Source organism: Marmota monax, unplaced genomic scaffold (genome assembly GCF_021218885.2).
Source record: "Marmota monax isolate L192 unplaced genomic scaffold, Marmota_monax_Labrador192_F-V1.1 WCK01_AAM20220418_F8-fsc00028, whole genome shotgun sequence".
NCBI lineage: Eukaryota > Metazoa > Chordata > Mammalia > Rodentia > Sciuridae > Marmota > Marmota monax.
Genome location: NW_026694779.1, coordinates 14,581,025 through 14,639,508, shown reverse-complemented (window position 1 = coordinate 14,639,508; position 58,484 = coordinate 14,581,025). Strand labels below are relative to the sequence as shown.

The window sequence follows — 58,484 nt, the reverse complement described above, 5'->3', positions numbered from 1 at the left end:
TAACATGTCAACGGAAACAGGATGGGTGCTTTGTAGTCCCTGCCTCCAGCATAATCTTATAGCAACATAAGACGCCAGAAGCAGAAACATATTCTCTAAAGCCCTTCCGCAGAAATCATGGGCTCCGCTGGTTAGACACAATCTCTCCTTTAAAACACAAATATGGCATCATGTAGGCTGTTCTGCACTTTACCCTCTTCATTTGTCTAATAAAAACAATCCAACGAGGAAGGTGTTACTCACCCTTCTTACATATGAGCAACAGAAAGGCTAAGTTAACCTAAAGGTCACACAGCTAGTAAATGATACAGCTGGGATTTGAACACAGGTGTTCAAAGACTCTAGGGTCCAGGCTTTCAATTGCTGGAAGCTAATGTCCAGATAATAAAAATGAGCCATGACTAGTCGGTCTCCTTTCCTCTCAAGACTCTCAATCTTCCTGCCCAGAGGAAACTGCTATTAATAGGTTCCTTCCAGAAAAAAAAAATGCAAGTAGGTACCTAAAAGCACAAATCTAGATTTATAAATTGTATCTCTATCTTTTTAATAATAGAAATAAAAGCACTTAATACCTAGGGTGCCCCTTCTCTTACTTAATATTCTTTGAAGATTTTTCACACCAAAACATCCACTTCCTCTTAAGGGCTGCAAAGTAATTCATTGTAAAGAAGTAATATGATTTAATCCCGTAGCCTTCAACATGAATACAGTTTAGAGACATTTTCCTTTGTAAATAATGCATTTTTATATTTATGTTTCTCTTGATCAGAATGAATTTGTCTCAGGATGAGTTTGGAGAAGCAGGGTTGCTGGCTGCGTTGAGACACTCGATGCATACTGCCATGCCGCTGTGCAAAGTGGGTACAGGGGTTTACGTGCAGCTGATTTATAAATAATGGTCAGCTGTGAAAGCTTATACTCACTAAGTGATGTATATCTAATTTCTAAGGCATGGGTAAAGGAAGTGTTGCTTTCGGATGATGAAGAACCTAGTCAAACTGTCAAATTTTTTGATTCATCTGCAGGTGCTTTAACAATGCACTCGGCAAGAAAGGACCCTTTTAATTTCTTTTTCTCTGTGGTTTCTATAAAAGAAAGTGGGGACCCAGGGTAAATTCTTTTCAGAGCTTAGACATAGGAACAGTTCTATGGAAAAGCAGTTACATGTCTCCTTCTGTTCTCGCTCTGGCCTCCAGGAGGCTCAAAATTCTATCTACTACTCAAGCAGAACATCGGGATGAACCAAGGAGGAAGCACCATTATTTTGATATTTATTCCTAATTCTATCAGAGTCACCTAACTGCATCTATGCACCTTCTCCTGGGCTGCTTGGGAAGTTGGTGGTCTAGAATCAAATCCAATACAAAGGATCTAAAGCTAATAAAAGAGGGCAGACCCCAGGGCTACATGGCCAAGGCAAGGAGGGAGCCAGAGCGGACTCTCCTCCCCTTCCTGCTCGGCATGTGTAAGACACTTAATTATTCTTATTGCTCTTTAGCATCATTAAAAGAAAACAAATCTGGAAAATTCCCTCATCTTCCCCACTTTGCAAGTGGACGGCAGGAATTCGAGTTTCCAGGTAGGAAGGGGTTTTGGAGATTCCCCTGAGCAAACCTACGACTTGACAAACGCGGAAACTGAGGCCCAGAGCAGCGAGGCCACTTACCTGAGGCCACAGCTCTAGGGAGGGAGGCGGGACTAGAAGGTGGGCGGCTTGAGGTCCAGGCCAGGGCGCTCCCCCACTGCATAACACGCCACACGGACGACTTGGGGTGGCAGGAGAGAGGAGGAGAAGGTGACCCCACAGCCCCTAGCAAGGGAAACGACAAGAAGGACTTGAGGCACTCATAAATAATTAAGCAATTAGCTGCAGCAGCGACTCCCTCCCCTCCAGCATCCAGTCACCAAGGCAACTTGGGCAGGGTGCCTGCTGGTTGCCTAGTAACCGTGTGGTCTGTTCCCCTGACATGCTCCCTAGGCATCAAAGGATTGGAGATCCAGGAAGAACCTGACCCAGGCATCACTATTCCAACACCTTTATTTCTCCAGCTGAGGAGATGGAGGCCCAGAGAAGCTGGGTAACTTGCTCAAGGTCACACAGTCACTCCGAGGCACAGTCAGCCTCCATTTCCAGGTCCTCTCCAGTGCATCCGGGCCACCTTGGGGAGGCTGCACAGGGAGGAGAGGAGGAGGTCTCCCCCTAGTTCCTAGAAGAGGAGGAAGTCAGAGCCAGTGAGCAAGCAAGCCAGAGACAGAGACCTTGAGAGCTCATGTGCAATTAGCAGGAGCTGGTAATCCCATCAGCCCAACTTTCACCATCACCATGGCAACATGGGTGAGGCGGGCGCTGGTTGCCTAGTTACAAGTGGTCCTCTCTCTTCCACTCTCCTCCTGCTCCCTGGGATGTCATAGGAACACAGAACGGTGGAGTTGGATGGGAAGGCAGGGATCCTAACTTGGTCTTCGCCTTCAAGCAACCAGGAAGCTGAGACTCAGGGACACCACGCAAGCCCCATAGCCACAGAGCTGGCTGGTAACCTTTCCTCCACTGAGATGACCTGCCGCAGCACTGCAAGAAGGGAACCTGCCCTCCATAGTCAGACAGGCATGGGAAATGCGGGAGGTCCTCCAGAGGGGACTCTACTCTTGTCTACCAGGTGGCAAGGCCACATACACAAAGTGGCACACAACGAGGTGCACAAGAACAGTGCCTACACACCCAGTCTCCACAACGGAAAACCCGAGCCAAAAGCCACTGCTTCCCAAGCCTAGCAAGATCCTTATGCTCTCTGCACCTCAGTCCCCACACCTGAGGAACGGGCAGCTGACAGTCCAGATTTCCAAAGCTGTCATTAAGATTTAAAGAGAAATGTAGCTGGGCGCGGTGGTGCGAGCCTGTAATCCCAGCAACTCAGGAGGCTGAGGCAGGAGGATGTCATGTTCAAGGCCAGCCTCAGCAACGAGGTCCTGATCAATTTGGCAAGACCCTGTCTCAAGACAAAATATAAAAAAGGGCTGCCTCAGTGGTTAAGTGCCCCTGGTTCAATCCCTAGTATCAGAAAAAGAGAGAAAAGATTCACCTCAAAGGTGTGGTGTGCAGTAAGGACAGAGTGAATGCTGGGTGGTCAGTAATTCCACGTCCAGTACACACTTGCACATGCCTGCTATGCAGACGCCCCAGCATGGGCTCTGGAGAGATCCACTAGTGAGCATGACTAAGGCGGAGGACAGACCCCCCTGCCTGGGGCCTGACATTGCAGGTGCGTGTGGTGATTCGGTGTCTGTTGCACGGCTGCAGGAACCCACTGGCAGTGTGTCCCGGGGCTCCTTCTCTAAGCCTGGAAGCTTCCTGTTTACAGGGTGTGATGCTATAAATACGCAGGCCTGGCTTCTCCGTGGGAACTCTGTTTTCCTTTCTGTTAAAAGCTCTCAAGAGAAAAGAAGGCAGTGGCCACTAGGTGGCAGACACCAGGTCCCTGACAGACAGCAGTGCCAGAAGGCAGGGGCCCCAGACTTTCAGCAGAGCCAGAGCGGGTCAGCCCCAGGCTGATGGCTGGGAGGCCGGTCCGGGGACACTGGGGGTGTCAGGGCAGCCTGCAGTGTGGGTCCGCACCATTGCTTGGAGGGAGACGGATCTCAGCGTCAAACAAGCTTCTGCTGTGAGCTAGCTCTGCGACCCCAGGGAGTCATCAGCCACACTCAGTAGGGGGCCCTCCATCTGGGACACAGAGATGGCAGCGAGGGCTCTCCTTCTGCAAGCTGCACACCGACAGAGCTCCACCCCTGTTAGCCGGATCCCAAAGACCATGAAGGTGGAGTCCAGAGTCAGGAAGTAATATGGGGTAAGCGTGCTCAGGGAGGAAGCTGGCTCTACACGGTCCCTGGGCAAAGGGGCAGGGAGCCTCAGTGGCCCCACTCTTCACGGGCATCCTCCTGACAGTCTCAGGGCCCTCGTCCTCTTTGACCCGCACCCCTCTTCCTTCTTCATTCCCATGGCGCCCCCAACCCTGGCCTCTCACCTGAGTTCCAGCCTGGACAGATGGCCATGACACATTAGTGCCCAGGCACCAGATGGACCGGCCCTAGAATGTGCTACACTGGCTTCTGACAGCTCCTGGGACCTGGCTGAAGTCCTTCAAGTGCCCACAGAGTGCAGCTCCTCCTGTGCTTCTCCTGCCTTTGTATCCCCTGGACAAGCCACTCCATGCCGCTGGGGGGCTGTGGGCACCTGCACCTGCTGCTGCCTCCACTGTGCATGGGTGGCCCTTCCCCAGCCCAAGCCTCCACCCGATTCAGGCAGTGCCCTCTCCCACGCGGCCTCTCTTCCTCATCTCTGCAGCCCCCGCGCCTGGCACAGGCGGGTCACCCAGCCGGTGCCACCATCACCATCAGGAAATGATCTGGGCAGGCAGCAGAACTTGACTGCCCGGAGGAGCCTGTGACTGCCTCCAGTTTCTCCTGTTTCTCTTCTGCCACTTTCTCCTTGCCATGGACGGCGTGTCTGGTCAACTCCTGACATATATCTGTCCTCAAAGCCTGAGGGCTGAAATCTCCAGTCCAGCGTGCAACGTCCTGCCCACCGCAACACACCTTCCAGAATGCAGCTGCAGGCACGTTTCCAAATACATTTTGGGGTGTGTGTGTGTGTATGTGTGTGTGTGTGTGTAAAAAATACTACATATTTACATATACTTGGAAATAAGTATGTATATGTTAAATACATGCACTTGAAAAATATATCTATGGACATAATTTGGAAATAAAGATATTTCCAAACAGATCTGCCCCACTCCTGGGCGTGTCCATCCTCAGCCTTGCCCCATCAGGAGCTCCTGGGCAGGCATGGCCCCACCGGCACCCCTCCAAGCCCCTGAGACACTCAGGGTCCTGCCCCCACGTGGTCACACACTCCACTCCCACCTCCATGTTCTTGCCCAAGAACTTTCTTCTCTTCTCTGTGCTTCTCCAAGGACCAAGGAAAGATCCGCTGCAGGACAGGCCAGAAAGGGGGCAGGAGAGACAAAGAGTCTTGGAGCCATGGCTGAGCAGGTTCCCACACGCCTGTCCCCAGGAGCCCCTCTCCCTGGCTGGGAACCCTGGGGAGTGACCATGTTCTTCTTTGCTTATGGAAGGTCCCCGTGGCGTCTGCGTTGGGTCTGCGGCCATTCTCAGACTTCTGAGTGAGCGAGGTCCTCAGGACCGCCTCCTGTTGGGCACTTAGATTGTCCCCAGGGTCCGTATCCATCATGCGCAACCCTCCGTCAACACCCTCTGCTGGTCACTGGCTTCTGATGCAGAGGTGGTCAATAATATCTGGGGACCAGCCAAGCAAACAGAGGTGTGGCAATCAGTGGGCAGGTGATGGGGGCTGGTGACGGGGCTGGCAGGTCTCAACGTGCCCTTCAGTAAGTTTTAAAAGGCAAGAAAAGATGGTCAGTAGGGAAACACTGGGATCTGAGGAAAGTCTAAAAATGCCTGCCTGAGTCCACGCTGGGCAGTGATGGTCTGGAGGAATCCACCCTCTGGGTCCCCTGTCCTGGCTGCACAGTGGGTGTGTCAGGGTGCCAGCTCGGACACATGGTGAGGCCTGATGACAGTCACACCATGTCACATGATGTTGGTTGTAGCTTTCTTTCTGCGATTCCTGTGGGGACAACCCTGCATCTTGTCTGCCGTGGAAGTTAGAGACCAGCCTTGTAGAGTGCGTAGCACAGGCAACCGTCCCAGTTAGCCTGGCGCTGTCCTGCTTTGACCACTGGAGGCCCAGGTCCCAGTGCCAAGTCCAGGAAAACCCCTGATCCTGGGCAACCTGGAATGGCTGGTCAGCTAGGAGCAGGTCCGCAGAGCACTGCCTGCCTGGCCTCATGTCCTGAGGTCCTGGCACAAGGGGACCAGGCTGAGGTAAGACAGCAGAGCCATGGGGGGGTCCCTGGACATTTTACAGCAAGCGCTCCTACTCATTTTTCGACTTTCTCTCTTCTATGCACTAAAATTTAATATCTAAGACAATTTGGGGGAACAAAGCACCATCAAGAACATCCCTCCTTAGTACAGGTCCGGGTCCAGGGTCCAACCAACCAATTCAAAGAACCCACCCAGAAGTTCACAGAAACAGAAGTCATGTTCTCGGGGCCAGGGCATCTGCAGCCTTGGCTCTGCTAATGGCCCTTCCTTGGGACAGCACAACAAACAACACAAAACTCCAGACCTCTCACCCAAATATATGTTTCCCACTTGCTTTTTTAAAGGGAAAAGTGATCATAAAAAGAGGAAATTTTAAGAAATTCACAAAAGGAATAAATATTCATGCAGAAAACATCCACTCAGAAAAATGTCGGGAAGTGATGGCGTGGCCACCTGCACCGTCTGTCCCTACTGCGTGCCCAGCCTGAGTTCCCTGGGGTGCAGCTGACCTTTGCAGGCCTGGGAGAAGCTGATGAAGAAATGCTCCTGCAGTGGGAGCCCTTCTAGAATATTACCTTCACGAAAGCCCAGATGGAAATTCCTTACATGTCGCCTGTTTCTTTAAGCTGAGTAGGTCACAACGGGAAAAGCCACTGTCAACTGATGAGCACCATCAGAAAGGAAAAAGAGGTTTTAAAACGAAGCCACATTATTTGTTTGTTTTCAAACTGCATGATTTTTTTCAGAGCCCTTGTCACTGTGCAAAGTGCTACGTTAGGAAACAGGAAGACACTTTACAAGTGTTTAGGACAAAGAAACCCGTGCAGTTACAAAATCCCTGTCCTATTATCAAACATACAAACAACAATAAGTGTTGGCAAGGATGTGGGGAAAAGGCACACTCGTACATTGCTGGTGGGACTGCAGATTGGTGCAACCCCTCTGGAAAGCAGGATGGAGATTCCTCAGAAAACTTGGAATGGAACCACCATTTGACCCAGCTATTCCACTCCTTGGTTTATTATACCCAAAGGACTTAAAATCAGTGAACTATGGTGACACAGCCACATCAGTGTTTATAGCAGCTCAATTCACAGTAGCTAAGGTATGGAACCAACACATGAGTGGATAAGGTGTGGGATGTAAACACAATGGAATGTTAGTCAGCCATAAAGAAGAATGAAATCATGGCATTGGCTGGTCAACGGGTGGAACTGGAGACTATCGTGCTAAGTGAAATAATATGTCCAGGGAAATAAGCTAGTCCCCTAATACCAAGGGCTGCATGTCCTCTCTGTTATGCAGATGCTAACACACACTGGGGGGGGGGGAGGAAAATAGTTCACTGGATTAGAGACCAGGGAATGAAGCGAAGGGAGAGAGGCTAGGAATAGGAAAGACAGAACAATAAGTCAGACCTATGGCCAGTGTAAGGCCACAGGAACGGATTCCAATTAGAATAAGTTATACCCCATGTATGTATAATATGTCCAAATGCACTGTACTGTCATGTGTGTCTAAAAAGGAGGAAGAAGGAAGGAGGAGGAGGAAGGGGAGGACAGGGAGGAGGAGGAGGGGGAGGAGGGGGAGGAGGAGGAGGGGGAGGAGGGGGAGGAGGAGGAGGAGGGAGGGGAGGGGGAGGAGGGGGAGGAGAAGGTGGAGGAGGAAGAGGAGGGGGAGGAGGGGGAGGAGGAGGAAGAGGAGGGGGAGGGGGAGGGGAAGAGGGGGAGGGGGAGGGGAGGAGGGGGAGGAGGGGGAGGAGGGGGGAGGAGGGGGAGGAGGGGGAGGAGGGGGAGGAGGGGGGAGGAGGGGGAGGAGGGGGGAGGAGGGGGGAGGAGGGGGAGGAGGGGGGAGGAGGGAGAGGAGGGGGAGGGGAGGGAGAAGGGGGGAGGAGGGGGAGGAGGGGGAGGGGAGGGAGAGGAGGGGGAGGAGGGGGAGGAGGGGGAGGAGGGAGAGGAGGGGGAGGAGGGGGAGGAGGGGGAGGAGGAGGAGGAAATCCCTGTCCTCATGGGGTTTGGCTTCCCCACTCAGGGACCATTCACACCTCCATTTTTGTTGCTTCTCAAGGGTGTCCCAGAGGTGACAGAAAACAGTGCTTGCTTTATTTGGTCATGGACACGAGGGACCTGTCATTTTCTCTTAATTTCACCTGCCATATTCAATCATTCCAAGCCATGCAATGGGAAAGAGGAGGCAGGAGGAGGCGGGGCAGGGAGACCTTGTTGCTTGATATCCATACATTGTTTCAGGTCACTCTGTGTCTGAGTCAGCTTAAAGGAGAGACTGTGTTTATCAATAAACTGGCTCTTCCCCCAAACAAACAAACAAAAATAAAAACAGAAGCCAAAGTCCCTCTCCTTCGCCACCAGCAGCAAGGGGACCCCCCCAGTACAGACGGGTGCCGTGGGTCCTCCCTCTCGTCTTGTCTGGTTCCATCCTTACATACGGGCCCTGAGGTTCCGCTGCACATTATGGTATTTCTTTGAAAGTGTCTTAGCATTCATGGGGACACAGCATGGTATTCCCTGAGGCTAACCATATGCACACGTTGACATGGAAATGCTGTTCTAGAACACAGGCTGTAACTGAGGACGGTGCCCCACAGGTGACTTTGAACTTCCGTGCCACCAATATTGACTGTCACTGACGGTGTCCTTGGAGGTAGATCAGACTCACTTTGTCCTTTCAACATCTACCAGGTTCCTCAGATCCACACTCTGAATTCTCCTAAACGTGGCTCCAGCCTCCTATCATCCTGTTATGGTGTGGACATAAGGTGTCCCCTAAGAGCTCCTGTGTGAATGCAGAAATGTTCCGTGGTGAAATGACTGGACCTGGACGGTGAGGGCTGTGATCTAATCCGTCCTTCTAGTGGGAAGGGTCTGATGGGGTGGGGACTGTAGGAGGTGGGGTGTGGCTGCAGAAGGTGGTCGCCGGGATGCATCCTGGAAAGGAAGTGTCTGACCTCCCTGCAGGCCCTCCCCATCCCTCCCTCCCTGTTTCCCAGCTGCCATGAGCTAAGCAGCTGCCCTCCTCCACGCCCTTCCACCATGATGTGCTGTCTACCTGGAGCCCAGAGCCTTGGAGCCCAGAGCCTTGGAGCCAGCCAGCCATGGACTGAGCCTCCAAAACCACAAGCCAAAGACAACTGCACCTCCTCTAACTTATAATTGTTGGGTATTCCAGTCCCAGCCACAAAGACTTGACTGCCATACATCCCTCAAATGACCAAGGTGGATGCTTTTCTTATCTTATTGGACTAAGATATTTTGTTAGATCAAATATAATCTTGTCAATAAAATGCAATACCGTATTTTTTCACGTTTTGCAAAAGCACGGTTACCGATGTAAGGAATTTTCTATTTTTCATTCTGAGAGAAAATCATTAATAAAACCATACTCCTTGCAAGACTTGGAATTTAGCTGTTGGAGAGTGCGAACCACCCATAAAGGCAAGGAGTAAATCACCAGTGAAGGAACAAGCCTTCTGCTGGTGCCATCCGGATGGAGATGAGCAACTGAATCACGCTTTGCAGAATCACACAGCCTCTTAACAAGCTGCTGCATCATCTCTGTTGATTTAATTCGGCTGGAAGACACTAGAAATGCTCACGACTTTCGAAAGCACCTCCATTTCCTGTGCTCGCAAGGCTTCGGCCGGCAAGTCCTCTGCCTTGGTTGGGAAGGTGGATTGACCTCTAAAATGGGCTTCAGGTTTCTCTCCAAACCAGCCCATGTTCCAAGGAAACGAATGGCCCCAAACGGAAACTGAATTATTGGAATTAAGAAACTGGAACCCCAGGGTTTGGTCAAATCTCTATCAAAGAAAGAATCCCAACACTTGTTTCACCAGGCAAGCTGGTGAGCGCCAGTTGTCATGGAAACAGGATGTATTTCCATCACACGGGGATGGCTGTGGAGTGCTCATCTCCTCAGAATGGAAGTGTTGGTGGGAATCCACTCTCTTTCAAATCTGCATTAAAAACAATCATTTCCTTTATCTTAGAAAGGAACACACAGCCACAGAGCTGCGTGCTCATCAAACAGAGAATTAAAATCACTTGCAAAAGAATCTGTGCTTAGGTTTAAAAAAAACAAAACAAAAAAACTTAAAGTGAAAATGAATCCCACAATGGGAACCTGGTGAGGGTCAGAGGGCACCTCCTTTGGCTTGGTGGGGGGCACACTCTGGGGCACCTGCACCTGGCAGTGGTCCAAGCCAGCACAGTTCCCTGGTAGCTGAGGTGACGTGCTCTGGGTGTGAGGTCCCCACTACTGGTGACAGTGAGGCCCTCCTTATCCACAGATTCCCTTGAGACCCAGAGGCCCTGTGATTCCTGATACACACCCACGTGAGCCAATCCCAGCCACAGGGGGCACCAGCCCCTTTGTGGGCAGGGTCCGAGGGAGGCCGAAGTTCTGCTCCTGAGGCAGCCTGACGTTCCTTCGGATCAAGGCAACCTACAGGAGCATAGGGTCTGTTTCCTTTGTTTTCAGGTAAAGATCATTTCTCCACCTCCCTCCAAAAGAGAGAAGAAAGGTGTGTGTGTGTGTGTGTGTGTGTGTGTGTGTGTGTGTGTGTGTCTGTTTTACAGCCTAGAACACCGAGGTCTCGAGGAAGCCCTCCAAGCTCTTCAGAAAAACAATGATCCAAATAAAAATCCCCGCAACCCTGTCATACGTAAAGAACCTCTTTAACAATAAGGAGCAACCTGGTGTTCACGTGGGCAGGAGCCTTGACCAGACATCTCAATCTCACTGGAGAGACACTCATGGCAAACAGCATGTCTAAAGATCAGCGCCATGTCACCAGGGAATGGCAGATTGAAGCAACAGTGAGACGCCTTCACAGGCCCCTAAGGATGGCTAGAACCCAGCCCACTGACGGTACCCAGAGCAGGTGAGGCCGAGGCAGCAGGGACTCAGTCACTGCTGCTGGGAATGCAGACTGCTCCAGCCACCCTGGAGGAGAGTCGGCAATATTTTTTTTTTTTTTTAGTTGTCGATGAACAGTATCTTTATTTACTTTTTTTATGTGGTGCTGAGGATCGAACCCAGGGCTTCACACATGCGAAGCAAGTGCTTTAACACTGTCATGCTAAGTGAAATAAGCCAGCCCGGCAGTTTTTTACAAAATGAGACAGACTCTACCATAAGATCTGCCCTAGACCTTACCCAAAGAAGCTGCAAACTCATGTCCCCACAAAAGCCCACACACAAATATTTAAGGCAGCTGGATCCGTAACTGCCCTCATTTTGAAGAAATCAAGATGTCCTTTAGCAGGTGGGTCGGTCAGTAAACCATGGTAAATGGAGACAATGAGAAATCATTCACGGCTCAAAAAACATGAGCTATCAAGCCAAAAAAACGACACAGAGGAAACCTAAATGCATATCAAGAAGTCAGTCTGCAAAAAAAGTCACAAACTGTACGATTCCAATATATGATGTTCTAGAAAAGGTAAAACTGTGGAGACAGTCAAAGAATCAGTGGTTGCCAGGGTTGGGGAGGGGGGAGATGACCATGAGGAGCACAGGGATTTGCAGCAGTTAAGCTACTCTCCACGGTACTATGCCGGTGGACACCTGTCATCATCTGCTTGTCAAAAGCCACAGAATGTATAAAACCAAGCGTGAACCCTGATGGAAACTCTGCACTTTGAGTGACAGCGCGTTGACATAGACTCAGGAACTCTAGAGAACGCTCCACTCTGGTGTGAGATGTGGATAAGGAAGGAGAGTGTGCATGTGGGGTGCGGCCTGTGGGACACCCCTGGACCATCGGCTCGATTTTGCTGTAAATCCAAAAATATTTACAAAATAGTTTACTAAAGAAAAACACCAACAGAAATAATACAATCCCTTTAGTGTTTAACTACATGCTGACACTTTCCTACCTAATCCACGCCTCAGCCACAGCAGGCAGGTATGCTCACCACCCCATTTATACACCAGAGGCTCAGAATGGAAAATAGCATTCACCTTCTGTGGCCAGCGGCTTGGAGACCAGCCCGAGGCTGCCTGGTTCCCCGCCTGTGCTGCTAACACTGCAGACTCCTCCCAAGGACACCTTCCCTGTAACCCCGGGCAGCACCTGAGAAATGGGTGGGCCCTGGGCTCGGGAAAGCATGTGCATTATGCCCCAGAGTGTTCAAATTGGAGCCCTGTGGGCTGGGTGCTTCCATGGCTGGTGGCCAAGCACATGGACATGTGTTCAAGGAACAGCAGAGGGATGGGCAAACGCAAGCTAACACAGCCACCTAGGGTTTGTCATCTGTGTCTGGAGAAGGACTGTAGGTGCCACAAACCCAAGAATGTCCATAAGGGCTGGCGTGCAGCTGCGTGGTGGAGGCTTGGCTAGCACACGAAGCCCTGCATTCTACCCCCAGGACTGGGAAAAAACACAACGAACCCCAAGCACAAGATACATGCAACTCAGTCATACCAAGGAGTGCATGGTTAAATTGCTCAATATCAGGAAAAAAGCCCAACACATTCTACACCAAGGAACAAAAGCAAGGTTAGAGAAATTTTCATAGGAAATACTATAGATAAGAAGATAATGGCAAATCTCCTTAAAGTACTGAGAGAAAAAAACACTAGAGTCTAGAGTCTGTAGCCAGAGAAACAGCTCTTCAAAAACAGTGCAGATAGCAGCTCAGGAGGCTGAGACAGGAGGATGGCAAGTTCAAGGTCAGCCTCAGCAATTTAGTGAGGCCCTGAGCAACTTAGCAAAACCATGTCCAAAATAAAAAAATAAAAAGGGCTGTGGATGTGGCTCAGTGGTTAAGTACCTCTGGATTCAATCTTGGTACCAAAATAGATAGATAGTTAGATAGACAGACAGATAAATAAAATGCAGAAGAAATCTGTAGTGGACATGGAGGGACAGGCTTTGGGATGTCTCTTGTTGAGCACAGCAAAGCCCTGAATACTATACAGAGGGAAACATTAGATGACACTAAAAGATCAAACCCGGCCAGGAACCCTGGGGTCCAAGGCACATTCCACGGTAAGTTCTCTGGGTTTTCTTTTTGCCTCAGTCTCCCAGACTTGGAGCTGGGGAGAGTGGAACCCAGAAACACCCATGAGGACAGACAAGGAAAGTCTGCTTCCTCTAGCCAAGGGGCCAGGAAAGGAAAAGTCCAGCAATTAAAATGATCCTAGAGAGAACCATGGTAGCCAAACACAATGGAAAACTGTGATCCCACCGAGCCCAAACCAGCAAGGCCACGCAGGAGGCTCAGACATTGACTTCCAACAGGCTAGAGTGGATTAACCAATGACAATAAAAATCATGATCCAACAAAATGCTATCTACAGAAGACATGCTCCAAAAGAACCACATGGGTAGGCGGAAAGGAAAAGGATGGGAAAATTTACATCACGTGACTCCTCTCCCAAAAGTAACATCAACTTCAGGTAAGGTAGACTTCAGGGCAAAGTTCATAGGGACCGAGGAGAATGATGCATAATTGTGAAAGGATCCACCCAACGGGAGGACATGAAATTCTAAATACATATTCACCAAACAACAATGCTTGAAAACACACAAAGCTAAACTTGACAGACCTGAAAGGGAAACAGGCAATCTACAGTGATAGCTGAGGATTTCAACAGAAGTCCTCTCAGAGACAGACAAAATCAGCAAAGATACAGAGGAAATGAGTAACAAAACTAGCCAACAGATCAGATAGCCACCTATGGCACTTGAACAGAACACACATTTTTTTTTTTCAAGAGCATGTGAAACATTTACAAAGATGGATTGTATACTTAGATAATAAAACAAATCTAAGTGACCGCATTTCACCGCATAACCCTCACTGCTGCATGATTGTTGTACCCTGTTTTGTTATTTTTTTCAGTCCAAATATTGATTTCTTACCTTCCATTGTATGACTGTTGCAAGCTGTGATTCTGTTTTCCACGCTGCTTCAAAGTAAACTGAGCAGCAATGTATTCACCAGTGGCCCATGGATGCATGTTTATCTTCTTGCATACCACAAGCTGTGAACTTGGAATTGTCAATGCATGTGCATGTCACTGTATGTCCAAAAGCTGGCTCGCATAGCTTGATTATAGCCCTCAGTACTAACCATAAACACATCATATGAGGGGCACAGAGGGCGCTACATCAGACAACAAAACCAACAACCACAGCATAGAATCTTCTGACAGAACATTCAACTTTCCAAGTACGCACTTCTCAGTACAGTGGTAAGGAGTCTCAAGTGTAACATTTTGACTGTTATGCACAAATCAATAACAGCTAATATTTTTTTTTCCAGACTGGGAAAATGTTTGCCAAACTTCCATGAAGAAATGATGTGCATTTGAACTATTCATTTTTAAGGAATATTTGTGAGTATTCCATACATCCTGATTTTACACCGAAGACAGTTTAATAATAAATGATTTTAAATAAGACCAGTGCAATTAAAAAAAATACACATAATGGTGTCACCTCACTTTTTTTTGCCAAAAAAAAAAATTTGGGGGGGGGGCATAAAATCTGGGATGAAATTTCCAAATGCTTGAAAATTACACAATGTTCATATGGATTAAAAAGGAAAGATCAGAGGAAATTTAAATATAGTTCCACTTGAAAACGAAATGAAAAGACAACATATTAAAATATGTCAGATGCAGCTAAAGCACTGGTGAGAGGGAAATTGATAGCATCCAATGCTTACACCAGAATAGAGGAAAGATCTCAAATCAGTGATCTAAATTCCTACATTAAAAAAAAAAAAACCTAGGCGGGAAAAGAGAGAGAGAGAGAGAGAGAGAGAGAGAGAGAAGCAAACCCAAAAGCAAGCAGAAGAAAAGAGAAAATAAAGAGCAAAATCCTTGAAATCAAGAACAGATATATTAATAGAGAAAAATTAATGAAACAGAGAAAGAGAGAGAGAGAGAGAGTCTTTCAGACATGCAAAAGCTGCAAGTGTCCATCTCCAGAGGATCCACAGCACAGGACTCTCTTGCAGGAGCAGCATCACGGAATCAGAAGGGCTGAGATCTACAGAAAAGACTGAACAGCACTGGGAATGGTAGTCACCTGGGCAAATGAAAGAGAACTTCATCATTTAAAAATCCCTGGAGGTTAATGGACGGTTTAAACAAAAATAGCAACCCACGGAGTGTGGGTCTCATAACAGACAAAAAAAGTATCCGACAAGGTCGGTACAAAGGCTGGAGTAAGAAACAAGAGGGTGCCATGGCCAGGTCTCATACACCATGTGGACAGTCGAGATCACATGCAGGGGGCTGGGGTTGTGGCTCAGCGGTAGAGCGCTGGCCTCGCATGTGCGGGACCCTGGGTTCGATCCTCAGCACCACATAAAAATAAATAAGTGAAATAAAGGTATTGTGTCCAATTACAACTAAAACATAAATATTAAAAAAAAAAAAAAGATCACATGCAGGTGGACGGTGGTAAGTTAAAGATGTGCACTCCACACCAAAATCAAACACATGCACAGCAGATTCACAGCTACTCTTCCAGCAATGAAATTAAAAGGAAATCAGACTTAATATTGTACTGATCTAACAGAAAGCATAAAAAAAGGGGAAAAAGGAACAAAGAGCAGGTAGGATGAGTGGTAAACAAATAGCAAGATGATGAACTTAAGTTTATCTTACCATCCCAATGTCCATGTTAAACGTAAACAGTCTATACACCCTGGGGGGATGCTAGGGATTGTTAGAATGGATAAACAGCAAGACCCAACAGAATGCTTTCTACAAGCATGCACTTTAACTTAAAAGACAGACAGTAAAAAGTAAAGGACCGAATATTTTCTTTCTGTTTTACTTTCTTTTCTGCTATATTAAAAACTTTCAACTATTTACAGAGCACTTACTATTTGCCAGGAATACATGAGAAAGACTGTTAAAGGAGCAAAAGATCTGTGATAATTCACTAAAACCCACAGGTCTTGAACTCACAAAAACACAGGCACACACTCTGAAATCCCAGACTGAGGTTGTGAACAAAATCAGAAGTTATTTTGATCCTTAGCTTTGTTTTATGAGTGGATCCTACAATAAAATAGTATGCCCTGTTAAAAAAGGGAATGAAAGAAGAAAACTGAAGAAAGAAAACACTCTCAAAAGAAAACTGGAGAGGCTATATTAATATCACATTAAGTAAATTTCAGAGCAAAGAATATTACCAGGAATAAAGAAGGCCAGTGAGTAACGAGTTGGCTCACCAAGAAGGCATCATAATTCTAAACATCATTGCTCCAATGTTGCTCCAAAGAGAGTCCCAAAATATATGAAGCAAAAGTGGTTAGAAGTGCAAGGAGAAAGACAGATCCAACCAGGGAGAAAATCAGTCAGAACACAAAAGATCTGAATGCGATCAACCAACTTTATCTGATTGACATTCCACCAAACATCACACAGCTCACATTCTTTTCAAGTGCCCATGGGCTGTCACCAAGATAGATCGTGTTCTGGGCCATCAAAGAAGTCTCAATAAATTTAACAGAATTGGAGTGGAGTAAGTATATGCTCTGATACAATGCGGTCAAATCAGAAATCATGAAGACCTTGATCTCTGTGAATCCCCAAATACTTAAAAACTAAACAACCCATGTTCTGTGTGACCCATGGACCAAAAGACAAATCAAAGAGGAAATGGATGAATATGAAGACACACGTATCACGTCAAGGGATGCTGCTTGAACAGTTCTTAGAGACAACTTTAAGACAACGCTGTGAGAAAGACCCCAAATTAGTGAACTCAGCTAACACATGAGGAAACTAGATACCAGAAGCCTACTGGACTCAAATAGAAGGAAGAAAATCAAGATGAAATATAGAACACATGGAACGGAAAAAAAATGCCAAGAGCAGCCAGAAAAGCAATACAGAAAAATCAATGACCCCAAATGTGGTCCTTTGAAATTAAAAAAAAAAAAAAGTTCTAGCTAGACAGTACAAAGAAAACTGGAGAAGACAAAAATGGCTAATATCAAAATTGAGATAGGTGACATAAATACAATTTATGTATTTAGATATGTAGGAGACTATAAAGGGTTATTATCAACAACTTCATCCAATGAATTGGCAAAATGGATAACAAGAACAAATTCCAAGTTTACTCAAGAAGAAACAGTTATCACAACTATATATTTATAAAAGAAATTGGATATAGTTTCAAAAACAAAGAAAACTCCAGGCTCAGATGGCATCCCTGGTGAATTCTACCAAACATTTAAGAAAAAAAAATAATACCAATTGTACACAGACTCAAAAATTTTGAAAAGGATAGAATACTTTCTTATTAGGTCAGTCTTTGCCCTGAAACAAAAACCAGACAAAGCAAACACAAGAAACTAAAATCAAAGATAAATATCCCTCACAAATATAGATGCAAAAATTCTAAACAAAATTTTATTAAGTACAATATAAGAATGCATAAAAAAGTGATAATCTTTGTGGTTAAGTGGGATTTATCTCAGAAATTCAAGATTGGCTTAATCTGTGAATGTCGACCAGTATAATTAACAATTTAACAAATCAAAAATATAAATCTATATGATCAAGTGATGCAGAGAAGATTTGTCAAGATCCAACATTCATTCCTGATTATATATATATAGAAAAATAGGAATATAAGAGAACATCTTTATCTATGGGCATCTATAAAAACCTACAGTTAATATAACCTTTAATGGTGAAAAACTGGATGCTTTACTTTTGATACAAAAGGAGAGACCCATGCAGTTTGCTCTCATCACATCTATTTAGAATGGTATCAGAGGTGATAGCCAATAGAATAAGGCAAGAAAAAAAATGTAAAAGCATCCAAACTGGAAAAGAAGTAAAACTGTATTCAGTCGCAGAAAACATGATCATCTATATAGAAAATCTGGTGGAATTTACCTAAAAGGAAAAAAAAAAAGCTATTATGATGACAAATTTTAAAGAAAGTCAATATTCAAAAATCAACTCTATTTTTATATGCTAGTATTAAACAATTAGAAAGTTAAAGTTTTTAGATTACCATCTATAATAGTATAAAACATGAAATGCTCATAAATTTCTCAATGAACAAGAATTGAACACTGATAACTACTTAGAGATATTAAAGAAGACCCGAATAAATGAATAAATACACCTTGTTTGTGTGTAAAAGGATGCAGTATTGTTAGAATGTCATTTCTTTTCAAATTGATCTTTGTATGATCCCAGTTAAAATCTCAACAGTCTTTTTTTTTCCTGCAGAATTTGACAACTGGATCCTAACACACACACACACACACACACACACACACAGACACAAATGCTAATGACTTAGAAGAGCCAAATACAATGGGAAAAGATCAAAATTAGAGGAATAAAACCTTTGTATTTTAAGTTTCATTATAAAGGACAATAATCAATACAGTGTGGCATCAAGATAGGGAAATAGATAAAACTGCATAGAATAGAGTCCAGAAATAGATCAGCACATATATGAAATCGTTTTTGACAAAGGAATAAAAGCAACTGAGTAAACAATACTTTTTTAAAATAAAGGGCACTGGAACAATTGAATATCCATGTGGGAAAATGGCAGCCTTCAATCTATATCTCCTATCATATATAAGAAATAACTAACCATAGAAATATAATGAAATATAAAATGTAAAATCTAAATCGAAGTAATAAAACTGCTAGGGAGAAAATCTTTGACTCTGGTTTAGGTCAGAATCAACAAAAGGATGATTCATATCATAATCCAAGTGGATAAACTGGACCTCATCAAAATTAAAATCTTTTTGCTTTTCTAAAGACACTATAAAAGAGCAAAATGCCACATACCAGGACCAAATATATACAACTGACGTCTCTGAAAAAGAACTTGTTTTCATAACACAGAAAGAACTCTCAAAACTCAATAATAAGAAAATAAATGACCTATTGAAAAAATATGAACAGATTTGAAAAAAAAAATTGAACAGATAAATCTGCAAAGCAGATACACAGAGGTCAACAGCATTAGGGGAAAAAAATGCTCAGCACCATTAGCCCTTCGGTCCAGTCCAGCAGAATTGTATTCCCAGCTAAACTATCAATCGTGGTGAAGGTAAGATAAGGCATTTGCAGATGCGTAAGATTCTAAGATGTTTACCTTTCTCAGGAAGCTGCTAGCATATTTACAACACGGGGAAATGAAACGTGGGTGGCAGGGCAGAGAAGGGGAGCACTGGCGTAAGGAGGGAAGGGAGGGGTGCTCTGGGCCGGAGTGCTAGGGCAACAGCTCTCTGTGAGCCTTACTATTCATGTCCCCCGGGTTGGTTTTCCTTCAGTCCTGTATCACTCAACACACTTCCTGTATGGTTTAATAATTCACACTTCTGGGCCAGACATACCGGACTTTTTACCTTATGCCCAGACACTCTCTACTACCTGACCTGGACTAGGTCACTACTGCTCTAAGACTTGGGCTTCCTCATCCCTAAAATGGGACTACAGCATTTTGTAGGCATGAATTAGATAATGAACGTAAAATACCTTAGTGCTTTACTGGATCTTAAAAAAAAAAAAAAAAAAAAGACAGCTCTTTCTTGCACTGAGATATAAAGCTATTTGCCGAACAAGAATTCCTTAGTCACCTTTTGTGTCACTGGGACCAAAAGACCTGCCAAGACCCATTTTAGAGGAGGAAAAGGTTTTGGGGGACTTGCGGTCTCAGAGGTCTCAGTCCCTAGATGGCTGGCTCCTTTGCTCTGGGCCCAGGTGAAGTAGAACGTCATGGCGGAAGGGTGTGGAGGAGGAGAGCAGGCAGGACAACCAAGATGCAGAGAATGTTCCTCCCCAGGAACAAAATATAAACCATACATACCCCAAAGGCATGCTCCCAAGGACCCCTCTCCAGCCACAGCCCACCTGTCTGCAGTCGCCGCCCCGCTAATCCCCATCAGGGGATTAGTTAGGATAAGGCTCTCATAGCCCGATCATGTCACCTCTGAACTTTCTTGCATCGTCTCACACATGAGCTATTGGGGGACCCTTCACTTCTAAACCACAACACTCCCTCCTTCCCAAGGTCCCTGCAGCATCAAAGCCCAAGAATATGCCAATGCTGAAGCCCACCAAAGGGCCCACTGGTTCTCACGGCCGAGTGGCCAGGTGTGACACTCCAGGAGACAGCTCAGAGAAAGACAGAAGAAATCTGACCCAAGGGCCTCATTCACTCAGAAGATGATACGAGGACCCACGTCCCTGTCAGGCCCCAACCACCGTCTAATAAGGATGCTCCCTGAGGCCACAGCACCACCTAATCTTAGGATATATCCATCGCCCCCAAACGTGCACCATACCCATATCAGGCCCTGTCCAGTCCCCAGCCACTGGAGAACACCAGTCTGCTTTCTGTGCTGGGCATTGCATATAAATGGATGCATACAATATGTGGTTTCTGTTTCAGGGTGTTTCCTTTAGCATAATGTTTTCAAGGTGCATCCTGCTGGCACATCCCAAGCCAGGACCTCCTTCTATGGATTATTATCATCATTCTGTGAAGTGAATGAATAACATTGCATGGACGTTTCTCCCCCCCGTTCTGGTTTGCCCGCTGTGAGCTGTTCTTCTCTATTCATCCCTTGATGGATTCTTGCACCTCTTCTTCTGGTTGCAAGAAATCTTGCTGCAGTGCAAAGTGTGTACAGGTGTTCGTCACGACTGGGCTCTTCTGGGTAGATCCCTAGAGATGGAACCGCTGGCCTAGGAGACAACTCTGTGCCTCACTTTCTGAGGCTCTGCCAAACTCTTTCCCCAAAGCAGCTGCTTCACTATAGCACCCCAGTTTCTCCAGATCACGGCCACCATTTGTTTCTGTTTTGTAACAGACACATACTGTGAGGTGGGATTTCAGACGGTTCTGCAGTTTTTCTATTGATCTGTGATGTCAACCATCTCTCCCATGGACCCACTGGCCATTTGTGTATCTTTCTGGAGAAATGTCTGCTCAGGTCTTTTGCAGACATTTTGCAAATTGGGTTGTTTGTATTTTTATTACTGAGTTAAGAGTTCTTATACATTTTGGATACAGATCGTCCATCAGATACATGATCTGGACACATTTTCTTTTCTCTTATAGGTTGTGTATTGGCTTTCTCAAAGGCATCCCTTGAAGCACAAACTTTTAAAATTTTAATGAGTCCCATTTATCTTTTTCTTTGGTCTCCTCTCGTTTTGTGTCACATCTGAGAACCACTGCTTGACCTGCAGTCATAAAGATGTACTGTCGTGTTTTCTACTGAGAGTTTTTAAACTTTTAGCTTCTCATTGATTTTAAATTAATTTTTATGTACAGTGTGAGGTGGGGGGGGTCCAAGTGCATTTCTTTGCACGTGGAGAAAACCACGTGTTAAAAATTTTCACTAAACCATATTTTGCTTACATGAACTATGACAATATGCCCTGAATATACACAGAAAGGTACCTTCAGCCATTCAACCACTACGGCCAGCAAAAACACAACTTTGAGATAAATATTGATCATTTTTCTCCCTTTGTTTTCCTCTTTCCTTCCAAAAATTCAAGCAGAAAGTAGGCTCTTGGCTTCCTTGCCTAGGAGACATTGATGGCAAGGTGCTTCCTGGCTTACGTTTTCCAAACACCTTAATCCACAAATTCACAGAGGAACTGGCTAATTACATTGTCTAAAAGAACAAGATAGAACTGGATTATCATCCTCTTCCAGAGTGTCCTTGGAGGTAAATATAGGAGGAAGGAGGAGAGAAGGGGGCACAAGGATCAGGGACCTGCACCGGCTTCCTGGACAGTCTTGAGGGTGAGGCTCTGGGTGTGTCCACAGTCAGGGAACCTCAGCCCAGGCTCTCACACCCGAGTGCCAAGACCCTCAGTGGCTGAGGTCAGAAGCAAAGTGGAACCAGGAGCCAACGCCAGGTGAGCCATCCCCACCCACCGGCACCCACTGTCTGGAATGCCCAGGGGCACTGGGCACCTGCCTGGCCTCGGTATGTGAAGAGGCAGCAGGTGACCTCAGTGAACCAGCACCAAGGGAACTTAGCAGCAAGATAAAATGGCAAGTCACTGTCAGATTGGGTTTCTAGGACACAGGTGTATTCTTACATTCCTGATTTATGGACTTGCATTCATCCTTGCCATGAAACTCAGAGAAGCTACCACATACAGGGCGTCCATGAGGCTGAGCTGGGGCGGGGGGAATGCAGGTCCTTCAAGCCACCAAGGCATTTATAATCTTGCAAAGAGCAACTACAGTTCCCATTTGTAACACGCCACTGAGTACGTGCCTCGTGCTATGCTCTTTGTAAGTAGATCTCATTTAACCATTTAGCCCCATCATCCCAGCTGGAACATGCAGAAAACTTAAATATAGCCAGACGTGGTGGGGCATGCCTGTAAATCCCAGTGACTTGGGAGGCCGAGGCAGGAGGATCCTGAGTTCAAAGCCAGCCTCAGGAACTTAGAAAGGCCCTAAGCAACTCAGTGAGACCCTGTCTCTAATAAAACATAATAAAAAGACCGGGGATGTGGCTCAGTGGTTAAGTACCTTTGGGTTCAATCCCTGGGACCAAAAACTATAAAGATTTATAAGAGTATAATAACATAATTATAAATAACAATATTAACTGATATCTTAAGTAGGCTCTAAATTATGACTCCCAACCTTATTTCAATGCATCTATGTCGATTCCATCGCAATATTGCAGCAAGAAACACACAGGACTTAATGGGGTCACTGCATCTTCCTCGCCAAGGCCTTTGAGATTCAGAGATTCAGAGTAGGCAAGGGACTTTCCCAAGGATGCACACTAACTGTGCATCCTTGGGACCTGGATATGAAGCAGGGTCAACCTGACTCCAGAGCCTGTTTCCCTTCTTGAAGTTAGAGTTCCTTTTGGGGAAGGGCCAGCCTGAGTGCCCCGCTCTGGTCATCTGGCATCCACTGGCTTCAGACATTGGCTCATCTTTTCTAAGAGCCGGGGATGCAGTTTAGTGCATCAACCGTCTCTAACTTGGAGTCCACTGTGGTCATTGGTAGATGACTGAGGCTGGCCAGGAGACAGTGGCCAACATGGCTCCGTGATCCTGGGAACCATGGCCTTGGCTGGACCTATCCAGGACAGCCGGCCAGCTCCCCTCAACAGTCAGGATCTCCCTTAGCAGCCACACCTTCTACACATGCATCAAAGAGGTGACAACTGATTTTGGGGGAAATTCCAACTTTAAATCTACGTGCAAAAGGAAAAAGTTGGTTATTAACAAAACATAAAAAAATTTTATAGAGGAAAACCTCCGAGACCTGCTTTGCTCTGATGTGCTCTGGGTCCTAAGGAAGCAGGAAAAAGTCTCCTGGAAACTTCCTAGGACCAGCACACGGAAACGGAGTGGTGCTGGCCAATGAAATGCTAATGGCTTGGTCTTATGTATTGATTGACCGCACAAACCTTGAGAATGAGACGTGCACACTCACAAAGGCTGCAAGACAGCCAGCTTCTGTTTTTTGATTCTGTGCAGATGATGAAACCAAATCTCAAACCCCAGATGGAAGCACATTGGGCCCCAGGTAGCAATGGAAAACCCAGAAATTTAAATGAGAAGGAACCAATGGCTCTTCTTGGGTGCCTTTTCTGAAGACTAAACCTCGCCCCACTGGGTTACACGACCATCTACCTCTCGTGTCCTCGTGAACCGCAGAACCCAAGACCCCTAGAAATAACCGGGAGGACAATGTCCCGTTTTGCAAATGGGAACATCTGAGATTCCGAGGGGTGAGGTGGCTTGTTGAGGACGGGTACTTGTTAGAACACGTGATCTTAGAAGTTCAACTAGGCGGGGAACTTTTTGATTCAGGGACCAGGAAGGTGAGGTTCCAGCTCCAGGGCCATTAATGTCTCTCTTTGTAATGTCTAAATGTTTTGAAACATCCTTCCCTCTCCAGAGGGGCTGACTGGGTGCGCGTGAGCATCTGCTGTCTGCTTGCTGGTCGTCTTGACAAACTCAAGGGCTTTCTTTCATTAAGAGGCAGACTTTGTGGTGGTGGCAAGGGTAGGCTCTGAACTCAGGCTTTTTGTCTGGTGATCCCAGCTCTGATGCTTATGGGTGGCAGAAAGCCAGAAAACATGAAGCCTTCTAAGCCTCATCTGCAAAGCAGAGGTTGTAAGAGCATTTACCATGCACAGCCAAGACGATGCTTAAATACCAGTGGCCTGGGGCATGGTGGCATGTGCTTGGTAATTGGAGCCTGCTGTTACCATCACCGTAAAGCACCCAAGGAATGTGCCCATGTGGGTTACAAGAAGACAGAGGCAGCCCAAATGCTGAGGCCCAAATGGCAGGATCTCCTCTAGGACTGCGTCTGGCTGTAAGGAAAGGCATCCAGAACCATTTCCCACCTTCCCTTGCTAAGAGTGGTAGCCAGCGCTCTGTGCTTGTTATCCCATAGGGCTTCTAGGAAGCTCTTCTGAGAGGCGCTGACTTAGAAACACTTATTCTTTCCCTCGTCTCCTTTCTGTGTGGAATGCAGAACGACTAGATTGTTTGCAGCCTATTTTGATCATGAGGGAAGGGCCAAAAGCCTTTCAGAGATTCAGTCCTTCAGCTAAATCAATCAATGCCAGCAACCACGGACCTCCACTTCTCTTGTTTCATGAGGAAACTAAACCTGTTTCCACCCTTTTGCTATGATCAAAATGCAATTCCCAACCAAAACACCCTCCACAATGTACTTCTCGTTTCTGTCCACATATACTTGTGGGTCTGCTCAGCTAGCCACTTGCCCTATCTGCTTGGGGGTTCTGAAAGAGGTGCTCACTTAAGACTCTTACAACAATTTCCAAATAGTTCTCAAAGGCCAAGATACCTAAGGGGCAGACAATGGCTTAGCAGTCATTTAGTGTCACCATGGAGCTTGTCAGAAATGGAGAGCATTCAGGCCTATGCTAGACCTACTGAATCAGCATTTACATTTTAACAGGATCCCCAGGGACTTTGGGGGCACACACAGTTTGAAGCACACTGCCTGAAGCACAGCTCTAAGGATATCACTCTCCCCCCAAACCTTCAAGGCCCCTTCTTATTTACAGACTAAAGTTTGGGCTCCCATGTAGCCTGACATCCAAGGCCCCTTGTGATCTTGCATGGTCCTAGAAATGGCCATCAAAGTGTCCATCATGCATATCTTATTGGGCAGGCAAGAAATGATTCTCTGTATATTAAAAAAAAAAAAAAAAAAAAAAAAAAAAAAAACCTGAGAAACACCATGTTCCTTGATTCTGGCTTTACCACGCTGAGCACTGGCAAAACAGTGCAACCCAAACACACACAAACACACAGGCAAAAACAGCCAGACGTGGTCCCCTGCCTTCAGGAAGCTTAGAGACTTGTAAGAAGAAATAAAAACACCTGACAAATTCTAAGAGCTGGAAGGAAATGAACAGAGTGCAGGGCTGCAGGGTGACCCTCGCTGGTCAGAAAGATGGCCCTAAGGCTAGGGAATGGGGTGTGGAGCTGGTCCAGTGGGACTAGCACCCTGCAGGGCGAATTCGGTGTGGCTGAGGGGCAGAGCAAGGGGCTGCTGGCTCAGGCTTACCCAGCAAATAGATATCCCGGGAGGAAAGTAGCAGGGTTCACTTAAGAGAACAGGCTGGGTCTCTTTCCTGGACGTCTGTCTGTCTTCAGCTGGCTCACTGATGTAACTCAGAGCGCGCACGCTGCAGAGTCGCTGGGAGTCCAGCCCTGGAAATCCAACCAAGTGAGAATGGCATCCCAGCACCGCTGCTCCTCGGCTCTGCCCGCCCCCCTTGCCCCTGATGTCCCTTGTCAGGGATACAGCGGGGTTCAGAATGCAGCCAACTCCGTAGTTATGGTTGGGGGGACGCTTGTGAAGCTCCCAGCACGCTGCCACCCACAGCAGGGCTCCCGGGAGTCCCAGCGGGCTTGGGATTGCCATGAGTGTCACCACCGTTGATGACCACCAGCTTTCGGAGGGTAGCTTGTCCCCGTGCTCCCGCCCCCGAGGCCTCCCCGACCCCACGGTGCCCGGCGGCCTCCCCCGCTCACGCCCGGGTGACCCCGGCGCGCCGCCGCCGCCGCCGCCAGACCCCCGTTACCTGGGGCCAACCGCGACTTGTCGCCACCTTGCGTCCTGGGCCCGGCCTCCCTCCCGGCCACCTCCCGGCCCGCAGCTGTCGCAGAGGCGCCCCCAGCCCGGCCCGGGCCCGGGCGGCGCGGGATGCCTCGGCGGGGCTGGCGGCGGCCGCGCGGCGCGCTCCGGCGCAGGGGAGGGGGCTCGGCGGCGGCGGCGGCGGCGGCGGCGGGGGGCAGAGCCAGAGGCGCGGCGGCAGCAGCGGCGGCGGCGGAGGAGTGAGGAGCAGGCGGGGGGCTGCGGGGGGCGGCGCGGGCCCGTCCGCAGCGGCGGCCGCGGCGCCCGGGGCGCGGGGAGTGGCCGGGGCCTCCTGCGCGCACCATGGCTGAGATGGCGGCGGCGGCGCGGCGGCGCGGGCAGCAGGAGCGGGGCCGGCCGGGCGCGGGCTGAGCCCCGGGCCCGGGAGGCGCCAGGGCCGCGCGGCGGCGGCGGCGGCGGCGGAGCGCGCGGGCGGTCTGCGGGGCGGCGAGGCCAGGGCGGCCCCGGCGCGGAGACCGCGATGGCGAACGCGAGCGAGCCGGGCGGCGGCGGCGGCGGCGGCGGCGGCGAGGCGGCCGCGCTGGGCCTCAAGCTGGCCACGCTCAGCCTGCTGCTGTGCGTGAGCCTGGCGGGCAACGTGCTGTTCGCGCTGCTCATCGTGCGGGAGCGCAGCCTGCACCGCGCCCCGTACTACCTGCTGCTCGACCTGTGCCTGGCCGACGGGCTGCGCGCGCTCGCCTGCCTCCCGGCCGTCATGCTGGCGGCGCGGCGGGCGGCGGCCGCCACGGGGGCGCCGCCGGGCGCGCTGGGCTGCAAGCTGCTCGCCTTCCTGGCCGCACTCTTCTGCTTCCACGCCGCCTTCCTGCTGCTCGGCGTGGGCGTCACCCGCTACCTGGCCATCGCGCACCACCGCTTCTACGCCGAGCGCCTGGCCGGCTGGCCGTGCGCCGCCATGCTGGTGTGCGCCGCCTGGGCGCTGGCGCTGGCCGCGGCCTTCCCGCCGGTGCTGGACGGCGGCGGCGGCGGCGGCGGCGGCGGCGGCGACGACGAGGACGCGCCGTGCGCCCTGGAGCAGCGGCCCGACGGCGCCCCCGGCGCGCTGGGCTTCCTGCTGCTGCTGGCCGTGGTGGTGGGCGCCACGCACCTGGTCTACCTCCGCCTGCTCTTCTTCATCCACGACCGCCGCAAGATGCGGCCCGCGCGCCTCGTGCCCGCCGTCAGCCACGACTGGACCTTCCACGGCCCCGGCGCCACCGGCCAGGCGGCCGCCAACTGGACCGCGGGCTTCGGCCGCGGGCCCACGCCGCCCGCGCTGGTGGGCATCCGGCCCGCGGGGCCCGGCCGCGGCGCGCGCCGCCTCCTCGTGCTCGAGGAGTTCAAGACCGAGAAGAGGCTGTGCAAGATGTTCTACGCTGTCACGCTACTCTTCCTGCTGCTCTGGGGGCCCTACGTCGTGGCCAGCTACCTGCGGGTGCTGGTGCGGCCCGGCGCCGTCCCCCAGGCCTACCTGACGGCCTCCGTGTGGCTCACCTTCGCGCAGGCGGGCATCAACCCGGTGGTGTGCTTCCTCTTCAACAGGGAGCTGAGAGACTGCTTCAGGGCCCAGTTCCCCTGCTGTCAGAGCCCCCGGACCACGCAGGCCACCCTCCCCTGCGACTTGAAGGGCATCGGCTTGTGAGGGACTCTCTGCACCCTAACCCAACCCAGCATCCCCTTCGGCTTGGACAGTGACCTCGCTTCTCCCTGTCCGGTCCCCTTTTTAATTTTCGGAGCTGCCTTCCAAATGACTCTCAAAGTGGACACCCACTTGGATTGTACAGACTCCTGTTGGGGGGGCGGGGGAGGGGCAACTCCGCACACTCGTCCTCCTCAACATCCTTTCTTCCTGGGATAGCCCTGCAGTCCTTTTGTACTGGTTCTGACTTTTCTTTCACGTCTGCATTTTTTTTTTTTCAATAAAGGCTAATTTTCTTCATGCATTTTCCTAAAGACCACGGCCAGTTTTCTACAGAAGCTATTTTTGACAACCTCAAGTGGCATCGCAGATTGCAGTGAGGTAGACAGAGGTGAGGGGCTTCAGGAGTCGGCTTCCTTGGGTGTCTTCAGTTGGAAGCAGGAGGAAGGGGGAAAGTTGACCTAAGCGCTGTCTGGACTGCCAGCTCAGCGTCAGTTACACAGTGGGGTTCTTCCAAAGCTTAAGAATTTAGCTCAATGTTGACATTGAACTTGACAGAAATCGGAGTCAGTAGGCAGTGTTTTTTTTTTTTTTTTTTAAAGCAGTTAAGTGAGGACTTGGTTCCTAGTTTATACTAAATACACAGCAGCCGCAGCTGCTCTCTGTATTATATCAACCTTGAATGGAAACGTCTCAGTGACATTGTAACTTTTACAAGAGTACAAAGTGTTTTGGTTAGTGAAGGTGTGGAGAAAATACAGTGTTGCATGCTTTTGTATGTATCCATTGTGGCTCAAGGATGGTGGGGCTCTGGAAGCCAAGTAAATCGTTTGGGTATTTTTTGCCAACAAAAAGTTGAGATACTTTTATGGAAATGGCTTGTGCTTTGAGAAGCCGGGTTTTATTCTGTCTTATGAAACTAATTTCCACTTTGAAGATTGTTCTGTTGTTCATGAAATAAATGAATGAAACATAATGCTCCACTACTTCTAGAGATGAGCATTTTCTTAGTGTTTGCTAGGTTAAGCTGTGCTGTTATTCTGATGGTTATTCTCAATTAATAACCAGAATTGTCATTTTAAATATTATTTCTCTGTTAGATGTAATTTAAAACTGGAAGAAAACATTCTGCAAGTACTGTATAATATTTTTCGCTTAAACTGCTACGTTTTTATCAACGTATCTTCCGTTTTGAGGGTTTATATCTGTATTTCTCTTTGCATTACATGAATATACCAGTATTTTCACTCTGGAGTGGTGGTGGTGTTCTTTGAGGCTGGGATTGGTACTACTTCGAGTCTTGTATTGTCTGTTGCTAGTTCCAGTTTTCCTAGTTTGAGCATCAGCCTTCCAACACATCTGGAGACCTTTTGACTTCAAAGTGCAAGGTAAAGTCCTGCACCATTTCTCTTTAAAGGGAAGAAATAGTAAACATATATAATGCTTTAAAACTCTTTCACAAATGAAAAGCACAGGCTGGGGTTTTGCTCAGCCCTCTGTTCCATCTCCCACACTGGAAAAACTTTAAGAGTATGCTGATAAATAATAAATGAAAATGTGTATGAGCAAAGCAATCATTTTGATAAAAATAATAAAGATTTTTAAAATGAGCACGGTAAATATACTGGGATTTATTCTGAATGTAGTGCTAATGATTAAATCTTTAGTCCAAAAGGAATAAGTGATATGGGGATTGGCCAGTGTATTCACAATGGGCAACACTGTCTTATTTTGTTTGCCAAAGTTAAGTCAGGCTGTGAAGACGGTCGTGTTTGGAAAATGTGATAATGATTACCCCTAATTTCCCCTGTGTCACAAGTCCAGGTGGCCCTCAATCATCCACGGGCCATTCTTCAGACATCAGGGCCAACCCAGAGGCAGAGTGTCCTGTGGAAGTAAATCTCTGCCCATCTAAACCTCCACCCACCCCAGCGACCCCAGTTCATCAACGCCACTGAGTCCCCATGAAGACAGTACCTGGTACGGCACAGGGACCAGCTGTCACAGACTGTCCTAGGACGATGCTCCCTGGCCTTGCTTTTCCAAATGGCTTCAGGACGTGAGCAATCCAGGCTTCTTGCTGGGGAGTGCTGAGGGGGGACCCAGGAGGAGCAACTGTGAGCCAGCTCCTCCGATGGCGGGGACCACCTCTGGGCCTTGGGCAGATGGGATCTCCTTTAGACAGCCTGTGTCCCAACTCGGTTACCTTGGGGTTTTTAACATATAAAAAAATCTGATTAGATAGGAGAAGGCAAGCTTTTTAGTGAGAATTCGGTGGAGAGCAGCAAGAAATAGCGGCCAAAGGTGAGGGAAGAAGAAAGAGTTGAGAGACAGGGAAATGAGCTTTCCAGGAAAAAGCCGTGCCAGGAGGAAATGTGCCCCCAACCTCAGCCACTGTCGGGGTCAGTGAGTCTACCAGTGTGCACTGTGGTTGTTGATTACAGTACTCAGGAGTCACCAAGGAAACGTCGGTTGTGTCTGGAAGGCTCTGCCTGCTGTCTCGGGACAGGCCATGTATCTAAATATGTCAAAATAGCTTGTTTATTTGGGAAGTTGACTTAGCATATGCCTTTCCTCTAGAGTGAGATAAATGAGTGATCCGTTACAATTGGAAAAAAAAAAAAAAGAGAAGCCTATGAATAAATCTTCATCTGCATGTCCTGGTGTACAATTATTTGATTTAAAATGAGTACTTTTAGGCATTTAATACCTTATATTAAATAGCGTTGCAGAAAGACTTGATCTCTTAAAGCGTATACCTGGTATGTTCAGGGTGTGTATGTGTGTGTGTGTGTGTGTGTGTGTGTGGGTGTGAATTTACTCATTGACTTAATTCATATTGTGTTCAGGTTTTAAAAGATAAGACATTTCAAGAAAAACCAGGAAGCCATGTAACAATCCATGATCTCTGTTATCTACTACTCAGCCTTGTCAAATCTTGTCAGTTGTGTCCTATTTGTCTCTTATTTTTCTTTCCTTCTCTCCCTCCCTTTCTGCCCTTTTATTAAACTCTCTCTCTCTCTCTCTCTCTCTCTCTCTCTCTCTCTAAGACAATAATTATTTCTGCCAAGCCTTTGGTCCTGGCATTGGCCCCCAACAGTCTGATCCCTGTCCCCTACAAGGTGATAGGTTCCACTTTCTGTGGCTGCCTTGGGGTGCAGCTCTGCAGGTGGGTCTGTGATCAGGGTGGTGGACGGGTCCACTGCCTTCCCGCGGCCTGTGGGGTTAACTGGAAGCCTGGTCACATGGTCCGGCCCTGTGCCTCTCTCTCTGTGCAAGCTGTCCCTGCTTGCCCGAGAGCCTGATCACCCCCTGCCTGGGGGTTCCCCACCACCCTCCTTCACAACACGCAATGGCTGCGATGGGGAGGGCAGACCAGTCTACACCACCAAGCCCCGGGGTGGACTCTGGGTCTGGCTGGATGCTGGTCCAAGACCTCGGCAAGCCTCCTGGCCCCACCTGGCTCCTCCGGGCTCCCACACTTCCCGGGGCTTCCCCAGGAGGGCCTGCCCCCAAGCTGGCCCTGCCCCCAAGCTGCCGGCAGTGCTGTGAGCAGACTGAGCTGCACCATGGCCTTTCCTTATGGTTCCTTACGTCCACCGTTGCTGCTGCTCCCCACGTGTGTGCTCAACTTGCAGATGGTGAGCTGCACGTAGTGGGTGCACACCCAGCCCCTACAGAGAGCAAAAGTATCCCAGTCTCTAGTGGACGGCCAAGGCACCACCTCAGTCGTTAGCTCCGAGTGCCATGAGAGACAGAGCCGCAGACCTACTGTCTGACCAGCGTTTCAACTTGTGTGAATTTTAAGGTGTTCAGGACTAAAAAAAAAAAAAGTGCAGCTGCCTTAAACACTGTTCTCCATTCACCTGGCAGGTGATTGCCCACCCCCCCCCCCCGCCGCACCCTAGTCTCTTTGTGCCGCTTCTTGCTTGCTACAGGAGTACAGAGGAGGTTAAAAAAGAAAACACTTGATCCCAGACCAAGGGGCTCTGCCTGCTTTTCCCCAGTTTGGACAAGACTGTGGGGTTCTAATCTAGCCCCTGAAGAACCTTCTTTCCCTCTTTCTTTGCCTTTCGGATGTTCTTGGGTGAAGGTGTGATTTTTCAGCAGCCACCCTGAAACCACGAAGAGAGACACTGAACCTAACAGGGCAGAAAGAGAGGTGTGGGCGCCTATTTTAAGATTCTGGCTCTGTAACCAGAGACCCAACCTCATACTTCTAGACCAGTGGCTTTGAGATAAAACTACTATTGTTTCAGCCATTGGTATTCAGGCAGGCTGTTATCTGACACACCAGCTGTGCGAGAAGGTTGAGAGGTGAGATGATTGGGTTGGGAGAGTCTTAGACTCATCAGTGCATTAATCCCCCGATGGGGAGTGGCCAGGTGGTGGCTGTGGGCAGGCAGGGTGTGGCTGGAGGAGGCAGGTCACTGGGGCATGCCTGTGGGGTTCATATTTGCTCCCTGGTGAGCAGAACTTCCCCCCACCCTCTGCTTCCTGGAGGCCATGTCCTGAGCGGCTTTCCTCCTTGACTCCCTGCCGCCATGATGTCCGGCCTCACCTGGGGCCCCGAGCACGGAGCTGGCCATTTATGGATTGAGACTCTGAAAGCACGAGCCACCGATGAACATCTAAATTCTTCCTCTAACTTCTTCTCGTCAGGTCTTTCAGTCACAGCAATGAGAGCCCGACTAACCTACGGAGGGACCAGTAACTACAATACCCGACATGACTCTCCCTCCACCCCTGGAATGTCCTGGAACTGCCTTCACACCGTTAAAAAAGTTAGACCTTTCCCTCATGTTTCCAGCTCCCAGGTAGCGCTGCCCGGGGTGAATTGTCCTGGCTCTGGGAAGAAGGGTTGGACATGATTTATTATTATGACGAGGACAGTCCTGTTTAATTGCACTTCACAGTTTTGATCGGTATGTGCTTAAACTTTCTGAGATCACCCATCTATTGCAGGAATCAGGAAAAGTGTCGGAAGGGATCCAGCTGTCCTGTCCTGTCAACAGATGGCCGCCCCGACTGGAGGGCCGCAGCCAGGTCAGGCCGTGCGGAAGGACCCGGGGAGCGGAGGGGGCCGTTTTCTTGCTGATGAGGCAGTCAGTTAATTGGAGGAACTTGGCAAAGACACCCAGAACCACAGAGCAAGACAGACGCCGAGAGACGGACCAAGACGGGGCGGCGGGATAACGAGATAGGCTGTCTGTACTGGGCGCTGGGCAGTGCATCTCCACTTACCGACTGAGGGAGAAGGGAAAACCACAAAACCAGAACAAAAAATGGTCCCCATTCCATCTTCTCCTCCTCCTGGGTTCTTACATGTTTCTGCCTCCCTCTGCTCTCTCCTCACTCTGGAATCTATGTAAAAATACATTTCTCTGAGTGAAATAAAAGCACACCATTTTCTCCTCAAAGTTTTCTGTTCTAGTTTTACCCAAACGTTCAAGTGCCAGGAAGGAGTGTGGTCCTTTTAATAGAGGAAGTGTGTTACATCCAATCTTGCTGTGGGGAGAACCAGCCAAGGGGCTGTCAGAGCTGAACAGAAATCAACAGTGACCCTCAGAAGACCACCCTAGCCCCTCCCCAAGGAGGGGAACAACAGCAAGCTTACAGCACAGAAGAGGGTTATTGTGTACTTTTGATTACGAGAAAAGGGGGCAAGTGGCAGGAGAGGGGCCAAGTAGGTACTAGTTACCCAGGTACCTAGGAGAGACTAAGCAGGTACTAGGTACCCTGGGGAGACTAAGTAGGTACTAGGCACTCTGGGGAAGCTATGTAGGTACCAAGTATCTGAGGGAAGCTAAGCAGGTACTGGGTACCCTGGGGAGACTAAGTAGGTACTAGGTACCTGAGGGAAGCTAAGTAGGTAGTAGGTACGTGGGAGAGACTAAGAAGGTAGGAGATACCTAGAGGAGACTAAGTAAGTACTAGGTACCACAGCAGACACCAAGTAGATACTAGGTATCCAACCAACTCTGTATACAGGTTAAATAAACCTTGAAATTGGCATCTGAAAGCCTGAAGTCTTACAGTCACTTACAATTACGCAGAGAAATCCTGAAAGAATGCGTGCTTTGTAACGACAAGGCAAACATGCAATGATCTTATCTTCCAGTCACATTAAGGAGACAGGTAAATTAAAGCTGTTACTACTTGGTAGTTCTAGGAGGAATCATTTAGTCATTTACAAAATCAAGGTTTAAGTGGCCACCCTGCGACAGGTGGGGAGCACGTGGACAGGTGCAAAGCAGCATTCAGATACTTCCCAGGCTCCCGGAGGGCCCCCCCCCCACCCATCACTGCGCGTCTGCGTGGCTTCCTAGGCGCTATCTGAACCTGGAAAGAGCGAGAGCTGGCTTCACTGTCTTGAAAAGGCACACAGGCTACAATTCCGAAGGCTTTCAAAATGATTTGTTTTAATGCCAACCTAATGTTCTCTTATTAACTAATCGGGATTGGAACTGTCAAGTGCGACGTGCAGGAGTACTGTAGGGTCTCCCTGGTCCTCTCACTGAAGACCTGCACCCCCTTCTGTTTCCCATTTCCTCCTGGGTTTGACCCACATGCCTGGCAGTGTGCCAGACAGAGGAGAAAGGAAGGGACCCGCACAGGTGTTCACGGTACAGAGTGACATGCACAGCGGAGCCGTGGGGAGTGTCATTCTCTGAACCCACAGTCACGATCAGCCTCATCTGCATATCTGTCTTGAGGAATTATGGGATACCCAGAGCTATTTCTAGGATATGATTTGCATAATTGTTCTAGCGCTTTGTGAGTAATGGTGACATGGGGTCTGACGGAGGATTGTTTAAGAATTTTGTAAGTTGCTTTGTAAGTTTTGCGAAGCTATCGGGATTGAATGCCTTCAGGTGTGTATTTAACAATCTGTATCTAACACCAAACACAACACAGTGACACAGCCACAGTGAGTCTTCTGCTGAGGGCGGCCGCAGTTTGACTGTAGCTAGGGGTGTTCCCTGGAAGTTTGTCGTGTAAGGTTCATCCCTCCTCCTACCCCCAACACCTCTTGACAAGACTAAAATTCATTTAAGCATCCTAAGAAAATGTACCGTGGTCACGGGCCTCAGTGACTTTCCCTCCTGCGTGGGCAGGTGACATCTTTCAGGGTTAGACACTGGCGGTAAGAAGGTAGTATTTTCGTAGTATTTGGAACGTGGGTGCTCTCATGGTCAAAATACACGGGTAAGTTTAGGTCTTTCTGGTCTGAAGAGTCTGCTTGGTTGGCTGGCAGTTCTTATGACTGTGTTCATACAGGATCGTAACCCCGAGGATGACTTTCTTCTGCATTGGGACACTCACAGGTCTCAACACGCCCCCCCCCCTCCGCCCCCATTTGGCCTCACACCTGAGCTAGCTGACCGCAGCACAGACTCCCGTTTTGCCTCCTAGGGGCCATAACAGCTAAAGCCCACCTCAGCTGGACCAACCTGTGTCTGCCCGTCTCTCACCAGAAAGCCCCCAGGAGGCAGTGAGTCTTGACTCCCTGCCCCAGACTTTATGCTATGGTCAGTTCCAACATCTAAGCCGATTCTGGGTGCCTGTGGAGTTGCTCCTCCCTTCTGTGGGGCTGACACTAAAAAAAAAAAAAAAAAACACGAAAACCAAATTATCCAAAGATGACACAATCAATTAAAAGGTGTCACAAACTAGCTAACATTTAGAAAGAATCCTTCCCTCGTTGACTAGGGTTGGGGTGGGAGTGCTTTACCCAAGAGCCGCTTCTCTGTTCCTCCTGGGAAGGGGCGAGGCTGCGGGTCATCTGGGGATCACCTGGGACTCAGTTCTGCCACCTTCCCCACGCTGTCACTTTCTGGGCCCAAAGACGGGCGCAGGGTTACGTTTCTGCATTGGTGGGGGAAACGGGGTGCGTCTTCTTTTAAGTAGGTAAGGAAGACCATGGCTGCTCAGAGCATTCCCAAGAATTGGAGCCCCACGGCCCCACCTGGGCAGCTGTCTCTGGGTGTCTATATGGGCAGCCACAGGCCCAGCTCAATCTAGTGAGCAGGAGAGGGGGGAAGACATGGGGCCGTGTGGGCGTTGGGGACCAGTGGGCGGCCCAACAACAAATTGTGAAAGACAGTGGCGTTCGGGAGAGAGCTTCCCAGACCTCTTTCTCAGTCAGGACCTCCTCCTCTCCAACCAAAGGCAAGAACATGAACAGAGAGGATGAATATTAATAATAACCAAACTAGAGCACCACGGTGGGCGACCTTCTGCTGTCCGCCTCTTGGGAAGCAGGGTGCCATCTTCCAGGATTTTATACAACTATTCATTCGTATGCACATTCGGGTCCTGAAATATTTTGCTCCTACATTTTAAACTCCAATTTGGGATTTTCAAAAATACATATATGAGAGCCGACTTCTGGGTCTGGGCTGCGGCTCGGTGGTAGAGTGCTTGCCCGGCAGGCTTCAGCCCCTGGGCTCCATCCCTGGTACTACAAAAAGGAAAACATCTTCAGGAATACAGGCAGCTCAGCGAAGGTCCTGGGGCACGTCTGCAGAGAGTCACCATTACCAGAAGATGGGCTGACATCACTGATATCACAGCAACGTGGCTGTCCTGCCCACCTGGGAGGGTGCTATGGCTTTAGATGTGGTCTGTCCCCATGGGTCATGGCTGGCAGTACTGGGGGGGGGTGGACAGTGTAGTAGGAAGAACTGGGTCATTGAGGGTGATGCTCTTGGGACAAACGGACATGATTCCCATAGGTCTACGGTTAGTTCTATGGAGAGGGCTGTCTGGCTCCTTCCTCCCCCATCTCTCTGGCAACATGACCTCCCTCTTCACCATGATGTCATCTGTCATGACAGGATACAGGGAAAGATCCCCTCTTCAGAGCTGGTGCCACACTGCTTGGATTTTTTGGTCTCCAAAAGTATGAACTAAGTAAGGCTTTTTAAAAATTTCTTTATAAAGTTCCCAGCCTCAGGTATCTTGTTATAGCAATGGAAAATACACTGATACAGATAGCAACTAGTAGGGCCCTGTCAAGAAGGTACTGACTTGATTTGCTTAAAAATAACACAGAAGGGATGGAGGTGGGTGTTGAGCAGTTAGAAAGGGAACAAGTTTGTCATTGAAATGATAGAAATAACATCTGTATGACAGACAGATGAGACTTCCTTTTTAAAACTTGCCTGTTTACAATTTTCCATAATAAAAGTTTTGTTGATTTGCTTGTTTTAAGAATGAGCCAAATGCACACATGCCAGGCTTAATCACATCTATAAGGAAACTCAATTTGGGAAACTTCTCAACAGTTACTCAAATCTAACTTAATAAAACACAATTTCCCCTAATTTTGCTTGTAAAGCTTTTGAGTCTTTGTAACAAAAACTTTTTCCCCCCATGAATTACCCACATTTGAATCAAGATGAAGAAAATTTGGACATAAACAACATGGAAATTTGCTTGGAAGTACAATCTAAAGATGTGAAATCATTCACATGTGATCGAGTTTATTTTATCTGTGCCTTTGCCTTGAACTTTAAAGAGAAACTTATGAAAAATTTCTTCCTGGAAACATAGTAAGCTATAGATAGAGTTGATCCATTTTCCTTCACTGGCTTTGCAAGCAGTGTCAAACATTCGCTTTTCACGACTTTGGCCACAAAATGTTTTGTTTTTAATGATTTTTTTTTTTTTTGTAAGAGAGAGAGAGAGAGAGAGAGAGAGAGAGAGAATTTTTTAATATTTATTTTTTAGTTTTAGGTGGACACAACATCTTTATTTTTATGTGGTGTTGAGGATCGAACCCAGTGCCCCGTGCATGCCAGGCAAGCGCATTACCGCTTGAGCCACATCCCTATCCCTGTTTTTTTTTTGCAAAGGTGTAACATTTTATGTATTATTTCACCTTTTGAAAGTGAGGTAAAAATGTATCACTAAGTAATATTGAGCAGACACAAACCAACTTTAGATGAAACCAGTGGTTCTCGTGGAGAGGGACATCTGTCCTCACCTGCAATCTCTTTCACAACATCTGGAGACGCTCTCAGTCATCCCAGCCAGGAGGTGTTGCTGGTGTCTGGGGCAGTGGCCAGGATGCTGCTGGACACCCTAGACACAAGTGTGGATAGACACTCTGGCCTGGGGGGAATGCATACCTGCATTACCTGTGAGACCTTGGTGTGGTGGAACCTGCCTGGTGGCCCTCCTGTCTGCCCCATGGGGGGCGGGCCATGGTGCAGCCTCACACCTCTGGGCAGGATGGACAGCATGTGAAACCCCCAGGGGCTTAAAGACACACCAGGTGTTCACTCCACAGAACCTGGGCCCGCTGTCACGCACCCCGACTTCCCACTGGCTCCCTTTTAGTCTCTGGTGTCCAGCGCACACTTTATGGACCACACTGTGCTCCTCTGGGTGTTACTGAGTCTGCTGGACAGTTCTTTCTTAACCTGCTATACTAGCCACACCGTCCACCCCTAGAGGTAAGCAATTTTTTACAAAACTGGGTTGGGGTATGTGAAAGCAAAATTGTTATCAGAGCAACTGATGTTTTTCTTAACTTTGGTGAAAATGGACCCTTGACCCAGTCAAGTTTTCACTCCTTACAGAGCAGGGTGTCTTCAACACGCTATAAAAACCAGTTGACCCAGATTGCAAAACTGCCTGTTTCTTTACCCATAATTCCACTTGCCCATTTTTTTCCCCCAACAAACTTGCTAAGGGATGTTTCTTAAACACAGACTTAACTAAATCAAAAACAACCATTCTCTGACCAAGCGTGGTAATTAGCACAGCAAAACCGTACACATCGATGGGGCATGAGGTGCCAGGGGCAAAAACACACACCATGTACTGCTGTGAGCCATGGCCAGGTATGTAACTACAAAATGCACATTTTTATTTATTTATTCTTTTAATGGTTGGTGGGTTGGCGCGGGGAAAGGCCAGTCAGTGGAACACATCTGATATGTTGTTTATTTGTGACGTTAAGTCAATTTGCAACACTTGGTGGGGTTCTCGAGGCCACGTGGCCTTGGCACCACTGTGCAGCAGAACCCAATGCCCTGCCTGCCCACCCACCACACAGGCTCCGTCACGAGAGCTCCAGCACAGGGCTAACCCTCGGTCCGTGCCAGGCCTGCTGCTCTGGGACGTGGCAATGTCCCTTCATACTCCAGAGCTTCACTGACGTGCACATAGTTTATTTGTCGGTACTACCTTACGATCCATGCAAACACCATGGTCCTGGATGTAAAATAAAAACGCACATCACAGGAGGATAATTTTTTGCCAACCTTGGAGGTGTCTTTGCCCATTTTAGCATGTGGCCTGTACAGGAATGTGCTTGTAAGAAAAATGACAACCAGGAGAAAAGTGAAAATAGAGTCTTAAAGTAAATCAAGTGCCGTACAGTACTGCCATTATTCTGATACAGAATTTTCACACAGCAATATTGACACACGTTACACAGGACAGGATATCAGGCAATCCATTGCAAAAGAACTTCTGATGGCAACAAAGTTTAAATTGTAACAATATTGATTTAAAAATGGTAGCTAGAGAGCTTTACACTGGATTACAATGAGTACTTCTTCCCCAGTGACATATTTTTTAGAACATCTCTAATGAGGGGACTTTTTAAAATGTAAACTTCATAAAAAAAAAAAAGGAAGAATACATGTGCTATTGTATTGGAAATGACTTCTTTAACTCAAGAAAAACCCCAAATCTAGGAATCTGGACTGGATCCACGTGGTTTCCCACTGATTCTGGCCGCCCCAGTTCATAGCAGAACTGAGGCCCACCAGGATGGCCGGGTCAGGAGGCTTCCAGAGGCCCTCCCAGTCCCCCCTGCCAAGGAAGAGTGTGGAGTGCCTGGCTCTGGGGTCCCCTCTTGTTCTCACTGAAGGATCCGGTGGACAGCTAGGCTCTCACCAGGGAGTCCACCAACAGGACACAGGACACAGAACTCCCTCTTAAAAACGCCAATAGGGCAGAGAGGGAAATGGAGAAGAAACAAGGCCTTAGATATCTTTTAAGAGACAAAGACCAAAGTGTGTGTGTGTGTGTGTGTGTGTGTGTACACTGTGTGTGTGTGCGTGCGTGCACACACACGCACACACACAGACACAGAGGCAAGAATGGAGCAGGGGGGTGGATAAAAAAGAAAATGTTCCTGTAACAAAATACCAATTCTTATTCCCATTTTTGTACAAGTGGGTGAGTTATTGGCACTAACAAAGTCAAACCAAACCAAAACCCAACAGGGAAATGAGAATCGGTGCCGAAATGCTCTGCTCTTCACATTTCTATCCAAAATTAAAATTCCCTTTCAACAGGGGAAAAAAAAAAGTCACTGAAAAATCAAAGATGAAATGTTACTTGGAAGCCGGGCGTGCTCCTCTCCGGCGCTGCTGGTCGGGCAGGATCCCAGGTCGGGCTCCGCAGGCCTCTGGACCCTGTGCACGTGGAAAGTTCCTTCTCTGCAGCCATCACTTGTGGGCTAAACAAGTAAAGCGGTTAAATGAAGTCCGCACACAGGCCAAGCCCGGCAGGCAAGGGCAGGTGTGGTGCATTCTCCGTCCGAAAAATGGAACCTGAAAGAAAAAGGGGCACGGAGTCAGGGGACCAGCTTCAGAGCCCATGAGCCCTGGAAGCCGCCCCTCTGAGAGCAATGGAGCTTCCTGGGTGCTCTCGCCGTGCGGTGCGCGGGACACTCGGTGCCTCCTGTCTGTGGCGCTTTCCATCCTTGCAGACACTCGTGAAGATGGAAAAGGCTTTGATTACACCTGTGTGACAGGTGAGACGCCGAGGCCCAGAGCGAGCTCGGCAAGCCGTCGAGGTCACACGGCTGGACCTGGGGCTGGGCCTCCAGCTGGACCCCAGACACCAACCTTTCGCCTTTCCCTTTGTTTCTTTTTAGTGTCCCACTCCTGAAGCCCCTAAAGAGGAGCCCAGTACTTGGGTCCTGGCCGCAGCTATTCAGTGAGCAGACGTCAACGCACGGCCAGCAAGTCACATGCCAACTCACACCTCTGCCGCGGACGCTAGGACTCAAAACACCGAGGTGAAAGAGGAAAGGAGCACGATGATGGGAAGAATCAGGTTCGCTTTGCAGAAATGGAACCAACTGGCCCTGGCTACAGCTGGCCCAGCAGAACAAGGTGTACTTGGTCCCCAGGGTCACCCTAGGGGCCTAGCTCAAGTCACCAGTGGAGCTGGGGAGGAGGCTCAGCCAGAAGCCGGTGAGTGGTGGGGCGCTGTGCCCGTGGCAGTGGGTCTGCTCAGTACAGGTCATCCCTAGAGCAAGGAGGGCCCCAGCCAGCTCTCCCCTGGAGGAGGGCCTTCTTCACCTCCTGCCCAAGGTCTTGCAAGTGCTCTGGAGAAAATCTAACCCCAGGCCTGGAGATGTGAGGGGCTCAGGGAGACGGGAAGGCAAGTGGCTCATTCAGGGTGACACGAAGGAGGTGAGGATCCTCCTCTGGCTCAAACAGGTGGAGACCTGTGTCCCGCCTGCTTTGAGCCCAGGGCTTCCTCCTGTCAGGAGGCCTCATCAAGTAGGAATCCACTGAGCAGGTTTCTGCCTTTCTGTCCAGGGCTGTCCTTGTCAGGGCAGGCCACTCCAGCCCCGCTCCAGGGTCAGACTCATGGGTGGACCAACCCTGTGGGTGCAGCAGCCCAAGGCTGAGCTCTGGGCGGCTCTCTCCTGGCACCAGGCTCACCTCCTCCTTACCTCCTTTTTCCTTCTTCTTCTCTTCCTCTCTCTTCTTTCCTGCCTCCCATTTCCAAAATGGTTCTGGAAGGGTCAGGGAGACGACTGAGATCAATACACACAAAGGGAAGAACGGGAGGCAACGGGAGGGCAGGTACGTGGTCAACCTGGGCCTGGCATGGGCCGCGGCGCCCTCTGGCCTGGGGACACGTCACCTCTCCTGGGGCTCTGGCCACACCATCTACCTGCAGGCACACTGCCCGTTGCTCAGCTCAGGGCTGGTGCTCAGAACGGTTCCATCACTGTGTGACTCAAAGGGTGCACTGCAGGGACATCTGCTGCCCCCAAGCATGGGAGGAGGTGGGCACAGCTGTGCTGGCCGAGGCCATTCCACCCGGGAACTTGGAGCTTCCTTTCAACAAGGCACCTAAACTCCTGCCCAAGCCAGGGCCCTCTAGCAGGGGCGGTTCTGACGGACAGATGCCAGGCTCTCTCCAGACACCTGCTTGCCCCCAGCTGCGGGGGGGGATGCCTACCCCTATAGAGAGGGAGAGCAAGCTGCCTGCATCCCGAATGGCCACGACAGCCCCTCACAACAAAGCATGGTCTAGTCCCAAGGGCCAAGGGTGCTGGGGTTGAGTAGAACCTACAGCCCATCCAGGGAAAAGGAGCCCACAGAGAGCACGACACCTCCAGCGTCCTTCCTCCTTCCTTCACCCAGGAATGCCCCACGTCAGGGCCGATGACAGGTGCCGGGGACACAGCAAGGGCTGAATGGGAAATGACCCGTCCTCCACGTAGGACGGATGCCAGGGGAGACCGTGGCTGGACCTCAGCACCTCTGAGCTCCCTGAGCGGGTCCTCGCGCCTCGTCATGCTGATCACAAGGGAAGCAGCAAGAGGAAAAACAGCACCATCCAGGGCCCGGCTCAGGCCTCAGGAGGCTGCAAGGACAACTGTCCCCAACCCAGGGCCAGCTTTTCACTGTTTTGAGCAAAGGGCTGCTTCTGGATGCCCCCGACTGCGGTCACCTAGATGCCAAGGGGAAGAGCACCTCATCGCTGGGTCCCCTTCATTCCCAAGTTCGGGCGTTGGCTTCCCCAGGCCCTGGCTCTTTGTCACCACGCCCTGACTGCGAGTGCCAGTGGGGCGGGGGAGGGCTGTGTCCACCTTACTGTCTTTATGAGCTCTTAGCCCCTGGCCTGGTAGACAAGTGACACTCAAGAAAATATTTGTTACAGGCTCACCAGCTCTGCCCCAGGCCTCCTGTGGAGACTGCGAGCCCTTTCCTGAGGGCCAACAGGTGACCATCTTAGGGTCCTGGTGCCAGTAGGCCCAGCATGACTGACGCTGCCAAACTCAAGGGGCAGAGGCACTGCAAAACCGAGGCTGAGGCCCCTCATTTCACAGCCACAAGTTTTTTTGCAAAACTTTCAAAAATACCTTTGCATTCTTTTTCTTATTAAGGACACCAAGACTGCAAACGTCAATGTGGATCTGCTGCTGGGGACCTTAACACAGTGATTAGATCAGACCGAGCTGCAGGTCCTCTTCTCATTCCAACCCTGGTGCCTGGGTTCCAAGACCCAGCCTGGCTCCCCCTCCTCGCCCCAGCCTTGTACCATGCACCAGCCCAGAGAATTTCCCTCCTCCCCTTACATCTTGAGTTCCTCGTGACAGAGCAAGACTTCTGATATCCCCCCCAGCAGGTGCGTGCCCATGGCTGGACTGGCCCGTTTGCTTCTAGATCCACGTGCCACATGACAGAGCTAACAGGTGTCTTCTCACACAAGCTCTAGAAAGTGTTTGCCAAAGGTGCATATTTGAACCATTCAGCCCAAACTTGATGGTTTACTCTGGAATTAATGGATCGCTCAATCCAGGGTCTCAGAGCCTGCAATTCCAGACAGATTCTAGAAGTTACCACTGTAGAATGTCAGGCATGATTTCCCCTGTTTGTGGTGCTCCTAAAGAGAGAAGAGCACCTCTGTGAAGGCCAGGTGTGGGGTTCGGGTAACAGTGGGCCTGAACCGACACTGAAATCCTGTGTGTGACACTGGACTGTGGTTCAGCAAGATGCTCCCGTCAGGAGAAACGGAGCCAAGGGTGCATAAGGCCAAGGTGGAGAAAACCCGTGTCAGACGAACGAGGGCAGGTTTGTCGGGCGAGTGTCTGCTGATTTGAACCTGTGACCATGGTTCAGGGTGGACGGTGGTTCAAGACATGCCTGACAGGGACAATGAGGACAGTGGCACATTGTGTTTTCTTCTACCTGTCACTGATTTTTAAAGTTATTTACTCAGTCTTTTAGCTCATATTCTGAAATTGTGTTTGAGGTTTGGGCATGCAATGGCTTTAAAAGTGAAACCACTCATAATTTTTTAAGTCTACAATAAATGGTTTTCAAAAAATGAAAAAGTCTCAGGTTTGTATTTTAAAAATTTCCTCAAAAAGTGAAATGTATAGGTCAATTTTAAAATGACCTTAAAAAAGCTTACATAGTAGGGGGCAAGGCCCTGGGTTTCATCCTCAGCACCAGCACAAAAAACAAAAAAATATTAAAAGACTAGAGGCTGAGGCAGGAGGATCGTGAGTTCACAGCTAGCCTCAGCAAAAGTGAGGTGCTAAGCACTTCAGTGAGATGCTGTCTCTAAATAAAATACAAAATAGGGCTGGGGATGTGGATCAGTGGTCAAGTGCCCCTGAGTTCAATCCCTGGTTAACCATCCCCCCACCAAAAAAAAAAAAAAAAAAAAAAACAATAAAAGATTGGAGGAAACAGTTATTTAAATTTTTAAGTTGGAAATATTAAGCAATAAAATATAAATATTAATCACATTAATCCAAATAGGATAGAAAATCTGCCATAAACCTTGTTCTTCAAGTATTTCCATTATTTTATGACTGGATTTTATTATGAGAATCATAATCCAAAATAAAAAAGTATAGCGATTAATAGAAATTTGAATTTTTTTTAAAGGGGAAATATTTCCTGTAGACATGACTCAATGTCATTTACTGTTAAAAATATATTTTAAATGAATACCTGTTTGAAAAGCTATTATTTGCTTAAAAGTATGTTTTGAAAGCAAGTTCTTTCTTGATGGATTTATTTTATTCTATTTTTAAATTATCAAGTGTAAAGTTAAAAACTATGCAATTATAAAATAGCAGCTGAGCAGTGACCGTGAACTCTGCAGGTCAGCTGGTGCATTTGAAATGACGTCCCCTGCCCTCGATGGCCATCCAGTGCTACCCACAGCCCTGCGGCATCCATCAAATATGTTTGTTTTGTTTAGCACATTTTGATGGCTCACAGCCACCAAACAGTGTCTCCATTGTCCCCATCCACTAAGGGGCACTAAATTTTAGGGTACCACTGAATGCATATCCGAGGTTCACCAGGGGTTTCTACAGGAACAACTTTCTTTTTCACCTGTTTTGAAGGGAAGATAACAGAGAGATACTCTGGAAGAAACTAGATTTTTTTTTTCTTTTCCAAATTGGCTAATTTCATCTGTAACAAGTCTATGACTTACTCTTACATCATCAAAGTGACTTTGAAAATGTTAGTTTCAAGACAGGAAAAAAAAAAGTTAAAATTGAGTTCTAGAAACACATTTCAAGTGGACAACTGAATGGGGACAAAGTCAAAGTCTGACCCCAAGCCTTGTCTTTCAGTATCTGTGTTATTCTGTCACTTCATTTCACCATGAAAACCACAGTCCCTTAGTTGAAGATTTCACTATCAGACTGTGATGAAAACCAAACGCTGGAGGTCCACGTAGGTGACCAGAGGCGGATTCCGTTTGCTCTCTGGTCCACGTGACAGTACACCTGAACTTGGAGTTATCTATGAACCGGAGAAGCCGCCTCTGGTTCTTTCCCATTTGGGAAGCTCAGCAAAACCATCGGGCACTAGAGTTGACCTGTGGAGGGTCAACTCATCCCCCCAAGCACATGGATTTGGTGAAGTCAAGGGGCATGTGGTCAGTCGGGAGGAAGCCAAGGTCAACGTGTGTCCCCGAGTGTAGACTGCAGTCTCAACTAGCTCCTGAGCCCTGTGGAGGCTCCATTGTGACCAAAGTAAACCTGCTTCTCAGGAATCAGTGAGTGTGAAGAAACACACACACAACAGTACTCAGTGTGGAGTACCTGGCACGTCACAGCCCTCGACAAGCGGCAACCATCAGTGGTACTAGCACACAGATCACACACGGTGTCCTTTTCGGAAAGGACACGAGATTTTAGGGTCTAGGGCAAGTGGAGTTATTCCAACACTGCATGAAACAAGGATCCTTCAAGGCACAGGGCGAGAGCAACCGTTTCATGGCCAACGACTTAAGTGCACCAAGGACGACTCACATTCAGTACATGTGATAAAAAAAAATGGGGATCGATGCCCAGGGCACAGGGCCAGCTTCAGCTGCCCATGGGGAGTCTGGCATTGATATGGACAGCTAATCGTTTGCAACCTTTTCTGTCTTGAAATGACTAAGAATAAAAGGTGCATGTCATGCCTTGAAATGACAGTACTGTCTTGCATGGTGAAACCACAGGCAGGAATGGCCCCAACGTAACAGGAAACATTTCACAAGGCAGCCACCGGAAAGCCAGTGGCTAATGCAGCCTTCAGAGAGGCCCTGTCAATGGGAATCCGTCTCACAGCTCACAGAGCTGACCCTTCTGCCAACAGGCTGCAGGTTATTTCACGGTGTTCACTCCAAGATGGATTAGAGGAAAGAGGTCTCATTCTATTGCAGTTTGAAACCCTAACTCGCCTGGTAAAAAGTAAGAGAGAATGTGCAATTCTATCTGATTTGAAGACACTCAACCTGTTTTCAAATGAGAGTGTCCAGAGTTCTGTCTCCATCAGGCTACCTGGCTGGGGGCTCATCTCAATTCCCCTGGACTGCATTTCACTGATCGGCGGAATCAGGAGGGGAACCAGAGGAAGTCAATGCAGCCTGCATCCCTGGAGGGCACTGCTGACCCATCAGTCTGAAGGCAAGGCCCCTCCAGCTCCACGAGCTTCTCTGCTTCCTTCTGCTTCCTGATGTGATGCAAACCTGCTGGCCCCTCCAGAGGGGCAAGCCTGCAGCCTGGGGACCCCACCCCTAAAGCTTTGTGCAGACACTCCTACAATCCCATGGCTACCCTACACATTGTCAATAACTTTCCCAAAGCATCATTTAGATTACTGTGAGCGAGATGCTACATGAGCAAGGAAGTTGGAAATGTACATAACAATAATCTCTAAAATCATGGACAATGCATCCCATAGATACAGAGGTAAAATTTAGAGCTTTTAAGATATAAGGATAATGGTATTATCCATGATTTCTGAAATAATAACAACCCCTCCTCCACCACAAAGGTTATTCTCTTGTGCCTTATCAGCAGATTGGATACTACAAGTCTTTTCAAGAACTTCTATACTGTGGTTTCTATAAAGATGCATAGTAGAGTATCCTATATATTTTGTCCTAAATAATTTCTAAGTGAATTCGCATGGGAGAAGTTATTCTGATGAAGTGCCTCTAACTCTAGGATGTGGGTGGGAGAAGCCTGGTTCTTTGAAACGAAAGGGGAGAGAAAAGAGTTGTCTTCCCATTGTCATCTCTCCCGACTTCCAATTTCAAGCAAACTGTCCCCAGTTCCCGTCATACAGGTCTTTCTCGGGGTGGCTGGGCAACATAAGAGAACCCTTATGAGGCCAACTGACCTTCCGCGTCAGCGGGTGGCAGCTGTCTCCCACTTTGCCCATCGGTGTGCAGATCCGGATGCTCTTAACCCAGATGCTCACAGCGCAGCACATGCCTCCACCACACTGGGGGTCCTTGTCGCAGGCCTGAAATGCAAGGAACAAACAGATAAATACAGACGGTGGGAGAGACTCAGGGTGGGGGAATCTAAAATTAGAAGGGAAATGCTCCTTAAATATCCAAATGCTATGATTTTAAATAACCACACACACACACACACACACACACACACACACACATATATATATATATATATATATATATAAAGCTTCATCTGCTCGCACATATCCACAATAAAATCTGATCAGCATAGATTTTTCAAGAGTAGACTAAATAATGGCCTACACATTATGAACCCTTTAAATAGAAGATTTTTTAAAAAATAAAATCAGCTCTCTTCTTCCAGAGCTTGATAGCTGAATTGGCTTTAAACTTGAAGAGTGAGTCTATATTAGTCTTAGACGGTACGTGGCCATTAGGAACTACATAAATCGAATTGCAAGATTTTGTGACTATTAACTACAGAATACATTGGGCCTAGTTTTGAAAAGAGATTTAAATGGTTTCTAAATCTGGCACGAAGCACTCCAGACCCATAAAGGCACCAATGTAAATTTTAGACGTGTTCGTTTTTCCCTTTCAAATGTTTGCATTTTGGTTCATGAGGCTTGGTGTTTCTCACACCACTGTCGTGACCGCCACCATCTCCTCCTTAAATGAAGAGATCTCATAGGTCGAGAATGGACAGGTCAAGACTCTTGCCTTGTGCGCCTCCTCTTTCAGATGAGCAGCTTGTCAAGTGGAAATGAGTGGCTTAGGGTGTGACTCTGTATCTCACAGTCAGCGCATCCTATAGATTCAAAGGATTAAGAGGTGCAAGTAACAAATGCAGTGTCCATGGCAGTAACTCCAAGCACATGCTCCCAATATAAAAACCTAAGATAAATACAAGGACTCAGCTATGGAGGAATTTCCAGCCTCTGCTGAACAGAGACAATGAAGTCTTTAATAAAATGGATCCAAAGAGTGATTATTTTTTCCTAAAACCAATAAAAAGTGGGATGCTTTGTCTAAATGGTGTGCAATAATGGGTTTTACTTGTGATAAGGTAAAAGCATCTCATGCTATACATGTAAGAGCCTACAAAGGCTATAATTTAGGCACAAAGTTAAATGTGCATTTATTGTAAACAACTAAAACAGTCCTTCTAAGATCTCAGTTTTGAGGCCAACCGTGACTTTTCAAAACAAATATACGGACATGTTCTTAGCATTATTTTTCATTAAAAGTGAAATATCTTGCTTTAAAGTTTATTTACTTCCTCCTTTAGAATTTTCTCTCTATTTAAATCGAGTATGTACATTGAAAACTACAGTTTTCACTCTGGATGGTTTGGATTTCATGGGACAATATCCAAACATTTGTACGTGTGTCAGAAATCCCGTGTACATGACTTTCACATTCCGTAAGTGAGATGTCCAGTCAACAAACTTTTCCAATATGTTTTAAGAAATCTTTATGGACGTATGAATCAATTTCAAAATACCTACATATATTGCTAAAATAAATACTTCGGGTAGAAATCTCAGCCAGTATTTTATTTCAACAGATGGGTGATAGCCTGAATTCTGAAGCCCCACCCACTCTTTTTAGAGCACAATAAAAAATCTAGCCAGAATCTTTTAAACCTCAATCAATCACTCTGGTGTTTAACATTCTCTATATATGTAACACATGTAGAGAAGTCACTAAGTTTTTCAGTTGAATCTAGGTGGTTCCTGTCAGGGAGACAAAAATGACACTTTATTGCCACATGGCTTTAGAGAAGTTTTTTTTTTTTTTTTTTTTAACTCTTTTTGTAGCACTGAATTAAAACAATAACAATAGCAAGCATAGGACTATGTATCAAGCCAAGTCTAAATCTCTGTAACAGACAACCAAGGTGAGAAAATGTTCTTTTGTAATAAAAGGTTCAGCTCTTGGACAAAACTTAGGAAGAAGTAGATAAGTTTATCTATTTTTAATTATCTGTTTCCTAATGCCCTTCATCCCTAACCCATGCAGACCCATTCAAATAGTGCTGTCCTGTGAATAGAACAAAAAGATACTTATATAGCAAAGGAACCTTGGACACAGGATTAGTAGACATTTAAAATGAGCCAGCAGGGAAGAGGGAGGAGAAAGACTCCACAATGTTTCAATTCTCATGTGTCAAAAAACCCCCTAAGTCCTTTTGTTCAGCCACACAGACTGGCCACTGACAATCTATACAGATAATTTGTTTTAAAAATACTCTAATAAAACCACAAGTTTATAATTAAATATCTTTTGGGTCTGACCAAATGCTGTCAGCACTGTGACCAATTAGAACAGAGAGTTAAGCCTTACTGCATTTCCCATTTATCATCATTTCAAATACATGTGTTATTTAAACACACAAAATGCACTTTGATGTTTCAAGTAACTTAATGAAATAAATGAATTTAACGCAATGAAGCAAAATACTTTAACACTTAGGAAAAGAGTGGAACACAGGCACAACCAGCAAACAGCAGCGGTTTTGCAGTGATAATGGTGAACTACAAGAGGCTTTTAAAAACTGTGTGCTGTAAACTCATTCTTCAGATTCGCCTACGGACCACGGCTGCCAGTAGGAGAGGACTGAACTAGTGGCTGCTTCCAAAGCCACTCAGGACGCCCTCTGGAAGTTGACACATCTAGTGGCCCAGACTCCATCATCAACGGGACACTTTACAGGGAGAACCTCAAGAATCCAGGAGAAGCGCCTGCGATTGCACAGACACAGCCCTGACCCAAGTGATTTCCAAGGGCTCTTGTGGAGGACACCCGGGGAAGCAAAGTCCTTCCATGCTGGACTAGGACCCGGGGACCTGGGGTATTCCTCTTTCCCTCTTGCTCCTTTGCAACTCAGGGAGGGGCCGTCATTAAAATGAAGGTTCGAGCGGCAACTCGGAGAAAAGTACCTGAGAAGGCTAAGAGACTTCTTTCTGCCAGACAGACAGACGCGCCTGACAGAGGAGCACAGAGCAGGCTTGCGGGGGAGCCGGGTGAGGTCGCTGGGAGCAGCTGGTGGCGGGGGTGGCGGGTGACCCCCATGGCTGGGCAGGGCACTTTCCCCCGTGCGCCAAAGGCCGTCCCGAGCAGGTGTCCCGGGCAGATGTCCCGCTCGGGCCACGCTGCCCGCGCGCCCTGGGCTCCCGTCCCGCGCCTCCCTGGGCGAGCCCCGGCATGCCCAGGCGACAGGTGCCGGCGGGCGGCTTACCCCGGTGATGACGGCGGCGTCCCCGGCGGGGGGCGTGAGTAGCAGCGGCGGCAGCAGCAGCAGCAGCAGCAGCGGGACGCAGCGCGGGCTCCTCATGGCGCTCCGGGCCGCACGGCGGTTGGGGCGGTTGCGGCGCGGAGAGGAGCAGCGGCGGCTCCCGCGAGCCTCCGGCGGTTATAAAGGCGAGCCCGCCGTGACTCACGCCCGCCCGGCAGCACGCGGGCACGGCGCGCCACACGCCCCGCGCGCCCCGCGCCCACCCCGCGGCCCGCGCCCCGGCCGCGCACGTGCCGGCGCCCCGCGCGCCCTCGGGTGCCACGCTGGCAGCGCCCCCCACACGCGCCCGGAGCTGCGCTCTTGGGGTCTCGGAGACGCTCGGTGGCTGCCCTGTTTCCCAAACCCCACGTGCCAGCGCCCGCAACTTGCAGATCATTTGCTCTGCAGATGTTAGGGAGCGCCTAGTATGTGCCAGGCGCCCAGGACACAGGGCGCGCGGGCTGGGACACACCGAGGCCCCCAAACTGTTCCCGCGTTCAGCAAGTGTGCTCCAGGCGCCCACTGCCTGCCAGGTACTGCACCCGCTCTGTCCCACGGCAGAGCAACTTAGCAGAAAGACAGACAACCAACAAACGCCCTGGGAACGTGGAGGGCGGGGCGGGGTGGGCTGGGGGAGAACAAAGGGAGCGCAAAGCACCCCTGATCTCACACCCGGACGACCGGCATGCCGAGGGGTTGGTCCTTAACAGCTGTGCAGCCTTAGGTCTTTCCTTTGGAATGCCTTCCCTCCTGCTCACATCTGTACCCAGCCCTCTCCTCCCTGATCTCCTCACTGCACTCTCTCTCTCTCTCTCTCTGCAGCTTCGAGCCAGTCCCAGGCAGAACAATGCAGACCGATGCCAAGGGGAAATGAGAATGCCTGGCTTCCTGTGCCAGTCTGGGGCCCCCTTAGCCCCAGGTAGGCAGCTCGCTTGCTCTTGAATTTTCCAGGCTAGGAAAATCACTCTTCAGTTTTTCAGGATGCCGTATGGCATGACTGTGATACTTTTACTCAGGCCAACAAGAACTGTCTACTGGGTTCTAGACTTCCACGGAGAGGACCAGCCACAAACGTGCACCCCATCTCCGACCCTAGGGTCCCCCAGCCCCCTGTTCACCTTGACAAAGTAGGCATTGCCACACCAGACCTGCTGGCTCCCTGGTTTTGGGATGCCCAGATTTTCCCCAATGGCCAGGATCTCTGCTTTCCCCTGTCCCTTAAGGACCACAAGTTGCTGAAAAGCAGATGTGTCTTTCAGCCTCTTTAATAAATGCAGTAAGGAGAGCTGGGACAAAGTTTCAGACTGTGGGGCTCCCTCATGCCAAAGCATTCAGACAAACTGCAGGGGAAAAAAAATTAGAAAAGATGAGGCAATTATCCGAATGTCAAGCAGCTGAATATTTAGAAAACCAAATCTTTGAGGGACTTCTAAAGCCTTTTTTTAAACACATGTTTTCATGTTTGAGAAACATCCTGGAACAGAAAACACAAAAGGAATCAACCTTCCCCCCCCCTTTTTTTTAACTTTTAAAAAACTGTTAAAATTGGATTCACAGTAAAATAAGTGGAAACAGTAGCAAGTGGCAGACTGGTGGAAAGTTTCCTTCCAGTCTCCATGCCAACGGGAGCAGGGAGCACTGCCGGGTAAATGCAAAAACCAGTCCACGGAGACTTCAACATTCCTGCATTTTTTTTTTTAAATAATGGTCTATTTCATATTTTCTACTATTAAATTAAATGCCAGGTTGGGTATTCCCTGCTTCTCCAAGCCTAGAAAATAGGCTCTGTCTACATAGGAAAAAACCGATTTCAAAGTGGCTGGTTTCTTACAGGGCTGTTGGGAAAACCATCTTCATAAGGCTTTTTTGAAATAAGTTTGGAAATACTTAAAAACAGGGTTGGTTTGTTTTAATGTTGCTTCTTTGTGGACTCTTCTCTGCCCTCTTCCCTTTCTGTGCTGGGGATCAAACCCAGGGCTCTGCACATGCTAGGCCAGGGCCCTCACACTGCACCACATCCCCAGCCACCCTCTGGGACTTTTAATTGTTTTATTGCTGTACAGAAGCAGTGAAGGCTCTTGATACAATGCTTTGAATTGGTGGCCGAGTCAGAAAATTGAGTCTGACTTCAATTCTTACAAATGGAAAGATGAAAGAACGAGTTTGGATTAGTCCATATAATAACCTAGGAAGACAGACCTACCAACAATGAAATCAAAATTGAAGAGTCGCTTTCTGTTCTGTTCTATTACCTCGAATGGTTGATACTGCCCCCCGATCATGGAGCCCAGGAGAGCCTGCAGGAGAACCAAACCTGTGTGTTTGGGAGTATAGACCTGCATCCCCACGGCGGCCGAGGCTTTGCTGAACTGAAGGCATGATCCAGCCGGGTTATGTGCTCATGAGTCAGGTGGACCTGGACAGGAAACCTTTGTGACCACTGGGCAAGCCCCTTGACCTCTTTCAGCCTCTGTTTTCTCCCCTGTAAAAGGACAAAAATACTAGTCTCATGGGTTATAGTCATGGGGGTTTAAGGGAACAACCTTCATTGGGGGTTTAAGGGAATAACACCTGTAAAATACTAAGCACAGTACCTGGACTAGACGGGGAGCCCTGTTAGGGTTACCTCTTAGTGAATTTTACTACCTAGGTCTCTGCTGGAAATTTTAACCAACACTGATATAGGTCTTTTCCAGTTTGCTCACCCAATTAGATGCGCACTCCTGATTAGGACTCGTGTCTAATTTCCTGCGAAAGCCTCTTGCACACAGCTTAGAGATACACATACAGCCAGCCCTCAGGAAATAACTGGTGGTCCATAGGAATATATTATTCTGTAGAGGGAAGTCTGGAGACAGGTTGCAAGCAGACAATGCACAGTGTAGATATTTAATTCACACAAATCCACTAAATGTCGTGGACCTGGTGCAGGTGAACTGCCCGCCACTCTGTTCAGAGGATGTATGACTGAAACGAGCTGAGCTGGCAGACAAACCCGTCTCAGCCAGCCACTCGGCGGCCCTGGTTGGTGAAGACTGCATTTTAACATGATGGACAACGTAGGTGGTATAGGAGGTTAAGCTGTGTCCCCCACGAAACTATTTTCAACTCGTAGCCCTTGTCACCTGTGAATGTAACCTGATGTGGAAGGAGGTAGATGTGATCAAAGGTGAAGGTGAGGGTGGGACTGGGTTTCAGTGTGTGGTCCAGTGACTCGGGTGTCATCATTAGAGGAAAAGGAGGTTTGGGTGGAGTTGCAGGGGAGACCCACAGAAGGGAAGGCCACCTGAAATTGGAGGCAGACATCAGAGGGACACATCTACAAAGCCAGGAGCACCGGCATTGCCAGCTACTATCAGATCCTGGAAGAGGCAAGGACGGACTTGTCCCCAGTGTCTTGGTGAGGAATGTGGCCCTGTTGCTGGACTTGTAGCCCCTAGGATCATGAAAGAATACACTTCTGAGAGCACCCAGTTCTGGTAAACTCTCCGGCAGCTCCAGGAAGCTCCCACAGGTAGGCAGAGCTGGAAGGCACTTCTGCTTTCAGCGGCACTGCCTGGAATTGATGTCTGTCACTGTTGCTCACATATCAGTGACCGACACAGGTCATGTGACAGCCTGTCTAGAAGGAGACAGGCCAGGCAGATCTGCAGGTTTCTCAGGTTTGTGAAGAGAACCACAATCTTCTGAGCAGCACTGCACCCTGAGGAGGAGGGTCCTCCTGAGCCAGCTGGAATGATCTTAGGAGATATTGTTACAAATGGTAACTTGTTGCTGCCGCCTTCCCATTCTTCCTAGTTCAGTGCTCCTTGCACCAGAATCATACAGAGACTCTGAAAGAAGAACGAATGTATGAGCTGGGGATATTTTCATCTAGGCAGGTAGTAAACCACCATTTGTTCATTCATTCATTCATTCAAGGAGGATTTATTTCCTAAGCACATAATTATATGCCAGATATTGAGCACAGCATGATGGGAGGCATTCAATCAATGCTCACTGACCAAATGACTGAAAATATGGAGCAGGGCTGATGGGTGGCTCCTGCGCATCCAGTCAGGAGTCAAGAGGAAGAGATATAACTGATTCACCCAAGAATAAAAATGAGTGGCGTTTGCTGTTGGTGAAGATAAAGGGTGAACAAGGCAATGTCCACGGGCCTTGAAGACCTCACTGGGGAACGCTGGAGCTAAACCTGGGCCTGGAGAAGGGCAGGCACACAGCCCTGGGCTGCAGAGACAAGGCTGAGCTAAAGATAAGGTTCTGGCCGAGAGGTTCCCCTTAGATTTTCTGTTTTGTTTTAATTTACTCTTTTCACATAATATAGCCACAATGGTAAAAATCTAGAACAGAGGCTGGAAAAATGTGACCTCGGTCTATTTTCTTAAATAAGGCTTCACCTGGACAGTCACATCTGCCCTGTAGAGTCCTCAGCAGCTTTGACACTACAACGGTGGCACTGAGTACTGCGTTGGTTGAGGACTCGTGAGTGCCATTGCTGGGATTGAGAAAGCAAAACGATTACGGCTTGGCCCTTCACAGACAGTTTGCTGAATCCCGTTTTGTCTAATTGTCCTCAGGGCAAATGTCTTACCCCTCCTTCTCTTGGTTCTCTTGTGAGGTCTACGCTGGGGCTCTCTCTGTTACTCAGGGAAGTCACCTTCTTCTCGAGTTCTGGGGAGTCGCCCAAAGTTGTGGCTGGTCAGTGGATCGCAGTCACCTTATCCTGTGCACACCTGCTTCAGTCGCCAGTCACGCAGTAGACGCTCAATAAACACTTGTGGGAAACTTCTCCATGGCCTCAGTAAAGAAAATTTTTATTATTCTTTTAGGTGAAGCTCTATTTTTAAAAGTGACTTCAGCTTGCTTGAGGACTTACTTTGTACGTGTCTCTCTTGTGGTTGCTGTTTGTTCGACTTCTGATAACTACAGCATAATAGGTGGGCCTGGTGATTTCATAACTGGATCCTGTTGGTCTTTGTGTAAATGATGTTTCATTTACATGGGTTCCAAAAAAAAGTAGAAGAGCTTTCTCCTTGTTTCTTCACCTTTTATCCTTTATCACGGTACCATGGCTTTTCTTGTTAACGAACCCATAAAATCTGTCTGAATTATCTTTTTCAAATAATAACTGTGCTTTAAATGTGACATATGAATTGCTTTTATAATTCTAAATAAGCCATCTATTTTAAAACCGAGTTAAATGCTGATGATCTCTCTTTATTTAAAAAAAATAAATCACCAAGATTCAATTTGAAAGCCAATTGTCTATGGAGGCACTAAAAATTATTTGGTCTATTCAAGTGATAATGTACAGTAAAGTTTATCTATTTTTAAATAGTTGAAATATTAATCCAGGAGAGAGCGTTTTTCATAAAACAATTAGCACAAGATGCATGAGGGGTCAGGATGAGCATCTGGTTCTAAGAGCTCTGGGTTTTATTCATTAGGATGCTGAATGTATTTAATATTCATTTTTACCATTGAAGATGGGCCTTCAGGCCAAAGCTTATGCATCATGTAGTTTATTCAAAGGAAGATTGTTATGCAAATCTGTAGCATATTTGGGGACTTTCCAGACAGAAAGAGAAAGTCTCATAGAAAAGAGTTTTCTTAAGAACCAGGGCCAGGTAATGACCTCTGTTATTTCAGGTCCAAGCGGACCAGCTGTCTCACGCAACTAAGCTCCACTTAGCAATTTGGTTTCCTCCCTTAGGTTTGAAGGACGCCGATGTCTTAGAGAGGGGAAGCACTTGGAAGGAACAAGAAGACATCTGGGTGTAGGAAATGATGGGCATAAAAAACCTTAGGGTACAAAACAAGGATACAAGCTCCTTTTCGCTTTAGCAGTGTGAGCCTTCGCTCACCCCCATGCACCCTGTACCCCGTGGGTAGCCACTCTCCTAATCCCTGTTTCCCAGAGGAACGTGAGATTTGGAGAGATCGGCTGTTTAATGCGGAATCACAATGAGGACTAAGAAGTGGCGCTGGCCCCCACTGGGCTAGCCTGCTCCATAGTTAACTATCCTCAAACGGATTGTGAAACCTCAAGGTAGCCAGTCAACGCCTGTTGTGTGCGTCTCCCCCCACCTCAAACTGAACCCGCCCCCAACAACTGGAGGCCAAGGCCAAGGGACAAATGGCAGACTTCTATAAAGGAGAGTTTTTGTTTGGGGATCTTTATTCCCCAGAGAGACCCCCTGAGAAACAGCTGGTGGAGCTGCTTCCGTGGGAGGGGGTGGGGCCAGCACAGCTCCTGCTGGGCATGGCCATTGTCAGGCTTCTAGAGGGGCCTGGGTTCCATCTCTCTCAAGGTCAGTGGCCTGTCTAGGTTTCCAGGTCAGCAGAGGAAGGCGGACCCTGGGCTGAGGACTCCAGCACAGCATCTGCAAACAAGGGCTTCTTCTTAGAGGAGTACTGAATTGTGTGACAGAGATATATATAGAGAGAAAGAGAGACAGAGAGAGGGGGGAGAGAGAGGGAGGGGGGAGAGAGAGAGAGCAGGAGAGAGAGGAGAGAAGGAGAGACAGAGACAGAGAGGGAGAGACACAGAGAGAGAGGGAGAGGGAGGGAGGGAGAGAGGGGGAGAGAGAGGGAGAGGGAGGGAGGGAGAGAGAGAGAGGAGGAGGAGGAGGAGGAGGAGGAGGAGGAGGAGGAGGAACAAGAACCACAGAGGGCAGTCCCAGGAGAACGGTGGCCAGCCTGAGGGGTCCTGGTGGGAGGAAGTTCCTCCAAGCGGGTCCCTCTTGACCCTGGGGAGCGGGACATTCAGAACACACAGCCACTGCTGCTGGTTCCTGCAGCCCTGTGATGAGGGACCCCAAGGGCCTTGCTGAGGAAGAGGCCCCGGAGCAGAGGCCGGGAAGCCCAGGGAGGACGTTCATCTGACCAACGCTCTGCCACTCTGATTTCATGACCCAAACTGTGAGACTTGTCACAGGCTCTTGGCTTCCCCTCAGGGGCTCTGAGTGAGTGTACCAGCTGCGGGGGACCTCGGACAGCCGTCAGTGGATCAAGAGGAGGCCACCTTTAGAGGCCCGGCCTGAGAATGGGCATGTCCTCACCACACAGCCCACACCAGTGTGACTTGCTCCAGAAGACCAAGGAGCCCGGGCGTGTGGCTGGAGTGCCATCAAAGAGTGGGATTCGACATTGCACTTTAGTTGCATGTGCACAGCGACCAGCACCGTTCACAGTTAAAACTCTTGCACACTCCTATGGAGAGGCTTGCAACTTGGGGCTGGTGAACAGCCTGAAGGGCAGGAGACAGCGAGCTGAGCCCACACATAAAGGGTGACCTGCTCCCAAGGAGATGTGTTGGCCTCAAAGCATATTAAGCAGTTCTGATAAAATGATGATAGGAAACATCAAAATAAGCACTTGCTGGTTGCCAGGATTGGAGTGGAGTGTTGAACACGCTTCATCTCATATGATCCTCCCACCCCCTGGGCCATGATCATGACCACAGTGGACAGGCGTAGAGCTCCCGCCATGTCCCAGGCCTGATGCGAGACTCCTAGGGGTCTGCTTCACTGAGTCCTCGAGACCTTGTGACGTCAGTAATAATACTGCCCATCTGTCAGCTTTGGGACTTTGAGCAAGGTCTGAAAAGCATTTCTAATTGACACATACACATGGCCACATTTACAGGTGTGACTTTTTTGGTAGAGAGACTTACAATGTGTCATGATCGAATCAGGGTCATCAGCATCTCCATCTCTCCAACTTGATCATCTCATTGTGTTGGAAACATTCCAAATGGGCTCGAGTACCTACCTTGAAATAGGCCTCAGGCTGCCGAGCTGCCCATGGCTGGGACATGTCCCTCCCGCATAGCTCAGTGTGGTACCTGTAACCCACCTGGCCCTCCCCCTCCCATCCCCTGTGCCAATTTCTTAGCATTAGGAAAACTGAAATGTATGATCTATGCCTAAAAGAATAAGACGTATGAGAAACATGCTCACCTGTCCCAACCCGAAGAATGGACTGAGAGACCAAGGTACAGGGAAAGC

General features: G+C 48.4%; 2 protein-coding genes across 4 annotated transcripts; one reads left to right on the top strand and one right to left on the bottom strand.

The window, feature by feature from the left end:
* Positions 1–26,540: 26,540 nt before the first annotated feature.
* On the top strand, positions 26,541–29,305 carry Gpr27 (G protein-coupled receptor 27). The gene has a single exon (XM_046425494.1). The coding sequence runs from the start codon at positions 26,541–26,543 to the stop codon at positions 27,696–27,698; it is 1,158 nt and encodes a 385-aa protein (XP_046281450.1). The 3' UTR covers positions 27,699–29,305.
* A 9,741-nt stretch (positions 29,306–39,046) lies between these two features.
* On the bottom strand, positions 39,047–54,300 carry Prok2 (prokineticin 2). 3 transcript variants are annotated; one of them, XM_058573021.1, is made up of 4 exons: positions 52,787–54,300; positions 47,114–47,239; positions 41,410–41,472; positions 39,047–40,273 (listed from the first exon to the last, which is right to left on the bottom strand). In XM_058573021.1, exons 1-4 carry the CDS (start codon positions 52,994–52,996, stop codon positions 40,169–40,171), a joined length of 504 nt encoding a protein of 167 aa, XP_058429004.1. In that variant the 5' UTR covers positions 52,997–54,300; the 3' UTR covers positions 39,047–40,168. The 3 variants fall into 3 exon arrangements, with proteins under 3 accessions (XP_058429004.1, XP_046281663.1, XP_046281664.1); XM_046425707.1 differs by lacking the exon at positions 52,787–54,300 and adding an exon at positions 50,437–50,596; XM_046425708.1 differs by lacking the exons at positions 41,410–41,472; positions 52,787–54,300 and adding an exon at positions 50,437–50,596.
* Positions 54,301–58,484: the final 4,184 nt, after the last annotated feature.

Bases quoted from the DNA above. Each gene is read 5' to 3' on its own strand.
- Gpr27 (XM_046425494.1), top strand. From the start codon at position 26,541: ATGGCGAACGCGAGCGAGCCGGGCGGCGGCGGCGGCGGCGGCGGCGGC.
- Prok2 (XM_058573021.1), bottom strand. From the start codon at position 52,996: ATGACTATAACCCATGAGACTAGTATTTTTGTCCTTTTACAGGGGAGA. The intron at 47,240-52,786 runs GTTTGGTTCTCC...CTTGCATTTCAG, and splicing joins CTATACTCCCAAACACACAG to GCCTGCGACAAGGACCCCCA. The intron at 40,274-41,409 runs GTAAGGAGGAGG...TTTTTCTTTCAG, and splicing joins GAAGAAGAAGGAAAAAGGAG to GTTCCATTTTTCGGACGGAG.